We start from the raw sequence: 72,089 nt of genomic DNA on the forward strand, positions 1-72,089 counted from the left end.
TTCACTGATTATTTTGAGCTATAAGACCCTGAAATTGAAAAGCATTTCAAATGAACTCTGAAAAGGTTGAAAGTTGGCATGGTATCATCATTTCATCCACATAGCAAGTGCAAGAAAGTTGAGAGGGTTATGGCAAAAACTGGATGCACTTCGTGTACAAAACGGACAATCTGTTTCGAGATATCAGGGTTTCATACGGAAACTCGTCTGTTACAACAGGCATTTCAAATGAACTACGAAAAGGTTGAAAGTTGGCATGGTATCATCATAATAGTTGTGGAGAGAAAGTCTCCACTTTTTCTTCGCTTGTGTCCTTTGCTTATTGTGCCGTAACCATGGATAATCTTCATCGTTTATCAGGATGCTTGGGTCAGCCTTGACTTTGAAGGGAGGAATTTCATGAAACTTTTCATAATCTTCAGACATGTCTGTCTTGCCCTCCACTCCCACGATGTCCCTTTTTCCTGAAAGAACTATGTGGCGCTTTGGCTCATCGTATGGTGTATTCACTTCCTTATCTTATCTTTTTCTCGGTTTGGTAGACATGTCCTTCACATAGATAACCTGTGCCACATCATTGGGTAGGACGAACGGTTCGTCAGTGTATCCAAGATTGTTCTGATCCACTGTTGCCATTCCGTACTGTGGGTCTACCTGTACCCCGCCTCCTGACAGATTGACCCATTTGCACTTAAACAAAGGGACCTTAAAATCATGTCCGTAGTCAAGTTCCCATATGTCCACTATGTAACCATAATATGTGTCCTTTCCCCTCTTGGTTGCTGCATCAAAGCGGACACCGCTGTTTTGGTTGGTGCTCTTTTGATCTTGGGAGATCATGTAAAATGTATTCCCATTTATCTCGTATCATTTGTAAGTCAATACAGTCAAAGATGGTCCCGTGGACAACGAGTACAGCTCATCACAAACAGTGTTGTCACCTCTGAGACGTGTTTCCAACCAACTGCTGAAAGTCTTGATGTGTTGACATGTAATCCAGTCGTCGCACTGCTCCGGGTGTTTGGAGCGCAGATTGTTCTTGTGTTCATCGACATACGGGGTCACCAAGGTAGAGTTCTGTAGAACTATGTAGTGTGCTTGAGACCAAGAATGCCCGTCCCTGCATATTATTGAGTCCCCTCCAAGCATGCCTTTTCCAGTCAGTCTCCCCTCATACCACGATTTAGGGAGACCTATCTTGTTAAGGCCAGGAATGAAGTCAACACAAAACCCAATGACATCCTCTGTTTGATGGCCCATGGAGATGCTTCCTTCTGGCCTAGCGCGGTTACGGACATATTTCTTTAGGACTCCCATGAACCTCTCAAAGGGGTACATATTGTGTAGAAATACGGGGCCCAGAATGACAATCTCGTCAACTAGATGAACTAGGACGTGAGTCATGATATTGAAGAAGGATGGTGGGAACACCAGCTCGAAACTGACAAGACATTGCGTCACATCACTCCTTAGCCTTGGTATGATTTCTGGATCGATCACCTTCTGAGAGATTGCATTGAGGAATGCACATAGCTTCACAATGGCTAATCGGACGTTTTCCGGTAGAAGCCCCCTCAATGCAACCGGAAGTAGTTGCGTCATAATCACGTGGCAGTCATGAGACTTTAAGTTCTGGAACTTTTTCTCTGGCATATTTATTATTCCCTTTATATTCGACGAGAAGCCAGTCGGGACCTTCATACTAACCAGGCATTCAAAGAAGATTTCCTTCTCTTCTTTGGTAAGAGCGTAGCTGGCAGGACCTTCTTACTGCTTTGGAGGCATGCCGTCTTTTTCGGGCAAACGTTGCAGGTCCTCCCGTGCCTCAGCTGTATCTTTTGTCTTTCCATACACGCCCAAGAAACCTAGCAGGTTCACGCAAAGGTTCTTCGTCATGTGCATCACATCGATCGAAGAGCGGACCTCTAGGTCTTTCCAGTAGGGTAGGTCCCAAAATATAGATTTCTTCTTCCACATGGGTGCGCGTCCCTCAGTGTCATTCGAAACAGCTAGTCCGCCGGGACCCTTTCCAAAGATTATGTGTAAATCATCGACCATAGCAAGTACGTGATCACCGGTACGCATGGCGGGCTTCTTCCGGTGATCTGCCTCGCCTTTGAAATGCTTGCCTTTCTTTCGACATTGATGGTTGGTCGGAAGAAATTGACGATGGGCCAGGTACACATTCTTCCTGCATTTGTCCAGGTATATACTTTCAATGTCAGCTAAACAGTGCGTGCATGCGTGGTATCCCTTGTTTGTCTGTCCTGAAAGGTTACTGAGAGCGGGCCAATTGTTGATGGTTAAAAACAGCAACGCGTGCAGGTTAAATTCCTCCTGTTTGTGCTCATCCCACGTACGTACACCATTTCCATTCCACAGCTGTAAAAGTTCTTCAACTAATGGCCTTAGGTACACATCAATGTCGTTGCCGGGTTGCTTAGGGCCTTCTGTCGTGGTTTTTGTCACGGCAGATGTCCTAGTGTGAGGACTTAGTCGTGAGGCCATGCATCTATGTGGTAGCTTGAGAGGGGTTGAGCGGAATCGAAAGACGCAACACAAGACAAGGATTTAGACAGCTTCGGGCCCCGGGAAACATCATCCGGTAATAACCCTACATGCTCTTTGAGGCTAGATCTCATTACGCTCATGAGGGAGTCGCCGTAAACCGGCTCTCCTCTAATTGTGTCTAGCCCTAGAGATTATTGATTGTTGCCTTCCCCCTCTTTGGGGAGCCCTGCCCCTCCTTATATATGTTGAAGGGGCGGGTTACATGTGGAGTCCTATTAGGATTAGGACTAGTCTATCTCTAATACAAACTGGATACAAGTTCAGGTCTTAACTCCTTGTAAGACAAATATTCCTCACGCCTTTCCTTGTAAACCGGCCCACCATAGTATGAATCGGCCTTCATGAACCGCCCGTTGGGCCACCGGGTCTTGTCGCTCCTCTGATCCTCCTGCCGGATTACCAATGAATCGTAAACGGCCAGGTCCAAACGGGTCGCCAGTGGATCGTCAATTCTCAGCCGGGTCTCAAGTAAACCGCCAAGTCCGGCCGGGTTATACTTCCGGCCGGTTTACGCCGCGGGGTATATCCCCGACATTAGCCCCCAGTTTAATTTGGATTTATCCATGTTAAACTGATCCTGTAAAACAAACACAAGAACAAATTTGATAGGTTGTGCTCCGGGTTAAGAATTCTTGTATACCGGCACCTGATCATCCTTAAGTCCTTGTCATTTCCTCCTTCTAGAAAATCCGGGTCAATAGACCAGCTTCATAATCAATTTACTTGTAGAATAAATATTGTAAATAAAGAATCCATTTGAATCGGCCTTCAATGCTCTGACTTGACAAAAATATTGGTCTTCAAATATTCAACTGATATCCGCCGGTTTGAAAATGTAGAACTTGCCGGTTTATCATTGTCAAAATTGCCGGTTTATAAATATTGATGGCACCGGGTCATAATTGTTGTCGACACCGGGTCATGTAATTGATCTTCCTGATTTGCTCAAAACTGATAAACTGAAGACGTTCCTCCTTTATATGCATAATACCTGTAGCCCCCAAGTCTTAAGAGGAGAACATAGTGATAACTTAAGACTTGCTCCAATAAGTGTTTTCAACCTTGAAGAAATCCGGTTTTTTCATCTCAATCATATAAACTGAATACTCCATATATGTAGCCCCCAAGTGCCGGGTTGTCATGCTTGCAGCAACCTGGGATTTGTAATTGCTTATAAAAACTTCAATCGGTGTAGCCCCCAAGGGCCGGCTTAGTAAGATAATACTGAACCGGGACTTGATATATACTTCAATGAAAATAACATCTTATAATGTAGCTTCCATCATAGGGCTTGAACCCACGTCCACAATGTTAAGAGCTTTGTGCTTTACCAACTGAGCAATGAACCCTTTAATATAATGGATTAAGGCTTGTATACCTTGAATGTTTGACAGGAGCAATTGGTAGCCCCCAAGGGCCGGCTCATTATGATGTGATGAGTCGGGTCTTCAATAAGGCCAATAAAAAATGACTTTGCATTAGCCCCCAAGTGTCATGGTGCATGCTTGCAGCGACATGAGACTTGCATGTAATCTCAATTAGAATAATGTAGCCCCCAAGTGCCGGGTCGTAAGCCTGCAGCGACTCGGGACTATTCCTTCCATTGTAGAATAAATCATATCCTTTGATAAAATAATAGACATTGCACTAAAGCGACTTTGAAAACCTCAATAATACCGGTTACTAATAACCATATTAAAAATCCAGCCATGTTGGCTATTCAAGATAATATAATCCGGTATGAAAACCTTATTCATTCAATATCATAATGAAAATTCAGCCAAGTTTGGCTATTTGAATAATATAACCTAATGATTTATAAGCGCATGATTCCAATGTCGCAATCCAAATATATACTGGCGACTTATAGTCCAAAGCCAGGCCGGGTTAACAAACACCGGATAATTTATCATCATACTGGCGACTTATAGTCGAAAGCCAGGCCGGGTTAATAAACGCCGGTGATTTATATAATCACGCTTTATTCAACCTGTTTCTGCATACAACAAGTTTAAAGTGTCCTGGCGGTTTACCGCCGGACGGGTCATAATGCCCAACATATAACCTAGGTTGATAATCAAGGCTGCACTTAAGAATAATCAAATATGAAATATATCATACCTGTGACATTGAATCACATCGTTGGTTTACCAACTTTTTGTAGTAAGGGTGATAACCCCAATCTTGAGTACTGATAACTCCTTCCATATTGTGCCGGTTTATGATAAAACCGTGCCGGGTTGTGATAAACACCGGATTAACCATATATAATACTGGCGACTTGTAGTCAAAACCAGACCGGGTTGATAATCTCCGGATTATGACTAATCATATACTGACAACTTGTAGTTGAAAGTCAAGCTGGGTTAATGAACACCGGTTTAAAAACATCACAAATCTTATCAAAAGAAAGGGAAACTTAGCAAAAGGCAAATAAAACCGTTGTAGTCAAGGCTTTTCACGGGCTACCAGGCCCCAAATTTGATCAAGAGGTGTTGCTATGGTTCGGGTTCGACCAAGCCCCCAAGTGATGCTGTGGCATTACACCGATCAAGAGGTGTTGCTATGGTTCGGGTTCGACCAAGCCCCCAAGTGATGCTGTGGCATTACGCCGATCAAGAGGCGTAGCTATGGTTCAGGTTCGACCAAGCTCCCAAGTGATGCTGTGGCATTACGGCGATCAAGAGGCGTAGCTATGGTTCGGGTTCGACCAAGCTCCCAAGTGATGCTGTGGCATTACGCCGATCAAGAGGCGTAGCTATGGTTCGGATACGACCAAGCTCCCAAGTGATGCTGTGGCATTACGCCGATCAAGAGACATAGCTATGGTTAAGATTCGACCAAGCCCCCTAGTGATAAATAATATGATAAGACAATAAGGCATGACACCCATGTTTGAACCGCGCATCATGGCAGCAGGTCCTCTTTGGCACCCTTTAACTTTTTGCAAGAGATAAATCCTTCTTGAACCGGGATTTTGAACCGGATATTGAGAGCTTCAAAGCTTTGTGGGAGACATCTTTCCCTTGAACCGGATTTTAAACCGGAATCTTCATTTTCAGTCAGAAATTTTCTAACGGCCTTTAAACTCGAACTTGCGAGAAGTTAATTCCTTTTTGAACCGGACATTTTCAAACCGGATTTGAGAGCTTCAGAGCTTTGTGGGAGAACAGATTTCCCTTGAACCAGATTGTAAACCGGATATTTGAGAGCTTCAGAGCTTTGTGGGAGAACAGATTTCCCTTGAACCGGATTGTAAACCGGATATTTGAGAGCTTCAGAGCTTTGTGGGAGAACAGATTTCCCTTGAACCGGATTGTAAACCGGATATTTGAGAGCTTCAGTGAGACTGACTTCCCTTGAGCCGGATTTTAAACCGGGATCCTTTCTGATGACCCGGAACTTCTTCATTGAGCCGGGATTTTGTAACTGTCATATACTTTCTAAGCCGGAAATTTTCTGACGACCTTTAAATTTTCATCAATATAACAGTAGCCACCGGGACCGGGTTATCTGTCCCTCCATCGTCCCGGGGTTCTTTAAATTTGCTGAAACTGGCAAGATTTGCTGAATCATGTCATCGTAGCCCCCGAGTCTCAAAGGTGACTCGAGGAGTTGTTGAGATTCTCCATATTTTGACCGTGATATAAACCGGCATAACTTGTATATCATTGGTGTTGATAACACGATGTGAATCCACAGAAGGTTGAGGTGACTGCAGCGGGTTGTAAATGATCCCGTATGAGCCGTGTCAGCAACTCGGCCAATGGTTCCTTCCAATTGGCTATTTGAAGTTAACCAACTGTAGTGGTGGCGACTTGTGTGCCTGCCCATTGATCCATCCAGTGCAGACGGCGGTTGATGATAATTTGCCTGCAATTTGAAAGAAAACCGGGCTACCCAAGCCGTGACTTGCTTTATACTCAATAAACACCTCATGCAGACATGTGCGGCCCGGTGTGTTGATGTAGACCAGGCTGCGGGAGGAGGACGGAAAAGATGACCTCAGCATCAGAGGTGGCTCAAACAGAAGAACCGGCCGCGGTGTTGTAAACCGGCGCGGACGGGTGAGTTAACCACATCGTTTTGATGTAGTGAACAATTGTCCTGCATCAACAATATTGCAGACCAAGACAAAGATAAACTGCTCTTTGACAAAAAATAATATGTACCAATAAAATATATTTTAGATGGATATCACCTGATTTGCCAGGCCGGAAATAATCCGCCATGAAATTGATGATCGCTAGGTGAAGTTGAAGTCGCTCACGGGTGAACCGGCCGCGGCGTGGTAAACCGGTGCGGACGGGTGAGTCAGCCGCGACGTTTGTAAGCCGGCGCGGACAGCGAGTCGGCCACGGCGTTGTAAGCTGGCGCGGACACGTGAACCGGCCGCGAGGGCGGACGGGCGAGTCGTCCGTGGTGTTGTAAGGCGGTGCGGACGGGCGAGTCAGCTGGCGTGTTTGATGTAAACTGGACCGCGATACGCGTGCCCGTGAAGCCATGCAGCATCGCCGAACGTGCATCCACGGTATAACACCACCCTTTTTCCTTTAATAGCCGTCCTACATAAAAAATATTACAGAACGAAGTGATTGTTTTTCGACAAAAAAGATATGCGCTAATAAAACAAATCTGGATGGATATCACCTGTTTTGCTCGGACGACCGATAATCCGTAAGTGATGTCTGTAGATAACTCCAGTAGCGTTGCGGCCATGCAAACATTAACTGTGCTTGACAGGAAACATTTATTGTGACAAATCCGCTGCTTCTTCCCATCAGCTCCACTAATCTGATGTTACCAAATGCAGAATCTGCCTCCATGTATGCAGAATTGCTAGCTCTTTGTGCTATCTCCATTCGGCATGTATCATATGAGCAGTAGAAATAGTAGCAGAAAATTCCAGTCCGTCGGTACAGCAGCCCTTATTTTTACTCGTTCTAGTTATTGAACTTGTGACAGAGAATCTTCTTGTAGATTAGAAAATCCCTTGTTGAACCTTCTGTACTCGCGCTTGTGACCGCGTATATAGCAGCCGCAGCAGTCAAAGGAGCCGGACAGCTTGTCTACTAGAAGAACAGAGGCGAAACGGTGGAGCCTACGGAGGCAGAGACAAGCGGCGGGTCAGCGACGCGGTGAAAAACCGCAGGCCCAGACGGCCCGTCAGCGGCCGGCGGCTCGCGGCGGAAGCCGAGGCTGCAGCTGGCGGCTCATGGGGAGCGCGAGGGCGGCTCAACGTCCGACGATGGAGCGACGTGCTGGCAGCATGCGATGACGGCGCACGGCAGTGGTAGAGTTCCGCGTAGACAGCGAACCGGCAGACGGCGGGTCAACACAGCTGGAGGGGCGGCTGAGGTCGCAGCCACTGCAGTGGAGGAACAAGGCAGCTCGAGGCGGTGGAGGAGCCCGGAGATGGGCCGCGGTGCGGAGGACGGTGACGGTTTGGGGGCCGCTATAGCGCACGCGATGCGGCGGAAGCAAGCCGGCCTGGCGCGAAGTCGGCCACAACAGAGGAGAACGGCCGTGTCTGAAGACCAACGGAGCAACTCCGCTTGAGGCGGAGGCGAGACGAGCCAGCGTTGGGCGGAGTCCGTGACCTCATCCCCTTCCATCGTTGGCTCCACGTGATCGATGGAAACGTCCACGTAAAGGAGATATTTTCCTGGCTTGAGCAACGTAGTCCTGTTTTTTTTTCAGTAGTACTTTTGACTTCAATGCTTTGAGGTGGACACCGAGTTAGATAGTATCAGACCGTATCATTGGATTTTTTTATTATTATTTCAGCCACCGATGCCCATTGATCTTGTTTGTACTCCGTGACAAAGATAGACTGCACGGTGTTGCAGAATTCGCTTTGGTACTGCTGTAGCCTTCCGAGTCTGTGTCTTGTTAATCTGGATACGGACGACCGCGCAGTCAAATCCCGTCGATCTCGGCGGATTAGAGACAGGCGTGGGCTGCGACTTAAACCGGAGGTTAAGAAAGAATTTCCATCTCAATCTGATGAACTCGAAGTTGAAGTAGATCCTTCCGTACCGGCTTGTTAATCTGGCACATCGCAAGCTTCTCGGTCCCTAGAAAAGATCCCTCCAAGAACTCAACACTACCGTGTGCGAGCCCCACGGTGGGCGTCAACTGTCGTGGTTTTTGTCATGGCAGATGTCCTAGTGTGAGGACTTAGTCGTGAGGCCACGCATCTATGTGGTAGCTTGAAAGGGGTTGAGCGGAATCGAAAGACGCAACACAAGACAAGGATTTAGACAGCTTCAGGCCCCGGGAAACATCATCCGATAATAACCCTACATGCTGTTTGAGGCTAGATCTCATTACGCTCATGAGGGAGTCGCCGTAAACCGGCTCTCCTCTAATTGTGTCTAGCCCTAGAGATTATTGATTGTTGCCTTCCCCCTCTTTGGGGAGCCCTGCCCCTCCTTATATATGTTGAAGGGGCGGGTTACATGTGGAGTCCTATTAGGATTAGGACTAGTCTATCTCTAATACAAACTGGATACAAGTCCAGGTCTTAACTCCTTGTAAGACAAATATTCCTCACGCCTTTCCTTGTAAACCGGCCCACCATAGTATGAATCGGCCTTCATGAACCGCCCGTTGGGCCACTGGGTCTTGTCGCTCCTCTGACCCGCCTGCCGGATTACCAATGAATCGTAAACCACCAGGTCCAAACGGGTCACCAGTGGATCGTCAATTCTCAGCCGGGTCTCAAGTAAACCGCCAAGTCCGGCCGGGTTATACTTTCGGCCGGTTTACGCCGCGGGGTATATCCCCGACACCTTGGATGAGAACTGGCATCATAATGAACTTCCGCTTCATGCACATCCAAGGAGGAAGGTTATACATAGATAGAGTCACGGGCCAGGTGTTGTGATTGCTGCTCTGCTCCCCGAAAGGATTAATGCCATCCGCGCTTAAACCAAACCATACGTTCCTTGGGTCACCTGCAAACTCAGCCCAGTACTGTCTTTCGATTTTTCTCCACTGCGACCCGTCAGCGGGTGCTCTCAACTTCCCGTCTTTCTTACGGTCCTCACTGTGCCATCGCATCAACTTGGCATGCTCTTTGTTTCTGAACAGTCGTTTCAACCGTGGTATTATAGGAGCATACCACATCACGTTCGCAGGAACCCTCTTCCTGCGGGGCTCGCCGTCAACATCACCAGGGTCATCTCGTATGATCTTATACCGCAATGCACCGCATACCGGGCATGCGTTCAAATCCTTGTACGCACCGCGGTAGAGGATGCAGTCATTAGGACATGCATGTATCTTCTGCACCTCCAATCCTAGAGGGCATACGACCTTGTTTGCTGCGTACGTACTGTCGGGCAATTCGTTATCCTTTGGAAGCTTCTTCTTCAATATTTTCAGTAGCTTCTCAAATCCTTTGTCACGCACAGCATTCTCTGCCTTCCACGGTAGCAATTCTAGTACGGTACCGAGCTTTGTGTTGCCATCTTTGCAATTGGGGTACAACCCTTTTTTGTGATCCTCTAACATGCGATCGAACTTCAGCTTCTCCTTTTGACTTTCGCATTACGTCCTTGCATCGACAATGACCCGGCGGAGATCATCATCATCGGGCACATCGTCTGGTTCCTCTTGATCTTCAGCAGCTTCCCCCGTTGCAGCATCACCGTATTCAGGGGGCACATAGTTGTCATCGTCCTCTTCTTCTTCGCCGTCTTCCATCATAACCCCTATTTCTCCGTGCCTCGTCCAAACATTATAGTGTGGCATGAAACCCTTGTAAAGCAGGTGGGTGTGAAGGATTTTCTGGTCAGAGTAAGACTTCGTATTCCCACATTTAGGGCATGGACAACACATAAAACCATTCTGCTTGTTTGCCTCAGCCACTTCGAGAAATCATGCACGCCCTTAATGTACTCGGAGGTGTGTCTGTCACCATACATCCATTGCCGGTTCATCTGCGTGCATTATATATAATTATGTGTGTCAAAAGTAAGAAAATTAGACAAGTATCTATGTAAAGTAAGAATTTTTTTCTTTCAGAAAGAAGATAAGAACAAGAGGCTCACCACGGTGGTGCCGGCGACGAGATCGGTGCGGGCGATCTACGGCGGTGAAGACGGGGATGGGGCGTGACGGACCGCTAATATAAACCTAGACAAATCTCGGGAAAAATGGAGCTCGGAGGTCGAGCTTCGAGAGGAGAAAGCTTAACTAGTGTGGCTCGGGCATTTCATCGAACACCTCATGTGCATAGGAGGTGAGCTAGAGCACCCAATGCCCTCCCCCTCGCCGGCCAGCAAAAAACAAAGCACTGTGGAGTGCTCTGCTGCGGCGATGGGGTATATATATAGGCAACTCATTTGTCCCGGTTCGTGGCTGGAACCGGGACTAAAGCTCCCCCTTCTGTCCCGGTTCGAGCCACGAACCGGGACCAACGGTTGTGGGCCAGGAGCGAGGCCCATTGGTCCCGGTTCGTGCCTAGAACCGGGACAAATGGGTCCACATGAACCGGGACCAATGCCCACGAGGCCCCGCCGCCCCCCTGGGCTCACGAACCGGGACTAATTCCCCCATGGGTTCCGGTTCGTGCAGAACCGGGACTAATGGGCTGGCCAGGTCCGAACGAAAGCCCTGTTTTCTACTAGTGACTGTCAATCATTATTTGTTGCAAATTCCAATTTTCTAGAATTTGTATCTTCTCCTATCATGTGAAAGGAAGAGGCCCCCTCATCCTTCCCGCTCTCCCCACCGCTGCCGCTGCTGGTGGTCGGCGCCGTGCTAAGCCCGCGCGTGACGGCAGCCTGGCTATGCTCTGCCTGATCTGGGGCGGAGGCTGCTGGATCCGGGGCGGCGGCCCCTAGGCTGGCCTCCTCGTCCTGGTGCAGCGGGGCAGGTGGGTTGCCGGCGATCGGATCCGACGGCCAGTGATCCTCCGGCGGTTTGGTGTCGCGGCGTCAGATCTGGTGGTTCCCCTCCCTCTTGCTGCCTCTCTCGTCGTCCCGGTGGTTGGCGACTGCAGGCTCCGGTGATGGTGAGTGCTGCTGGTGTACCTTGGGCCCGGGGGAAACCTTGGCCGGTCTGGCTGGCCCAGCGGCGACGTCGTCCATGGGCGTCGCTTTCCCTCATGAAGGCACAGCTGAGGGCCCAATCTACCCACCCCGATCTCATGCCGGGTGAAAACCTACAATCCTCTTCGAATTTGGCGGCAGCGGCGCTTCACGTCGTGACCTTCCTGGAGGTGTCGTCGGGGGTCTTGGGCTCGTTTGGGAGTGCAGACGAACTGCAATTGGAGGGGATAGGACCAGTGGCAGCAGGTGGTGTTCGCGAAGGAGGTGCAGCGTTGCATCTGACACGTCGACAATGGCGGTTCCCAGCGGCATGGAGCAGCGGGGTCTCGCTGCTGGGCGTGTGTTGATGGACGAGCGCATGATGACGGCGTTGTCTGGCGTCATGGTGGCGTCGACGACAGCTAGACCGGGCAAGATTGATGCGTTAGTACAACTCTGAAGATGGATTGGTGGCAGTTGGCACCGGCGGCCTCTGAGTGTGCGCTGGACCGGTGGTGCCCCATACCCGGCAGGTGGCTTGGTCGGGGCCTCAGGACTTAGATGTTAGGTTTGGCTGCGAGGTCTGTTTGGTATTAGGTCTAGACTATCAGCATCTCTTCATCTACTGGATAGGAGTAGCGACAGTTGTTGCCTAGATGGTGTCTTCAGTCTTACTGATGTATTACTTTGTAAGATCTTCGTGAATAATTAATAAAGTGGCTGCATGCATCGTCCAGATGCAGAGGCCGGGGGTCTTCCTCCTTTTTCAAAAAAAAGTGAAAGGAAGAGGCCATGTAGCTATAAGGTCGGACAGAATGTTTTAAGATCCAAAGATATGCAGTCATACTTGAAGTATTGAATGATAAAAACATCTGCAGTAACAATTTAAGCTATATTCACCACTTTATTCATTTAGGATCAAAGAAAATGGTACGGTGTATTATTCAGTTCTTTCTTGGAGTAACTAAAAGTACCAACTTTTGAATTCAACTGTCAAGTCTATATGTTTGTTACCTTCAGACTGTATCGTGCATTTGGTAGACAACGACATCAACATTATAACAAAGTGTCGATCATTTTCATCTATGTATTGGACCATTGCCTCGACAACAATATATTTTACCTCATCATCTACACTATGAGCATTAAACATGTTAAGATATATTAAAACACATTCTTCCTGAAAAGGGGTTAACCTCGGCCTATTGCATAATTGTGATGCACACAACCATCGTTATTAAAAGGTAGTAGACATTCAAACTATCAAAAAGAAAGATGAAGACCACAACCGGTCTACAATTTCATAGGCTTCCACCACATCTTCTGGAGGCGCACAGAGAGTACCAATAATAACCATGGAAATCTCATCCGTGATCGATGTTATCCTTCGCGCTTGAGAGTTCTTCAATGTGCAATTTGTCTTTGTTGATCTGAGGTCTTGTTCTAGGCCGTCATGGCAAAGCGAGAGAAGGAACCAACAGCTAACCCGTTGGCGGCGGGTGTTGGTGAGGGATCTGAGGTCTTGATATATGGAATTCCTTTTCTTTTCTTGATAAGACATAAATGGATTCAAGAACACAAATAGGTATTTTCAACCCTATTTTTGCTAACTTTTTTACGCACTTGCAATTAATGTTTGAATTATATATTCACTAAATGCTTAGAAATAAATGAAATGACTTAAATATAGCAAATGAAACCTGAAAAATGTATAATTCTGACATTGAACATGTGATGGTGTATGTTGAGCGTAGAAAAAGATTCAAAGTCAAATGTGAAGCAACTGACACTACTTTTTTCACCCTAATTTTCATTTAAAAATAATAGTGCAAACTCTAAAAAGTGCATAAAAGAATTCTTGAGAGCAGTGCAAACAATTATTGGCTTGAAAATTTATTTCCGCACATACAATTCATAACAGGCAACCTGCTAGAAGTAGGTTTATACTATTACTTTTTTTTCCATCACCACAAGTTGCCTTTTACCATAAGGTATCCATTTAGGTTCTCTAGTTTGGTGCTCATAATTGGTGCATTCAGAAAATGCAAGAAAAACATGTTTATATGATAAACTACATTTTAGCCAAACCGATTAGTTCGGATCTAATTTTATCCAAACCGATTATCAATATACCAGTCCATCTCGAGAAACATGATTATATGAGAAACTTTTTTCTCATTGAATAAAGTTGTTTTACAAAAATATTTGCTGTAATGTTCCCGTGTGTGATCTAGTTCCAAACATCTCTTTGTCAGGAATGCAATGGTGAAAGAGGAATTTGATTTGATCGCTTGACATGCAAGTAATGTGTTGTTGAAATACGTAATAGTTGTGCGTGATGTGGTGCTATCTATTTTATTTGAATGTGGGTATTTGCTGATATTGTAGTACAATGCTTGCTTGGAGCAACTCTGGCGACATAATAGTTAAGACATAAAAATAAAAATAGAAGAACGAAAATATAGAAAATGAAAGAAAAAATGAATATACAGAAAAACAAATAAACAAAAGAATGAATACAAAAAAGGAAGAAATAAAAAAAATTAAAAGAAAAAAGTAATGAAAAAAGGGAGAAATGGACAAAAAATCTTAGTCGAATGTTTTCTCCCAGACACTCGGCAAAGATGCATCTTTGTTGAATGTTTTTATTCCGATACTACGCAAAGATGTGTCTTTGTTGAGTGTAACACTATGCAAACTCGATTTTACCTAGTGTCGCATCTTATTTTTGACTGTGAACTATAGGGCAAACCCCCCAGAGCCTTGCAATTTTATTCCATCACAACATAAAGTACAATATGTAAAGGGGCTAAAGGCACAACAAAAGGAAAAAAGAGAGGTATGCAACCCTTCTCATGAGATAGTGCCTATGCCTAGGCTTAATCCTATGGGTCAATAGGGAGACTTCATCCACAAAACAAAATGACTTCTCCACCTATAGAATGTTGGTCTCTCATTTCTCAAGATCCTGGCATTTCGAGATATCCAAATATTCCAACAAGCCAAGAATACCACTTCCACAAAGAATGGTTTATTGAGACCTTTTGGCATGCACAAAAATTGCCTCATAACATCTCCCACTTGCCAGCAAATCCGCAGATAGTTCCATACTCTCACAAAGAAATTACATTGAAAAAAAAAGATGATTCATGTCTTCCCGAACATCAGTGGGGCAAATGACACAAGATGTCCCATCAGCTACATTCCAGTGTCTCCTCTAAAGCATGTCCTTTGTATTCAACCTGCCCATAATCAAATCCATGCAAACACTTTGATTTTCAAGGTACAACAACTCTTCCAGGTCCAATTTAATATAGGATTTGGTAAAATAGGATTGTGGATTATGTCATAATAAATCTTTGGTTTATAAGGCACAACTCCATTGGAGATCAACCAAACATCCCGCTTACAATCTTCTCTTGAGAGTGAAGAGATGAGATCCTTAAAAAAACCCAATTCCTGATAGGCCTGGGCAAAAAAAGGTAGGTTCAAGGATTGTATAAAATCATCACTGTCTAAAACCTCCTTGGCTGAAACCAACATGTCTGTTGCATAAGAGAACAATCTCTTAATCCTCTGTTGCGAAGGTACAACTGAGTCATCGATCCTTCATTGATCAGACGAAAAAAGGACAGAGTCCCCTTGGTTGACTTCTACCAAAGAATTGGCCCTAAACTTGTCAAAAAAGCCTTGCAATATCTTTCCACCAAAATAGGCCACACAAAGTAGCATGTGGCACTCTATCATGATAGTATGCACCCATGGAATATTATGTCTGCTATAGAATTCATGTGCAACCTTTAAGAGCAGAGCCTCATTCTGAACCCCGAGATAGAGAATACCCAAACCTCCCAAATATCCATTTCTTAACCCAGGCTCATCTACATCTGCGTTGACAAAAAATATATCAAAACTAATACTAGAAAAATTCAAAAAAAATCCAAATTTCTTTTTCATGGTAGATATTTTGGTGTCCGCTCCGATTTTCAGATCATTTAGACGTCTGAGTAGCTCTCGGCAAAAAAGACAAATTCGGGGTTTGTAAAAAAGTTTAATGTTCTTGTACTGTTCTGACCCAATTTGTCTTTTTTGCTGAGAGCTATAAAGTGTACAAATTATCTGAAAGTTGGAGCGAACGTCACGCAATAAAATTATCTACCATGCAATTTTTTTTGGAATTTATTGAATTATTTTAAATATTTTGTGATGTTTTTCTTGACCGGGTGCAGATGACCCTAGGCACCGAATTGCTGCACTCCAAACCTCCCTTGTTTTTTGGTCAACAAACCATATCCCATGCATCCAAGGATGTTGCAGGTTCCGGTCCTTCCTCCATAAACATTGTCTCTGAATTCTCTGCAGTTGCTTAGATGTTTGCATGGTGTATTTTCGAAAACACTCGGCAAAGATCTATTTGTCGAGTGTCTATGGGAGAACACTTGACAAATACTCCCACGCATGACAAAGAAGCATATTCCCGTAGTGAATCCTTGAATATGTGGGGTTGCATATTTTTACAATTCAGTCTTCACTGTTTAGTGTATTGCCACTTGATCAGGACTGAACAGTTAATCAAAATGAATCAAAGAAACAATCATACATACAGATGAGAAATTACATGTACAGCGTCACCTCGTCGACAATACTAGTAGTGTGTATATATGTCTAGAAATGAGTTGATAATACTAGTAGTGTTCGTTCTAGTAGTCGAACTGGCGCCAGGTAGTGAAGGTTTGACCAAACTGCCACCAGGCCGGCACAACATCTTGGAAGACGAGGTACTGGCCACCGGTGGAGGTGATGGCGAAGCTGAGTGCCTGCCCGACAAGCTCCGAGAGGCAGTGCCAGTTGGCACCCCAGTTCCTAGACATAGGGATCCACGCGGTGTTGGTCCCTTTCACCGACATGCTCCTGATCGACCCGCTCCCGGCAATGTTGGTCACGAGCACCAGCTCGAAGTAGTTGAAGCCGTTGATGGTGAACCGCACGCCGCCCTGCCTCCAGCACTTGACCTGCTGGTAGAAGACAGGGATGATGCCGGCACGGTAGATGCCGATGTTCTCCCAGGCGGGCTGCGACATGTCGAAGTGGTGGCGGGGAGGGTTGCACCACCCGCCGTTGTCGCTGGGGAGGTCCCAGTTGGGAGGGCAGAAGTTGGTGGCGGACACGGTGATGGATGTGCCGGGCTTGCACATATCCGATGCTGGTGTCGCAGATTATGACGTAGCACTGCCCGCACGATGCACCGTCATTGAACAGCGCCGTGCTCAGCGCCACGTTGTTGATCCCGTAACCCGCAACGTACAGGTTCTCATACCCACACGCGCCACCTGGATATTGCACATGCGAACACATTCAAACATGCACACACGCATTGCATGCGTACCATAAATTGTAATATTGGGAAAATTGATGGTACCGGAGCAAGCCGGAATTAACTCTTGATTAGCTAGCCCATTGTATTGGAGCCGTCGGCGCCGCCGTAGAAGGTGGCGGTGGCCGGGATCCAGTCGGAATTGGCCAGCGTGAAGCAGAACACGAGAACGGCGGCGAACAGCTGCAGGAAGCGCATCCCTGCTGCCATCTTTCTGCTCGAGAGAGAGTACCTGAAACAGGGAGAGATGAATAAATGATTGATCTTCTCACGCACCTAGCTAACTTGCTAGATGTTGTGGCGACCGAGAGTGGATTTGGAGGTGAGGAATGATTGCGACAATGGTGGTGCTTAAATAGGATCTAGCTAGCATATGAGATCGAGAGGAATGGTTGTCGTCTTAATTAACTAACATATGAGATCGCGGTTCCAACGATCGTATGGATGCAACCTCCACCGATGGACTTGCGCGCTCTAATCATCGAACGCAGGTCTGATCGATGGGTGTCGTTTCTTAACTAAATACTTCCAAAATGTTAGGTTAACTGAATACAACTAATTTGACATGCTTCCGGAGTCTAGTCTACTAAGTCTATAGCTTGTAGTAGCAGCAAAAGGTAGCTCGCTTTTGTGCAATTAGAGATGATTAGCAAACGTTCAATTAACGTATCGGGAGAGAACTTCTTCCTATACACTGATTGAGAGAAGATGCAACCGTTCAATTAAGGCATCAGTCGTATTTCTAACCAGAGAATATGCAACCGTTCAATTTTCTTTGCTATACCTACATTCGGACTGTACAATTTTCAACTGGATAGGCAAGTAGCTGAAAGCGAAAGCCGGAGTATTTTACATTAAAAATTGTTCTTTCGGTGGTGCTGCAATTCCCGCTAGCCAACACTAACTAAAACTGTCTCTAACTGCAAGCCCAACTCCCTCCAAATCCTTGAAGCACGGCAACTGAATGTCGCCTTCTAAACTAACTACCGGAGATCGAGCAAACCATTGAAGTCGTGAACATGCATTGCATCGTCTTCTTTCCTTCTTGTTCAAGGTCAATCGGCTACACCAACCTTAATTATTAGTACTCCCTCCGTTTTTAGTTACTTCGCATATTAGCTTTGATCAAAATAAAACTTTGTAAACTTTAATCAACACTATTAGATTCATTATCGAATGTACTTCCACACATCATATAGATTTGTTATGGTAAATATTTATATTCTTTTCTATAAACTTGGTCTTCAGTCAACTCTAATATGCGGAGCAAATAAAAACGGACGAAGTACTTGGTAGCATAGTTGATTTAGTAAAAACATGCATGATTACTTGACTAATATACATCTCTCTTCGATAGTTGTATTAGGGCATCTCCAACGGCAACCCGTAAATTTCCTCCCTCATGCGTCCACGGACCGGGGGGGGGGGGGGCAGTCTGCGGACATAGATGCGGAGGACGCCATCCAACCGTAGCCGCATACATTTGCAGAACAACTCAAACCAACCGAACAAAATTCGTTCAAACACGACTGGATTTCATATGAAAATGTCGGATTTTCATACAAACAAGACGGATTTCAGTACATTTACATCAGCTAAGTGGTGCTAGTCCGGCTCTGGAGGTATAATAATACCTAATCTAAATGGCCGTCCACAGATCCCTTTGTCTTCCTCATGTCCGGCAGCCTGATCACTGGCCTGCCGGGAGCCCCGGAGGTATATGCTTCAACGCAAAGGACGGTTCGGTTCCCCACCGCTCACCGGAGTGAAACCCTCGGCTGATGCTTAAACGGGAGGGGAAGGCGGCGGCTCCACTTCCATGGAGCCCATGTTGGATCGACGGAGGTCCTCGCAAGAGAAGAGCCTCTCATTGAAGGCCACCGCCGAGGCAGTGAGAGGCTGCATCCGCCCTGAGTCGCCTTCAATGCGGGGCGGCACACTCTACAACGGCATGAATGCGGGCAGCTGGCACCTAGCGGGATGCGCGAGGAGAAGGGGGAAGCGTTTTTTGGTGGGCCAGGACAGTCAGAAGCGGGCTTGGCCTCAGTCTGGACTCCCGCAAACCTCCACTGCTTTTGTCTCCGGTTTGCAGGAGAAATCGCGTCCGGACCGTCCTGCGGACCGATACGGGTCGGCGTTGGATGACTTCCACGGTCCGAACAGCGTGGTCCGGACGGTTGTGGGAGGTCTGCGGGTTAGCGTCGGAGATGCCCTTATATATGCGGGTTATTCTTTTCAGTTATCCCATATGAATTACACTCGCATTGCAGCATAAAAAACATGTTAAGCACACCACTAAGCCATCAATGTGTATGCAAGTATACATTATTTTCTTAATCCTCTTCAACTGAATCAACCACATGATCAATGACAAACATGCAAGTATATATACGACTTTATTCTTTTAGGCTAGATTCACCACTTTATTCTTTTAGGGCCAAAGAAAATGGTATGGTGTACCATTCAGTTATTTCATGGGGTAACTAAAGGTGCCAACTTTTGAATTCAATTGTCAAGTCTACACGTTGATAAACTATAATGAACTTCAGTCACCATCACCTTCACATTGTATCGTTCATTTGGTAGATAACGACATCAACATTATAACAAAGTGTTGATCAATATATATATATATATATATATATATATATATATATATATATATATATATATATATATATATGTATATGTATATATATATATATATTAAAAACACATTCTTCCTGAAAAGAGATTAACATCGGCCTATTGCATAATTGTGATGCACACAACCACCATTATTAAAAAGTAGTAGACATTCGAACCTGCAAAAAAAGATGAAGACCACAACAGGTATCTACGGTTTCATAGGCTTCCACCACATCTTTTGGAGGCGCACGCATAGTACTAATAATAACCATGGAAATCTCATCCTCGATCGTGGTGGCCCTTTGCGCTTAAGAGTTCTTAAACATGCAATATGTTTGTGTTTGATCTGAGGGTTTGTTCCAAGTTGTCATGGCAGAGTGAGAGAAGGAACCAACAGCTAACCCGCCGTTGGTGGGTGTTAGTGAGGGACATGATTCCTCAAGAGATCATGATGATGAAATAGAAGACAAGCTCGCGGCCCGCAAGCTGCATGCGAAGAAGAGGTAGAGCTTGATTCCTGGGTGAATTAGAGAATCTTGTGAAGGATATTCATTGGCTTTCTCTCTTTATGGTTCATACGACTAATCCCTTCAGTCATGATGCGCTACCGAAATCTATGCGCATTGCTTGATCGCCAGCTTAGGATGTTGTTTTCAAGGGTTTTTTTATATATAAAAGGCACAAGGAGCGCCCAAATTTATAAATTAATAAAGCCAACAAGGCTAACATACATAACATGGTCAAAGGGTTACAACCCGAGCATATCTCTATTTCTAATGGAGTAGTTGGTAGTCTCGCTTCCAGGTTTTTTTTCGTCCCACCTCTCATGGTTTTTTTGTACCTCCTCCCACCTTCGCTGGTTTTTTTCGTAGATTTTTTCGTCCCATCCCCCCACTTCATCGGTTTATTTTCGCGTCACCCTCTCACACAACGAAAGAAATCTGAACGGATCAAAACTTTCCATACTAGCGCAAGTTATTTAGTAATGTAGAATCAATCACGAACAATCTCTAAAGATCAAATCTAAATTAATTAACCTTACCTTAAATCACTCAATCACATTAATTAGAAAACAAATAATTGATTTTCAGAAAAATCGCTCAATCACATTAACCTTACCTTAACTCACGGATGGTAATCAATCTCCAAACAAAGGAAACAATACATCGAGGGAGCAGTAAATAAACTCCCTTTCTTATGACATGTATATGATCTTCCCTTCCCTCTTTGTTGTCGAGCGTTCTTGATTCTCGAGGCCGATGCTTGGGCTGCGTCACTGGGTCACGACGGTGCCGGAGGACGAGGACGGCAAGGCCGGGTGCTGCGGTACCGCGTTGGCCGCGGCCGGTGAAGGGGGCGAAGAAGGGCGGCTTCCCTGGCCGTGGCCGTGGCCCTGGCCCTGAGAGTTGGTGCGGTGGAAGCGGCACTTGAAGGACCCGGCGTGGGTGGCCGACGCGCAGACGCACTTGGAAGCGGGCCCGTGGCCTGCGCCGGACGGCGCCGACGCCGACCCAGGCCACCTAATCCATATTGTTATGGTGGCAAATATAATACACATAATCCATATTGTTATGCACTAGCGTGTGTGTGTGAAATAAATGGATTATGGTCCCGTACCCAATAAGATGGATATGTGTGTGTGTTAGAGAGAGAGAGGGAGAGGGGGAGAGAGAGTGAGGAAGAGGGAGGGAGAGAATGTGTGTGTGAATTTTTGATGGTAAAAAGGGTCACCAATGTCACTTGATATGTATGAGAATATTAATATTAAACTCTTAAAGTTAATGTGGCCCCGTTGCAACGCACGGGCGTTCTTCTAGTGATAGAATAAGTTACATGCCCTCTCAAATAAAGAGAGACCTTAAATATTAAAGGGCATGCCCAATGAAGGGATCAAGCAAGGTTGTTTCTGTTGACGAAGTGAACATCTTTCTCTTCACCGCTCGAGCCACCTCATTGTCATTTCTCTTTCCTAGAGGTCTTTACTACTGGAAAAATAAGGACCATTTGAATACGTAGTCAGCGGGGTGATTTTAAATAGTCAGTTTGTTTTGGCTAGTCCCATAGAGCCCACACATGGACCGTGAATGTATGCCACACAATCCTACGCAATTGACCCATGGTATTGGCAAGGAGGAGAATAATCTGCTGGAACGAACCAGTGTCCCATGTGTAGAGAAATTTTCCCTAACACAACTCCACAATAATTTGGCTAGGGCGCATTGGAACAAAATATGATCCACATCTTCTAGGGCCCCACAAAGTGCACATGAACCATTGCCAGCTCCATGTCATTTTCGAGGTTGATGGCCGAGGGGAGACGACCCGTGGCTGCTTGATGGAGGAAAATGTGAATATTGAGAGGGACTGCAATGGCCCAACGAGCCTTGGTGTAACGGATTTGGAGAGCATGAAAAAGTTTAGCTTATGTAGATTTGACCGAGAGGCAACCCAATGCTTCAAGGCCCCAATGGATAACAACCCTATCGTTCGAAGGCTGGACCTGATAAAGGTTGAGGAGCAAGGTGTCCCATGATGCTCTCTCCGCATTGCTAAGATTTCTAAGGAAGGCTAGGTTGATCTAGTTGTATCGTAGCACATCCTTGATGAGGGTATCTGGGCTAGAAGCAATTGCGAATAGCTCTAGGTATTTGGTGTAAAGAGGCATATCATGAAGCCATTTGGTGAGGCTGAACTTGGTGTCGGACCTGTTGCCAACAGAGAACTGAGCAACCATGTGGAAAATCTCTTTGCATTTCTGGATCCCATTCCAGAATAGAGAGCCGTATTTCTTTGAAGGTGAAAAAGATGAATTTGGAAAGTATCTAGCCTTTAAGAGTTGAGCCCACAGACTAGATTCGTTTTGAGAAATATTCCAAACCCACTTGATTAAAAGGGTGAGGTCCATTTTCTTTGAGGTGGTCATGCCAAGTCCTCTGTGGGCTTCCACCTTACAAATCTGCTCCCAACAGATGATGTAATACTTTTTCTTGATTGCGTAAGCTTCTAGAAAAAACACGATCTAACTTTTTCAAATTGGTTGTGCGTCCCGCCACCCAAGAGGAACAAGTCCATAGGATAGAATGGAATGGCCAAGAGGCACACGTTCTTAAGGGTCCGTCTCGCTCCACATGACATGAGTTTACCTTGCCACTGGTCAACAGACTTCTCCACTTTACGAGCGATATGATCCTAGTCAAGGCCGAAGAGGTCTTTTTGTTGGGGAACGCAGTAATTTTAAAAATTTCCTACGCACACGCAGGATCCATCTAGGTGATGCATAGCAACGAGAGGAGAGAGTGTTGTCCACGTACCCTCGTAGACCGTAAGCGGAAGCGTTATTACAACGCGGTTGATGTAGTCGTACGCCTTCACGATCCAACCGATACTAGAACCAAAAGTACGGCACCTCCGCGATCTGCACACGTTCAGCTCAGTGACGTCCCATGAACTCTAGATCCAACTGAGGTCGAGGGAGAGTTTCGTCAGCACGACGACGTGATGACGGTGATGATGAAGTTACCGACACAGGGCTTCGCCTAAGCACTACAACGATATCCGAGGTGAAAATCTATGGAGGGGGGCACCGCACACGGCTAAACAATCAACTTGTGTGTCTATGGGGTGCCCCCTCCCCCGTATATAAAGGAGTGGAGGAGGGGGAGGGACAGCCCTCTCATGGCGCACCCAAGGGGGGAGTCCTACTCCCGGTGGGAGTAGGATTCCCCTTTCCCTAGTTGGAGTAGGAGAAGGAAGGAGGAGAGAGGGAGAAGGAAAGGGGGGCCGGCCCCCACCCCAATTCGGATTGGGCTTGGGGGGGGGGGGGGCGCCCCCACCTTGGCCGCCTCCTCCACTCTCCCACTAAGGCCCATAGACTCCCCGAGGGGTTCCGGTAACCCTCCGGTGCTCCGGTAAATGCCCAAACTCACCCGGAACCATCTAGAAGTCCAAACATAGCCTTCCAATATATCGATCTTTATGTCTCGACCATTTTGAGACTCCTCGTCAAGTCTGTGATCACATCCGAGACTCCGAACAACCTTCGGTTCATCAAAACACATAAACTCATAATACCGTTCGTCATCGAACGTTAAGCGTGCGGACCCTACGGGTTCGAGAACTATGTAGACATGACCGAGAGTCGTCTCTGGTCAATAACCAATAGCGGAACCTGGATGCTCATATTGGTTCCTACATATTCTACGAAGATCTTTATCAGTCAAAGCGCATAACAACATACGTTGTTCTCTTTGTCATCGGTATGTTACTTTCCCGAGATTCGATCGTCGGTATCTCAATACCTAGTTCAATCTCATTACCAGCAAGTTTCTTTACTCATTCCGTAATGCATCATCCCGCAACTAACTCATTAGTTACATTGCTTGCAAGGCTTATAGTGATGTGCATTACCGAGAGGGCCCAGAGATACCTCTCCGACAATCGGAGTGACAAATCCTAATCTCGATCTATGCCAACTCAACAAACACCATTGGAGACACCTGTAGAGCATCTTTATAATCACCCAGTTACGTTGTGACGTTTGATAGCACACTAAGTGTTCCTCCGGTATTCGGGAGTTGCATAATCTCATAGTCATAGGAACATGTATAAGTCATGGAGAAAGCAATAGCAACAAACTAAACGATCATCGTGCTAAGCTAACGGATGGGTCAAGTCAATCACATCATTCTCTAATGATGTGATCCCGTTCATCAAATGACAACTCATGTCAATGGCTAGGAAACTTAACCATCTTTGATCAACGAGCTAGTCAAGTAGAGGCATACTAGTGACACTCTGTTTGTCTATGTATTCACACATGTACTAAGTTTCCGGTTAATACAATTCTAGCATGAATAATAAACATTTATCATGATATAGGGAAATATAAGTAACAACTTTATTATCACCTCTAGGGCATATTTCCTTCAGTCTCCCACTTGCACTAGAGTCAATAATATAGATTACATTGAAATGATTGTAACACCCATGGAGTCTTGGTGCTGATCATGTTTTGCTCATGAGAGAGGCTTAGTCAACGGGTCTGCAACATTCAGATCCATATGTATCTTGCAAATATCTATGTCACCTTCAGACACTTGATGATGGACGGAATTGAAGCATCTCTTGATGTGCTTGGTTCTCTTGTGAAATCTGGATTCCTTCACCAAGGCAATTGCTCCAGTATTGTCACAAAAGATTTTCATTGGACCCGATGCACTAGGTATGACACCTAGATCGGATATGAACTCCTTCATCCAGACTCCTTCATTTGCTGCTTTCGAAGCAGCTATGTATTCCTCTTCACACGTAGATCCCACCACGACGCTCTGATTAGAACTGCACCAACTGACAGCACCACCGTTCAATATAAACACGTATCCGGTTTGCGACTTAGAGTCATCCGGATCAGTGTCAAAGCTTGCATCGACGTAACCTTTTACGGGGAGCTCTTTGTCACCTCCATAAACGAGAAACATAGCCTTAGTCCTTTTCAGGTATTTCAGGATGTTTTTGATCGTTGTTCAGTGATCCACTCCTGGATTACTTTGGTACCTCCCTACTATACTTATAGCAAGGCACACATCAGGTCTGGTACACAGCATTGCATACATGATAGAACCTATGGCTAAAGCATAGGGAATGACTTTCATTTTCTCTCTATCTTCAGCAGTGGTCGGGCATTGAGTCTCACTCAACTTCACACCTTGTAACACAGGCAAGAGCCCTTTCTTTGACTGGTCCATTTTGAACTTCTTCAAAATCTTATCAAGGTATGTGCTTTGTGAAAGACCAATTAAGCGTCTTGATCTATCTCTATAGATCTTGATGCCCAATATATAAGCAGCTTCACCGAGGTCTTTCATTGAAAAACTTTTATTCAAGTATCCTTTTATGCTATCCAGAAATTCTATATCATTTCCAATCAACAATATGTCATCCACATATAATATTAGAAATGCTACAGAGCTCCCACTCACTTTCTTGTAAATACAGGCTTCTCCAAAAGTCTGTATAAAACCATATGCTTTGATCACACTATCAAAACGTTTATTCCAACTTCAAAAGGCTTGCACCAGTCCATAAATGGATCGCTGGAGCTTGCACACTTTGTTAGCATCATTTGGATCGACAAAACCTTTTGGTTGCATCATATATAACTCTTCTTCCAGAAATCCATTCAGGAATGCAGTTTTGACATCTATTTGCCAAATTTCATAATCATAAAATGCGGCAATTGCTAACATGATTCAGACAGACTTAAGCATCACTACGGGCATGAAAGTCTCGTTGTAGTCAACTCCTTGAACTTGTCGAAAAACCTTTCGCAACAAGTCAAGCTTTGTAGATAGTAACATTACCGTCAGCGTCAGTCTTCTTCTTGAAGATCCATTTATTCTCGATGGCTTGCCGATCAACAGGCAAGTCAACCAAAGTCCACACTTTGTTCTCATACATGGATCCCATCTCAGATTTCATGGCTTCAAGCCATTTCGCGGAATCTAGGCTCATCATCGCTTCCTCATAGTTCGTAGGTTTGTTATGGTCTAGTAACATGATGTCCAGAACAGGATTACCGTACCACTCTGGTGCGGATCTTACTCTGGTTGACCTACAAGGTTCAATAGTAACTTGATCTGAAGTTTCATGATCACTATCATTAGCTTCCTTACTAATTGGTGTAGGAATCACTGGAACTGATTTCTGTGATGAACTACTTTCCATTTCGGGAGAAGGTACAATTACCTCACAAGTTCTACTTTCCTCCCACTCACTTCTTTCGAGAGAAACTCCTTCTCTAGAAAGGATCCATTCTTAGCAACGAATATCTTGCCTTCGGATCTGTGATAGAAGGTGTACCCAACAGTCTCCTTTGGGTATCCTATGAAGACACATTTCTCCGATTTGGGTTCGAGCTTATGAGGTTGAAGCTTTTTCACATAAGCATCGCAGCCCCAAACTTTCAGAAACGACAACTTGGGTTTCTTGCCAAACCACAGTTCATAAGGTGTCGTCTCAACGAATTTAGATGGTGCCCTATTTAACGTGAATGCAGCCATCTCTAAAGCATAACCCCAAAATGATAGCGGTAAATCAGTAAGAGACATCATAGATCGCACCATATCTAATAAAGTGCGGTTACGACGTTCGGACACACCATTGCGTTGTGGTGTTCCAGGTGGCGTGAGTTGCGAAACTATTCCACATTGTTTCAAATGAAGACCAAACTCGTAACTCAGATATTCTCCTCCACGATCAGATCGTAGAAACTTTATTTTCTTGTTACGATGATTTTCCACTTCACTCTGAAATTTTTTGAACTTTTCAAATGTTTCAGACTTATGTTTCATTAAGTAGATATACCCATATCTGCTCAAGTCATCTGTGAAGGTCAGAAAATAACGATACCCGCCGCGAGCATCAACACTCATTGGACCGCATACATCGGTATGTATTATTTCCAACAAGTCTGTTGCTCGCTCCATAGTTCCGGAGAACGGAGTCTTAGTCATCTTGCCCATGAGGCATGGTTCGCAAGTATCAAGTGATTTATAATCAAGTGATTCCAAAAGCCCATCAGCATGGAGTTTCTTCATGCGCTTTACACCAATATGACCTGACGGCAGTGCCACAAATAAGTTGCACTATCATTATTGAACTTATTTCTTTTGGCTTCAATACTATGAATATGTGTATCCCTACTATCGAGATTCAACAAAAATAGACCACTCATCAAGGGTGCATGACCATAAAAGATATTACTCATATAAATAGTACAACCATTATTCTCTGATTTAAATGAATAACCGTCTCGCATCAAACAAGATCCAGATATAATGGTCATGCTCAACGCTGCCACCAAATAACAATTATTCAGGTCTAAAACTAATCCCGAAGGTAGATGTAGAGGTAGCGTGCCGAAGGCGATCACATCGACTTTGGAACCATTTCCCACGCGCATCGTCACCTCGTCCTTAGCCAATCCCCGCTTAATCCGTAGCCCCTGTTTCGAGTTGCAAATATGAGCAACAGAACCAGTATCAAATACCCAAGCGCTACTGCGAGCATTAGTTAAGTACACATCAATAACATGTATATCAAATATACCTTTCACTTTGCCATCCTTCTTATCCGCCAAATACTTGGGGCAGTTTCGCTTCCAGTGACTAGTCCCTTTGCAGTAGAAGCACTCAGTCTCAGGCTTAGGTCCAGACTTGGGCTTCTTCACTTGAGCAGCAACTTGCTTGCCGTTCTTCTTGAAGTTCCCCTTCTTGCCTTCGCCCTTCTTCTTGAAACTGGTGGTCTTGTTGACCATCAACACTTGATGCTCCTTCTTGATTTCTACCTCCGCAGCTTTTAGCATCGCGAAGAGCTCAGGAATTGTATTATCCATCCCTTGCATATTATAGTTCATCACGAAGCTTTTGTAGCTTGGTGGCAGTGATTGAAGAACTCTGTCAATGACACTATCATCAGGAAGATTAACTCCCAGTTGAGTCAAGTGGTTGTGGTGTGCAGACATTCTGAGTATATGTTCACTAACAGAACTATTCTCCTCCATCTTGCAGCTATAGAACTTATTGGAGACTTCATATCTCTCAATCCGGGCATTTGCTTGAAATATTAACTTCAACTCCTGGAACATCTCATATGATCCATGACGTTCAAAACGTCGTTCAAGTCCCGGTTCTAAGCCGTAAAGCATGGCACACTGAACTATCGAGTAGTCATCAGCTTTGCTCTGCCAGACGTTCTTAACGTCATCAGTAGCATCTGCAGCAGGCCTGGCACCCAGCGGTGCTTCCAGGACATATTCTTCTGTGCAGCAATGAGGATAATCCTCAAGTTATGGACCCAGTCCATGTAGTTGCTACCATCATCTTTCAACTTATCTTTCTCTAGGAACGCATTAAAATTAAATGAAACAGTAGCACGGGCCATTTATCTACAACAACATAGACATGCAAAATACTATCAGCACTACTGCAGGATGCTGCTAACGCGACACTACGATCAGAGACCCTTCAAGAAACTGTGTGCGATGCAATAATCACAAACGGTGATGTATGAAAACGTCAGAAATGTATAAAACGTTTGCGATGACAGATGCATCAAACGTGGTTCAGGTTTTAGTTGCGTGTGCGATGAAGGGCATACGGTTCAGTTCAATTAACTGTTTGCGATGAGGAGGAACAAAAGAAACGGGCAGCCAGATGAAGGTGTGTGCGATACACAGCATACAGTTCACTCGGATTAACTGTTTGTCTCAGCCAGATCAAGGTGTGTGTGATTGAGGGCATACGCTTCAGAAGGATTAACTGTTTGCGATTAGGCAACAGAACAGAAAAGGGTCAGCCAGATCAAAGTGTCTGCGATTGATGGCATACACTTCACATGGATGAACTGTTTGCGATTAGCCACAACAAACTAAAACAGTTAGATAGATCAACGTGTGTGCGCTAGACGGGCACACACATTCTAACTAAAAGAACCGTGCGCGATGGTGTTGACATTGCCTATTGCGGTGCACCCTATGGTTCAAACGCCACGTACGCGGCCGAGAAGGCGTACGTGCCCACGTTACGCCTTCCAGGAATAGTGCCGCACTTATAACTGTCAGTAAATTTTGAGCATGCGTCCCGTCACATTCCAAATTGCAAACCTATTCACACTAATCAAAACCTAAACGGTTTCCCACTTAGGAGCGTATTACTACGCGGTTATAAATACTACTACTCCAAGATGACTGCACATTCCCTCCTCAACTCCTCATCCACAAAAAGTCAAAAACAAATAAGTCATTCATCATTGTTCCCTTGCGTCCGCAATGGCCAGCGTGAGTTCTGGGTCAAGAGATTGCCACCAGGGAGAGGCGAGCCTGGAAGCGGGAGCACGAGAGATGTCCCGCCTCGCTGCGATAGTAGCCAACATGTCCCGCCGCACGGCCGTAGCAGCAGAGAGGTCCCGCCGCGCCGCTGAAGCAGCACGGAGGACCCGCCGTGCCGTCGATGCAGCAGACTGGTCCGGACGCGCCACAGAAGCAAAAGAGATGTCCCGCCGCGCCGCGAATGCAGCAGAGATGTCCTCCCTTGCCGCGGCGGGAAAATGCCTCGCGGGCAGGCAAGGACTCTTACAGGCGCATGCGTGCCCTTGTCCTTAGGCAGATGGATCAGATCTCCAGGTGGGCGAGGTTGCAGGATGACCTGCAAGCCTCGTTTGAACAGTCTACTGACGTCATCCGGCAACTAAATGAGAGCAATACAAAGCTCCGGGCCGAGCGCGACCTACTAGGGCGAAGGTCGTCGGAAGTGCGGAGTAGTAGGAGCAGACCACTGCCTTGTTGAAGAGGACCAGCGTCATCGTCGAGAAAGTTATGGACGAGAATGCCATGCTGCGCAACGAGCGCAGAAGGCTGGTGGAGGAATCCGTGGATGCTCTCAACCAGCATCTTGAGGACAAGAAAGAGCTCGTCGCCGCCCGCCGCGGAGACTAGTTGTCTTCCTTCTTCTTTTGCCCTTGTGTATATCGGGCGTTGCCGCATGTGGCCTTTTTTAATTATGTTTATAAATATGTAAGACAATTATTATCCAATGTCATCGTCCTTATATTAATCATGCTTGCTATAAGTCGCAGTCGATGCTATATAGGTCCGTCGGATCTTACATCAAGATCCGTGCAAAACTTTCTTTTCAAATTTTAATTTTTCTCTCCTAAATCTCAGTCCAGTGAGACATATAACCACGCCGTAGAACAGGTGCTCGGGCGCCATTAATGGAGACGTTGGGAGGGAGGTGCGTGGCGGGTAGCGGTCAAAAGGGCTCTCCTCCCGATGAGCACGCGCAGGGGTCTGATCGCACGCCTCCCGTACTCAAATAGCTACCCCACACGGCACCTCCTAGCCAATAAAAAAAGGGGACGCGTGGCCGCACGTAATTGGTAAGTCAAACGCCCACGGTTTCATTAATACTTGTGTTTCCGATTTGTAACGTGACAGCACTTGTTCCAAAATGACTTTGTTGATTGTTAATGTGTGCGCCTTCACAAATCGGACAGAAAAATTACCACAGCATGTTGGTGCCATGTCATGAGACCATGCCAAGTTTCAAGATTTTCAAGCGTGTTTTGGAATTACAGGAATTAAAAAACCAAGTTTCTCAATCTTTCCGGTCGAGCCACGACACCCAGATGTTTGAATTTCACTCCCATCTCTTGCACGGGACCTAGATATTCACCCAAGGACACACATTTGATTTTTCAAACAACTTTGGTGCACTGGAGCATGTGCTTGTAGTTAAAATTTAAATGATGCACATTAAATGCCCGGAAAATCAATTAATGTATAAAAAAGGCGAAACGAGCTCGGAATAATTCCAAAATTTAGCACGGTACTTCTATTTGGTCTAATCTGGCTGTGTAAAAAAATTAAGGCGGGAGAAGGCAGTGTACGTATGTCGTTTCGCACACGGAGGTGACACGTTCCCTCTCGGAACCACGAGCCTTCTTGAGGGAAGCTCCGTTTTGCAAGAAGCTTACACCAAAGCTTGTCCCAATTCGGCCACAAAAATTACCGCAGCATGTTGGTGCCATGTCATGACACCATGCCAAGTTTCATGATTTTCAGGCGTGTTTTGGAATTACAGGAATTAAAAAACCAAGTTTCTCAATCTTTCTGGCTGAGCCACGACGCCCAGATGTTTGAATTTCACTCCAATCTCTTGCATGGGACCTAGAAATTCACCCATGGACACACATGTGCTTTTTCAAACAACTTTGGTGCACTGGAGCCTGTGCTTGTAGTTCAAATTTGAATTATGCACATTAAATGCCCAGAAACTCAATTATTGTATAAAAAGGCCAAACGAACCCGGAATAATTCCAAAAATTAGCACGGTACTTCTATTTGGTCTAATCTGCGTGTGTAAAAAAATTAAGGCGGGAGAAGGCAGTGGATGTATGTCGTTTCGCACACGGAGGTGACACATTCCCTCTCGGAACCAGGAGCCTTCTTGAGGGAAGCTTCGGTTTGCAAGAAGCCTACACCAAAGCTTGTCTCGATTCGGCCAAGAAAATTACCGCAGCATGTTGGTGCCATGTCATGAGACCATGCCAAGTTTCATGATTTTCAGGCGTGTTTTGGAATTACAGGAATTAAAAAACCAAGTTTCTCAATCTTTCCGGCCGAGCCACGACGCCCAGATGTTTGAATTTCAGTCCCATCTCTTGCATGGGACCTAGAAATTCACCCAAGGACACACATGTGATTTTTCAAACAACTTTCGTGCACTGGAGCCTGTGCTTGTAGTTCAAATTTGAATTATGCACATTAAATGCCAGAAACTCAATTAATGTATAAAAAAGGCCAAACGAACCCGGAATATTTCCAAAATTTAGCACGGTACTTCTATTTGGTCTAATTTGCCTGTATAAAAAAATTAAGGCGGGAGAAGGCAGTGTACGTATGTCGTTTCGCACACGGAGGTGACACGTTCCCTCACGGAACCATTAGCCTTCTTGAGGGAAGCTCCGGTTTGCAAGAAGCCTACACCAAAGCTTGTCCCAATTCGGCCAAAAAAATTACCGCAGCATGTTGGTGCCATGTCATCAGACCATGCCAAGTTTCATGATTTTCAGGCGTGTTTTGGAATTACAGGAATTAAAAAACCAAGTTTCTCAATCTTTCCGGCCGAGCCACGACGCCCAGATGTTTGAATTTCAGTCCCATCTCTTGCATGGGACCTAGAAATTCACCCAAGGACAGACATGTGATTTTTCAAACAACTTTGGTGCACTGGAGCCTGTGCTTGTAGTTCAAATTTGAATTATCCACATTAAATGCCCAGAAACTCAATTCATGTATAAAAAAGGCCAAATGAACCCGGAATAATTCCAAAATTTAGCACGGTACTTCTATTTGGTCTAATCTGCCTGTGTAAAAAAATTAAGGCGGGAGAAGGGAGTGTACGTATGTCGTTTCGCGCACGGAGGTGACACGTTCCCTCTCGGAACCAGGAGCCTTCTTGAGGGAATCTCCGGTTTGCAAGAAGCTTACACCAAAGCTTGTCCCAATTTGGCCAAAAAATTTACTGCAGCATGTTGGTGCCATGTCATGACACCATGCCAAGTTTCATGATTTTCAGCCGTGTTTTGGATTTATAGGAATTAGAAAACCAACTTTCTCAATCATTCCGGCCGAGCCACGACACCCAGATGTTTGAATTTTATTCCCATTTCTTGCATGGGACCTATAAATTTAACCAAAGACACATGTGTGATTTCTCAGCAAACTTTGGTGCATTGGAGCATGTGCTTGTAGTTCAAATTTGAATTATGCACATTAAATGCCCAGAAACTCAATTAATGCATAAAAATGCCAAACGAACCCGGAATAATTCAAAATTTAAACACAACACTCATGTACTAGTTGCATGTTCACTGTACGTAAATGTTCTAGCAATTCAAACACCATCCTTTCCCTCCGTAACACCATTTTGTCTTTCAAAATATAATGAAAAAAATCAGGTATACCACAAACAGTTTACTAGAAAGAATCGTGTGGGACGCGATATAAAATATCTTGGCGCACCGTCTTGTCTGGCTTACGCAGGAAGCTTCGTCGTCTACAGTCCACCGTCCCAGCTTGAACCACACTTGCGCGCCAGTTTCTCGCGGCACCGAGTGATTTTTTTGCCCCCGCCGAAATATCTATCTCCCCGCCCCTCCCTCCCACCAAAAGCCACATTTCCACTGTTCCTCCTTGCTTTCCAAGTTCAAACCTTCACTGCTGCTTACTGGCAGCTCAGCCTCCTCGCCGGCATCGCCGGCTACCCTTCTTCTTGTAGCGCTGCCTCCTCGCTGGTTGTGACAGCCTGGATTTTGCGTTCTCTCTTTTTCCGGACTTGCCTTCTCTCTGTTTCCGGACTTGGTTTTTGCCTTGCTTTGATTTGGGTTTTGGAATAAATTCAAATGGACTTGTCACTTGGGCATATCCTTGACTTTCACCCAAGTGACATATCTACTCCTCATTCAACTTTATTCCTCTGATAAATCCCCAAAATAATCAAATGAATATTTTTCACAAAAGAAAAATATTCATTTTTCTCTTTGAAACTCTATTCAGAAACTTGTGCTCCAAAGCAACCCTCATTTTTATTGCTCCCAAAAATCTGAGATAATTCCTGAATATTCTTCGAACCTTGGCACACCTTCCCAAGCAAAAATATTGCATGACTTTTTGCAATATTTTTGCTATAGAAAATCATTTCTCTTCTGGCCCAAAATTCCAGTTTGTACAGCAAGTACATTTTTCCTTGATCTTTTGGCCCTGATCTTTCTTGAGCTTGATTACCCTCCTAAGAAAACCTAAACCCCAGGAGATTAGCCCTAATGGCCATCTAGAAGCTAGCCAAACTTGGCGACCAAGTTTCTGGTCAGAAACTTGCCAGCTTAGTTGAGTCAAGTCTTGTCGGCCTGGCTATGAGCTATCAACTTTGCTAGACTAAACACTGCGTGGACTAGAGCGTAGACAAAGTTTGGCAGCGTTTCAGCGTCGTCTTGACCATGCCAGCGTGGTGCCGCGTGAAGACACGGTGCCTGGCATCGTCTCGACACGCTCTGGATGGCGCCTTCCTCTCTGTTCAGCGCGTGCTTGATCCAGCGCTCGCCGACGCCTGCCGCGCGGCCAAAAGCCATAGTGCACGCATGCCCTTGTCCGCTTCTTCCACCGCCTCCTGTGCTCGTCCGCGAGCGTGGGCAGCTCCTGCGTTGACGCTACGTGCTTGCCCCCTCGCACTGGAGCTTTTCGTTGCCGTTCGCCGCACATCCAGAGAGCTTCGACGGCGACACGTTCCCCCCTTGCTCTGGCTACTTATAGCGCCCCACCTCATTTCCTAGCCACGCACCTGTCACAGCCCTAGCTTAGTCTTTGTTTGTCACTGCATAAGCATCAATGCATCATGTCTAAATTATTTGAAAGTTGAAATTGGGATTGATCAAACCCTACCACCAGAAAGAATTCAAAATAGGTTCAAATAAAATCTTTTTCAAAGAACCCAAAATGCCCTTTGAAAATGTTCATGATTTCTGATAAGGTGAAAACCTTTGCCAAAAATGATGAGCATATTTCTTGGCCATTTATGGACTTTTTGAATTAACCCATATTGTATTTGAATTGGGGCTTTTAAATGCTATATATATATATTGACAGCTCAAAATATTCTGAGAATTATTGAGGGACACTGGATTAATTCAAAGAGTGCCCAAAATATTTTTAGAATTATATAAAGTGATTTGGTTTGAAAACAAAATCAAAACAAACTACCGAAATTACAAAAACAGAAAAGAAAGGGGAAGGAAACTTACCTGGGCCAACTAACCTGGCGCCCCAATTGGCCGGCCCAATGGACAGCCAGCCCACGAGGCCCAGGTGCCAGTCACCCCTAACCTCCTGCCAGTAGGCAGGAGGGCGTGTGGCCGCGGCACGCGCGCACACGCTCGGCCAGCTCCTGCTTGCTGCTGCTGCTGGAGGCCGCTATGAGCGCCACGCAACCCCCTGGCCTCTCTCACTTTCCCCTAGTGCTCATCCCCTCCTCTGCCGCTCTCTATCTCCCGAGACCGAACGCCCCCGTCACCGCCGCCCGCTGTTGCCGCGCCCACCGCCACGGCCTCGCCTCTCCGGTCCGCCATGGCATACTCGTCCTATCCGATGACTCACGCGATGCCGGAAGCCCCTTATCGTCATCCTCGCCCGCTTCTTCAACCCTCGGCCGTGAAGATCTCCGGCGACTGTACACCGTCGTCAGCGCGTCCCCGAGCCCGCTAATCTGCTCTACCGGCCCGATGTGAGCTCCGTCGCTCTCTCCCCCTAACCCCGCCGTCTTTTGCGACCGCTAGCTAGCCCCGCCGCCGCAAGCTCACTTCCAGCGAGCTCCGACCTCCCCGCGTCCTCCCGTCGCCTCCGCTGGATGCGGACGAGCCCGTGCTACGCCCCGATGCTCTCATCCCCCGCCCTCGTTGCCCGTAGTGCGGACTCTGCCGCGACCAGAGGTCGCCCGCGACGAGCCCCGCCGCCGCCAAGTGGGCATGACCTGCCAGGCTAATCACCACTTAACCAAACCTCACTGACACTGACAAGTGGGCCCCGACGCCCCTAAACTTTAGTTAGGCTAAGATAAACCCCCTGTTAACCCTATGTCACTGACATGTGGACCCCACACATCAGGTTTTACCAGTCAGCACAGTTTACCTGCTGATGCAGGCATGACGTAGTAGTTGATTTTCTAGTTTTAAAATAAATCAGAAAATCCAGAAAAAGGGTTAAACTTCAAAAATTTATAGAAATTAATGTATAACTCCAAATGAAATAATTTATATATGAAAAATGATCAGAAAAATTCAATCTATCCATCTGTATCATTTTCATGCATGTTAGAAAAACTTATGGCTGTTGTTTAGGACAAATCATATAAAGGGCATTTAAACCTTCACATATGGAGTTTGAATTTGAAACTAGGGTTCAAACCAACTTCATTTAACTTGTTGCTAGTTGCATTAGCCCAATCAATAGCATATTGCCATGTCACATTCATGCATCATATTCGGGCATTGCATTGATTGTGTTCTTTCTTGTTTGCGGGTATTTGTCCCCTCTCAGTAGACGCGGTCCCGACGATGAGATCGATGACACCGATGAATAACTATACTATCTTCAGAAGTGCCAGGCAAGCAAACCCCCCTTGTTCATTCCGATACAATCCCACTCTCTCGCTCCTGCTCTCTTTTACTGCATTAGGACAACAACGTTTCAACTGTTACATGCTGCGGTAGTTGAACCCCTTTCCTCTGCATGACCTGTCATTGCCACAGTAAATAGATGAAACCCACTAGCATGAGTAGGAGTTGTTTGAGCCCTGATGTGCCTACTCATTCATCCTTGTTTGTCATGCCTGCTATTGCTTAGAGTTGTGTCAGGTCTGATTCATCGGGGATGAATGGGAAAGTTGTGAACATGTCCTACTATTGAGAACTAAGTGTGTGAACACGATTTGGTAAAGGTAGCGGTGAGAGGCCATGTAGGAGTACATGGTGGGTTATCTCATTGAAACCGTCCTCAGGAACTGAGTTCTGTGTTTGTGATCCATGAACAGCTACTACCACACATTGGGTTCCGGTAACTCGGCCCCTCTCGACTTATTAATCAACCTGATCTCTGTCCAGGAGTTGCAACTAGTTTCTGGTGTTTGTAGGTAGTGCTAGTAGTCTACCAAGTGGCATTCGGTACAGGTGGGCTTGGGTCAGACTAGGTGCAGTGGCATGGTGTACCAAGCGCCGCCCGTTTGGGGGGCTTGGGAACCCTGCTCACATCGTTTGTGGCCGTGAGCGACACCCCGGCCGGATCTCCTTGCAGATGGAACCCGAATAGGCGATAAACCTGGACTAGAGACTTGTGTGGTTAGTCAGGTCATGGCCGACTCCCTCGCCAGGCTTCCGCTTGAAGGTTGCCGAGATACACGACGTGTACATGGTGGTAAGTGGCGAGAGCTGTGTGAAGAAGTACACCCCTGCAGGGTTAACATCATCTATTCGAATAGCCGCGTTCGCGGTAAAGGACTTCTGGGTTGCCTGTACAGTGCATAGACAAGTGAAAGTGGATACTCAAAAATGCGCAAGATAAGCGTGAGTGCTATGGATGGCCTTCTCGTAGGGAGACGGGAGCGGATCCAGAGTGGTGTATTGATATGGTGAATATGTGGACTCGTGTGCGCCACCTCAAAAGAGTTACTTGCAGTCGTAGTACAGGATAGCCACCGAGTCAAAGCTGGCTTGCTGCAGTCAAACTCCACCACCCCCTTTGTTGATACTGATGCATATGTAGCTAGTTCTGATGTAAGTCTTGCTGGGTACATTTGTACTCACGTTTGCTTAATTTATGTTTTTGCAGAGAGACTCCAGTCTCACTAGTAGTTCCGAGTGGACTTCGACGTTTAGCTTGTTACCTCTGCTACGATCTTGTACCCTTGGGAGGGTCTTTTAGATAGTCAGGCTTCTCAGCCTTTTTCTTCTGTAGTTGTCTGTACTCAGACATGTTTATGCTTCCGCTTTTTGCTTGTATGCTTTGTATGTTGGGTCATGAGACCCATGTTTGTAATACTTGGCTCCTCGGAGCCTAATGAATCAATACTTCGAGTCATAGAGTTATGTTGTGATGCCATGTTGTATTTGCACACATCGAGCATATTGTGTGTATGTTATTGAAATGCTTGGTATGTGTGGGATCCGACAACCTAGTTGTTTATTCTTGGTAGCCTCTCTTATGGGGAAATGTCTCCTAGTGCTTCCACTGAGCCATGGTAGCTTGCTACTGCTCCGGAACACTTAGGCTGGCCGGCATGTGTCCTTCTTTGTTCCTGTGTCTGTCCCTTCAGGGAAATGTCACGCGGTGTCTACCGGAGTCCTGTTAGCCTGCTACAGCTCGGATTCTCCGGAGTCCTGTTAGCCCAGCTGCTACAGCCCGGTTTCACTCGCTGATGACCGACACGTTCGTTGCCGGGTCATGTATGCCTCTCCCTATAAGTTAGTGCCACTTTGGATTCACGACTAGTCATGTCGGCCCGGGTTCTCTGTCATATGGATTCTAGCGACACTATCATATACGTGAGCCAAAAGGCGCAAATGGTCCCGGGCCAGGTAAGGTGGCACCCGTGGGAATACCGTGCGTGAGGCCGCAAAGTGATATGATGTGTTACATGCTAGATCGGTGTGACTTAGGATCAGGGTCCTGACAGCTGTGGTATCAGAGCCTGACTGCCTGTAGGATTACCAAGCCAAACTGGTCGAAGTCAAGTCTAGAAATGCTTTAGTTATATAAGGGAATTGATTGTGGATGGGAACGTAAGGCTCTTTTTACTCCTTATACCTTATGCCCTTCTGATCTGAGTCATCCTCTTCTTTCGTACGGGGTTAAGTAACTAGGCCTTCTCATCTATCTATTAGGATGACGAGTTACTATGATAGAGACTTATAGGATTGATGGATTCAAGTCCCAGTCCAGTTCCTACTACCTCCGTGTGTTGAAAGTTGCTCTCGCAACATTGATATTGTGATGTTGAGTGGTTATGCCACCATTTTGCAGGATGTCTCAAATAGTTTTGAGCATTTATAGCCGTTATACTATCCGAGTCATCCCAGGTTTCTAAATAATCTGATGCATTTGCAGAACAATTCTTCCCATCCCGATGTTCCTTTGGGCCAGATTAACCACACTAATCGTTGAGTTGAGGCACTCCATTGCCTCGACATATAGGTTGAGGCTATTATTATGACACTAGGGTATCTTAGAGAATCACCTAGTAATCTAGCCATGTTTTGTGTTCCCAGTGTGATGATTTTGGCCGTCATTCTCGAAAGCATCCGGTGATGCCATTTAGTTAGTAGGCATTCTATTCCTGGGTTTTTGAACCGAGATTCACTCTACTCATTCATGTTGATAATGTTTGCTAGTTCCTTTAGGATATTAGTAACCTTTGCGATAGTCCTCGAGGTCAGTGGTATTTCCTTGTTCCAAATACCATGAACTGCTTATGGCAGAAGTTCTTTTGAACCAAAAGATCACAACCAGAGTGCTCTTGATGAGTTCTCCATTCTACATTGTGAATCTGCCAGTCCTACCTCTTCTGCATGGGTTATCCGGAAGAAATATGTTGAGCATTGTTCAACATACTAATCTATGCATCCACAACTCATAAAGATATATGTTCCTTTGAGTTGTCCCTCTTTGGTTGTTATCTGACCTTCGTCTGTCAATTGTTGGTCAAGGGTAGTTGTGCATTCGTGTTATCGATGCCTATTATTCCTGTGATCCGTCAAGCCATTCTATTCCGGAATGACTAGGAGAAATAAACTTCAGCACCTCATCCATTTCTTGGACTGGTCAAAGTAGTTGTATTCCGCAGATCATAATGCCAATCCAGCTTTTGTTCTGTTTTACCTAGAGTATTACCCTCTTTTGTCAAGAATATCATAGGAATTGCACACCAACTTATGAATTCTTGATGTAGTGATACTTCTCACCATTTTCATTCATTCCTCGGTTCCCGTGTCATTGCGACCGGAATACCAACAAATGAAGCGTGATGGGTGAAATCAATACTCCTAGCAACCCCGTTGCTTGGTAGTTTGTGGATAACAATCTCATTCTTAGTGTGTTGGTTATTGAATTTTCATTCTAAGACTGATCGTGCTACCTAGTCCTTATTTTCGGTGCACTTTCGATCAATGAGTTAGGATTGTGTCAAACCCTCGCTCTTTTGATCATATCATCCTGCCATGAAAATCAAGATTGTTCTCGAGCTTAGTAGCATATCGGTGGTTCGTGATCTTCCGAATATCTTCTCGGAAGTATCACCAGGTTGACCCCTGACCATTATGTTGAGCTCGTGATCAAGTGGTTTATCCCTCTAAACCACCCTTTCTCCAAGATTCTGCGTTGGATACCCTGAACTAGTTGGTTGAGCTAAACAACAACTTAGGGAGTTGCAAGATAAAAGCTTTGCCTTACTTAGTTCATTCTAAGGGATATCTTTTGTGTGTGTGTCTGTGTGTGTGTGTGTGTGTGTGTTGAAGTAAGATGAACTCCTCATCGATTGACCTCCGTGTTCAGTTGTTGGATTTATTGTCTTACCCAACCCTTCGATTTGAGTATGGGTTATCGTCAAATCAAAATCAGAACCAACGATTTTCGTAATGTTGTCTTACTCGTGGTTGATCCTCGAGCATGCACCATTATATCTTTTTGTCTGACCAATGCTATCACCTTGTTCACATAATTATGGAATCCCATCTATATGAAAACCTCGATAAATTGTTGTTGAGCCCATCGACAACATCCTTATCTTCTCCATGATTTTGTTGGACATGAAGCTAGTGTTGGAAACTTGTGTAAGCATTTCTTTGTGTTTCGTTCATGAAGCATATGTTTGGATGAAAGAGGACACTACCTCTGATTCACGTGCATTTGGTGAAAGTTGCCGCCATGAATTCGAGGAAGTCAATGTTGCTTCCTCTGGAATCATCCCAAGTCAGTCATGCATGTGCGAAGTATACTTTGGTTTGTGAGATTAGCTACCTCCATTCTATATGTATCCTTATCACGCCAAGCCACTATTTGACGTGTTTAAGGAAAAGGAGTTGTTGTGCTAATCCTAGGTCATGCACAAGACTTTGTTACCAAGATGATGGTTCCCAACCAGAACTCGGTAGTGCTTGTTGTAAGACTACTATGTGGTCATGCTTGTCTTGGACAGCGTGTTCACAGGTATGTAGCAGAACCAGCTCATGTGTTGGAGCTTGCTATCGCAGTTCATTTCCCGAGAATCTCGCAATGTCATCTCGTCGGTTTGTGTTGCAACCTTTCTTTTCCAGACATGACGTCTGAAATATCCTGCTACCAACCAGATCTGAATCTCAGGCAGATATGATGGTTGGAACATTCCCAACATTTGCATTTTGTTCCCAGCTTGCACCGCCATTGTGCCAATTTCCCATGGGCTGCCCCTCTCAGTAATTGCTGTTCAGGATCATCTTCAAGAGTGGTCCTACCATGGGTCTCATTCATTTCCCGATGATAAGCAAAAACCATCCATTGCGTTGTTTTCAACAAGATAGTCCACATCATCCATTCTAGTCCGAGTATGTCATTCTTTCGAACTCCTTCAAATGATCGATTGTGTTTGCCTCAGGATGGTGTGAAGAGTTCCAATGATCTAAATATCAAAAGTAATTCTCTTTGCCACTTAAGGGAATAGTTCTATGAATCACCTTCTCTAAGGTTCCCCATTACGGCATAAAAGGGCAATTACCTTCCTCGCTACCTTGAGACCGTCCACCATCTTCTTAAACATGGAATTGCTGCTTACCAACTTGAACCTTTGTCATATGTTCCTCTCAACCCCTCCATAAGTGTTTTTTTGTCTCAACTCAAGAGGTGTTCTTACGTCTCACTCCATGAGTTGATCTTGAGTTGCTCGATCTTCAAGAAGATCGATTCTTGTAGAGTTTTTTTTCTATCATCATCATGTTGGATGAAGATCTCGAAAGCAAAGACGTCAAAGATCAATATGAAGAAATGAATCAATGTATTCGAGAGGGCAACTAGATCATGAAGATTATGCTAGCTTTGTGTCCCCTCTGTCTTCTTACCTCACATCTTGAATCTCGGGACGAGATTCTTGTTTAGTGGGGGTGAGTTGTCACAGCCCTAGCTTAGTCTTTGTTTGTCACTGCATAAGCATCAATGCATCATGTCTAGTTTCTTTGAAAGTTGAAATGGGGATTGATCAAACCCTAGCACCAGAAAGAATTCAAATAGGTTCAAATAAAATCTTTTTCAAAGAACCCAAAATGCCCTTTGAAAATGTTCATGATTTCTGATAAGGTGAAAACCTCTGCCAAAAATGATGAGCATATTTCTTGGCCATTTATGGACTTTTTGAATTAACCCATATTGTATTTGAATTGGGGCTTTTAAATGCTATATATATTTGACAGCTCCAAATATTCTGAGAATTATTGAGGGACACTAGATTAATTCAAAGAGTGCCCAAAATATTTTCAGAATTATATAAAATGATTTGGTTTGAAAACCAAATCAAAACAAACTACGGAAATTAAAAAAACAGAAAAGAAAGGGGAAGGAAACTTACCTGGGCCAACTAACCTGGCGCCCCAACTGGCCGGCCCAGTGGACAGCCAGCCCACGACGCCCAGGTGCCAGTCACCCCTAACCTCCTGCCAGTAGGCAGGAGGGCGTGTGGTCGTGGCGCGCGCGCACGCGCTCTGCCAGCTCGTGCTTGCCGCTGCTGCTGGAGGCCGCTACGAGCGCCACGAAACCCCCCGGCCTCTCTGACTTTCCCCCAGTGCTCATCCCCTCCTCGGCCGCTCTCTATCTCCCGAGATCGAACGCCCCCGTCGCCGCCGCCCGCTATTGCCGCGCCCACCGCCATGGCCTCGCCTCTCCGGCCTGCCACCGAGCTCAGGCATGGCGTACTCGTCCTCTCCGATGACTCACGCGACGTCGAAAGCCCCGTATCATTGTCCTCGCCCGCTTCTTCAACCCTCGGCCGTGAAGATCTCCGGTGACCGTACGTCGTCGTCAGCGCGTCCCTGAGCCCGCTAAGCTGCTCTACCGGCCCGCTGTGAGCTCCGCCGCTCTCTCCCCCTAACCCCGCCGTCTTTTGCGTCCACTAGCTAGCCCCGTTGTCGAAGCCGAACTCCGGCTGCCGCCGCAAGCTCGCTTCCGGCGAGCTCCGACCTCCCCGCGTCCTCCCGTCGCTCCGCTGGAAGCGGACGAGCCCGGGCAACGCCCCGGTGCTCTCATCCCCCGCCCTCGTTGCCCGTAGCGCGGACTCTGCCGTGACCAGAGGTCGCCCGCGACGAGCCCCGCCGCTGCCAAGCGGGCCTGACCTGCCAGGCTAATCACCACTTAACCAAACCCCACTGACACTGTCAAGTGGGCCCCGGCGCCTCTAAACTTTAGTTAGGCTAAGATAAACCCCGAGTTAACCCTGTGTCACTGACGTGTGGACCCCAGACGTCAGGTTTGACCAGTCAGCACGGTTTACCTGCTGACCCAAGCATGACGCAGTAGTTGATTTTCTTGTTTTAAAATAAATCAGAAAAACCAGAAAAAGGGTTAAACTTCAAAAATTCATAGAAATTAATCTATAACTCCAAATGAAATAATTTATATATATAAAATGATCAGAAAATTCAATCTATCCATCTGTACTATTTTCATGCATGTTAGAATAACTTATGGCTGCTGTTTAGGACAAATCATATAAAGGGCATTTAAACATTCACATATGTAGTTTGAATTTGAAACTAGGTTTCAAACCAACTTCATTTAACTTGTTGCTAGTTGCATTAGCCCAATCAACAACACATTGCCATGTCACATTCATGCATCATATTCTGGCATTGCATTGATTGTGTTCTTTCTTGTTTGCCGGTATTTGTCTGCTCTCAGTAGACGCGGTTCCGACGATGAGATCGATGACACCGATGAAGAACTATACTATCTTCTGAAGTGCCAGGCAAGCAAAACCCCCTTGTTCATTCTGATACAATCCCACTCTCTCGCTCCTGCTCTCTTTTACTGCATTAGGACAACAACGTTTCAACTGTTACATGCTGCGGTAGTTGAACCCCTTTCCTCTGCATGACCTTTCATTGCCACAGTAAATATATGAAAGCCACTAGCATGAGTAGGAGTTGTTTGAGCCCTGATGTGCCTACTCATTCATGCTTGTTTGTCATGCCTGCTATTGCTTAGAGTTGTGTCAGGTCTGATTCATCGGGGATGAATGGGAAAGTTGTGAACATGTCCTACTATTGAGAACTAAGTGTGTGAACATGATTTGGTAAAGGTAGCGGTGAGAGGCCATGTAGGAGTACATGGTGGGTTGTCTCATTGAAACCGTCCTCACGAACTGAGTTCTGTGTTTGTGATCCATGAACAACTACTACCACACATTGGGTTCTGGTAACTCAGCCCCACTCGACTTATTAATCAACCTGATCTCTGTCCAGGAGTTGCAACTAGTTTCTGGTGTTTGTAGGTAGTGCTAGTAGTCTACCAAGTGGCACCCGGTACAGGTGGGCTTGGGACAGACTAGGTGCAGTGGCACGGTGTACCAAGCGTCGCTTGTTTGGTGGGCTTGGGAACCCTGCTCACATCGTTTGCGGCCCTGAGCGACACCCCGGCCGGATCTCCTTGCGGATGGAACCTGAATAGGCGATAAACCTGGACTAGAGACTTGTGTGGTTAGTCAGGTCGTGGCCGACTCCGTCGCCAGGCTTCCGCTTGAAGGTTGCCGAGATACACGACGTGTACATGGTGGTAAGTGGCGAGAGCGTGTGTGAAGAAGTACACCCTTGTAGGGTTAACATCATCTATTCGAATAGCCGCATCCGCGGTAAAGGACTTATGGGTTGCCTGTACAGTTCATAGACAAGTGAAAGTGGATACTCTAAAATGCGCAAGATAAGTGTGAGTGCTATGGATGGCCTTCTCGTAGGGAGACGGGAGCGGATCCACAGTGGTGTATTGATATGGTGAATATGTGGACTCGTGTGCGCCACCTCAAAAGAGTTACTTGCAGTCGTAGTACAGGATAGCCACCGAGTCAAAGCTGGCTTGCTGCAGTCAAACTCCACCACCCCCCTTTGTTGATACTGATGCATATCTAGCTAATTCTGATGTAAGTCTTGCTAGGTACATTTGTACTCACGTTTGCTTAATTTATGTTTTTGCAGAGAGACTTCAGTCTCACTAGTAGTTCCGCATGGACTTCGACTGTCGGGGGTTGGGTGCGACATATGCCAATGGATGGCTTATCATGGTGGGAGCGAGTAGTACGTCGCGGGTGCCTGGAAGCGGGATGAGGCGTAGACTCGAACGCCGGCACACTTTACCCAGGTTCGGGGATCTCCTAGGAGATAACACCCCTAGTCCTGCTCTGCGGGGTCTCCGCATGATCACTAAGGCACTAGTGGGTATAGATGTGCTCCTCGAGCTGTATGCTAGAGGTAGAAGAAGGCAAGGCTTGCTCTCTTCTTCCCCTATGTGTGAGTCTAATTCTAACAGGTTCGAACCCTTTGCATGAGTCCCCTGGGGGGTTTATATAGGCCTACCCCCCAGGGGTACAATGGTAATCTAGCCGGGTGTAGGACCCGGCTGTCAGTCTCTCTGGTTGCCGGCTTCTCCGCCGGCTGCCGGGGCCCGCCGCCTGGTGGGTCCCGCCGTCTGGTCTGGTACGGAGCCGACAGGCCGCCCCCGCCGCTCGCGGGTCTTGCCGGCTGCTGATTACTATAGCCGTGATGCTAATGACGTTTGCTTGGTCAGAGGAGCGTGGCTACAGTCCCGCCGCCTGGCAGGAGATCACTGTAGCCACTCCGGGTCTTATCTGGTTAATGGTGCACAGGCCCTGAGGAAGGAACGGGCCGCCTGCTAGGAGCCGGCCTTCCTTGGGCCCGACTGGTGAGGCTTCCCCCGTCTTCCGGGCTCTCGCTGCCTGGTAGGGCCCGCCGTCTTTAGGCCATTGTGGGAGCAGGGCTCCGCCTGACAGGAGTGACGTCAGGGGCGGAGTGGCAACAGTGCCGCACCGGGCGGAGATCTCCGCCTGTACGGAGCACTGTGGCCACGCCCGGCCCTGGATACGGGGGTGATGGACTATACTGTAGCCTTGCACTGCCTTGTCTTCTTAATGGGGGCGCAGACTTTGAGGGCGCCGTGGGCCGACTGCTAGGAGCCGGCCTCTCTGGAGGCCGCCTGCTAGGAGTTGGCCCGTCTTGGTGCCGCCTTCCTGAGCGTGGCCGTCTTCTGGCAGCCGGCCGTTCCGCCAGCCGGCCACCAGAAGGCGGCGCTTTGTCTTGACGTCTTGAGGGGCGCAGCCAGCCCTGATGTCTTGAAAGGTTCGGGGACTCGGGTTAGGCTACCCGTGGCCCATTACTCCGACAGTAGTCCCCGAAACTAGCGAGGTGCCGCGGCCGAGCGGCCGAGGAGCCTCGACAGTTTCTTTCCCCGAGTGCTCTGGACGGAAGCTTCAACCGACTCCTGGCAAGCCGCCTTGTAGGGGTCGGCCACGTCCAGTCGGATTTGTCTGAAACTTTGAATGCAACGGCGGGAACTAGGTGGCGTGTTAGCTAAGCTTGTAGGCCCGCCACCCGTCGTGGGCGTGCCATGTGGCGTCAGCCAGCCGGGGCAGCCTGCCAGCCCACGCGCGCGATGGGACGCGACTGCAGGCTGGGCCCGCCACCACCGGGCCTGGGCACGTGAGCGGATCTGCTGCAGCCGAGGTGGGCGGTTGAGTTTCTCCGCGGAGTTACTGGGCGCAGTAACTCGCGTGATAAAGGTGGGAACGTGGGGTCGTGGGCACAGTTAATCCCACGCCCGCCCCCTCGGCTTCATAGCCCGTAGGCTATAAGTAGGGGGAGGAGAGGGAGCGGCAGAGCACGCGCGCCCCTCCACCCCATTCTTGCCTCCTTCTTCTTCCTCTTGCCGCAGCGCCCCCGAGCCACACCGGAGCGCTGCCGCTGTTCGTCTCCGGTGAGTTCGTCCGCCCCGAGCCCTCTCAGCCCCGCACCATTCCTAGCTCCCCCACCGCGCCTATTTTCTTCGTCGAGCTCTCCATGGCGCGCGAGCGGGGAGGAGACTGGGACGGGTCAAATGTCAATGAGGATCACATCACTTTCCTTCGCGAGACGCGGTGTCTTCCCGACGCGGGCTATGTGAAGGCGCGCGTGCCGCCGGCGGGGGAGATCTCGCCGGCGCCGGGGGAGGGCGAGCGGGTCGTCTTCCGCTCGCACTTCATCCGCGGATTCGGCCTGCCGGCGAGCGGCTTTCTCCGCTCGTTCCTCGAGTTTTATCACCTCCAGCCTCATCACATCACGCCCAAGACCGTGATGCTCCTGTCCGCCTTCGTCACGATGTGCGAAGGCTTTCTCGGCATCCTCCCCACCATCAAGTTGTGGGGAGCGTTCTTCTACACCAAGCTGGGCACCTCCGTCCGGGAGGTGGCTGCCCAGTGTGGTGCCTTCATCGCGGTGCGCCGGTCGTCGCTGAAGAATGCCTTCCCCACCATCAAGCTACCACAATGGGTCAAGATGTGGCAGACATCTTACTTCTATGTGGAGAACGTGGACCTGGCCGTCGACTTCATCAACCTGCCGGCTTATGAAGCCGGTCCGCCATCTGTGCCTCGGGCCAGCTGGGGCTACAAGCCGAAGCCGGTATCGGCAGACGGCGCCGCCGCCATCCAACGACTCCGGGAGCTAACCGACGCCGAAGGCCTCAAGGCGTCCGACTTGTTGGTTGCCTTTGTCGCGCGCCGGGTTCTCCCACTCCAAGGCCGGCCTCACTTGATCAGCCGGATGAGCGGGCATCGCGACCCATGCCGACTGAGTACCAAGGATATGCCGGCTGCCGAGGTTGCAAACTTGGTGAACGAGATCTCCGGCCTCAAGCTGGAGGGGTCTTGGCGCTTCGGCAAGCGGCCATACTCCCGCGCCGACCCGCCGCCTGCGGTAATTTTCTCAATTCTTTCTTTTTGATACTCATCTCAGTCTTGATCTTGGTCTTGATCAGCCGGCCTCTCACCATTTGAAACAGATCTACATGTCGGAAGCGACGGCCGCCATCATAGTGGCGGGTGGCGACTACGAACCGGACCGGGCAGTGAGCGACGTGGACGACCCCGACTTGGGGGCGGCCACCTTGGAGGACACCACGACAGGCGGCATCTACGAAGCCGGCGGCTCCGAAAAAGGCGGCATCGAGACTTGGCCTGACGATGAGGAGGAGGAAGACGAGCCGCGCCCTGCGCGGGGTGCCTCCAGGGCGGACGCGGGCCCCTCCGTCGAGCCGACTGCTCGAGGCGGCACGCGCAAGCGTAAACAAGGCGTCGTCTTGTTTGGCAGCGCGCCGAAGAAAACCAAGAACCTGACCGCTGCGACCAGGCGGAAGGAGGCCGCAGCGAAGGCGGCCAAGTTTCAGAAGCTCCCGAAGGCGCCTCCCATGGGGTCGGCGTAAGTATCTTTTTCTCGTGCTCTTCTTTCTTGTTGATTCTTTCTGAGCTTCCCTTCTTCGTCTTTCTTGACTTAGGGCCCTGCTCTCTCTTGAGAAGTCGGCCGCTGCCTCCATCATTGGGTTGGCAGAGACCTCCACCACCACCCGGGGAATCGATCCGGCCGCCAACTTCCGGAAGGCGCGGGAGCGAAACGCACGGGAGGTGTGTGAGGAGCAGGAAGCCGCCCGCCCGGAGAAGGCTGAGGCGGACAAGGTGGAAGCCGCCCCCTTGAAGGAGCTGGCGGAGGCCGAGGCCGCTACCGCGGTGAAGGAGCAGGCCGAAGAGGCCGCGTGCCGCCAGTCGGCGTTATTCGTCATCCCCCTGAACTCCGCGCCACCACCACCAGAGTTTGTGGCGCCGACTGGGGGAGCCGGCGACGAGCACCCGATCATGGAGAGGGACGACGTCGATGTCGTCATGCCGGACGTGATCGTGCCTCCGCCACCACCATCTAGAGGGGCGCGAGACAAACAGCCGGTGGACCCGCCGGGGCCGCCAGCCGGAGACGAGATGGTAATGGGCCCGACTCCCGAGGTCCGCACACCATCACGCCGCCGGTTTGCAAAGGCGGCTTCGGCGCCACGCCCGCTGGAGGCTGCAGCCGCGAGCTCTTCGATCCCGGACACCGAGGCGACCAGCACCGCACCCGCTGACTGGGTGCGGGGAGGCGGGACGGGCCCTTTGAATCAGGCGATCCTAGACGTCCAAGGCAAACTCCAGGCCGAGGCCGACGCCCTGAAGCGGTGCAACCAAGCGTTCCTGGAGTCGCAAGCCGCCGTCCGGGTATGCTTCTTCATCTTTAATTCTTGTATTTCTATGTGGGGGCGTGCCAGCGCACCCACTGGGTGTAGTCCCCGAGTTTCGGGCCGGCTGCTAAGCAGGCGGCTCAGAACTTTAATTGGCGAGCTCTGAGTACTAACATTGTCTGATATCTTCACTGTAGGATTATCATAACCTCCGCGCGGCCGCCTTCAACTCCAAAGTCCAGGAGCTGAATCACGGACCGCCGACTTGTCGGAGAGCCGGAGTAAGTCTTTGTTTTCTTTCTCTGCGGCGGCGCGCTGGCGCACTCATGGGCTGTAGTCCCCGAGATTCGGGCCGACTGCTGAGCAGTCGGGCCGGATCTTCCCGACAACTATATTTCTCCTTGTTGATTGTTGATGTCTTTTTCTTCTTCTACTTTTTGCAGAGGCCAACGCCACCCTGCAGCAGCAGCTGGGCGAAGCCAACACCGCGCTGCGTGCCAAGGAGGCGGCCTGCAGCAAGCTAGCCGAAGAGCATGACCGGCTGGTCACGCAACTGGCGGAGCAGGCGGAGCTTCTCAAGAAGACCCAGAAGGAGGCGGAGGACAAGGAGGCCGGTCTCCTTGCTGAGTTCGAGACCGAGCGCTCTGCCTGGACCGATAAGGAGGCAATGCTGACTGCCGGCTTCGGCGAGATTGAAGACATGGTTGACGGTAAGCTGCCTTCTTTACTCTTTCTTTGAGCCACCGGCTTCTGATCAAGCCGACTTCTTGTTTCTAATTTTGGCTTTTTTGCTTTCTGTTTGAGCAGACTTCTTCCTCGGTCACTCTGGCGCTGCCAATCAGGCCATCGAGGCCGATCGCGAAGGGCGGTAGGCGCGGAGATCGCTGCCGACGCCCCCCGGACCCTTAGCGAGCAGCTTCTCAGCATCCAGGCCTGTCTTCGGCCGGCTCATCGGATGTTGCGCCATCTTCAGCGTGTCGGCGCCCAGGCGATCGCCGCCCTGTGGCCAGACATGCCGGCTCCACGTACGCCCAGCCGGACTGCCGACTGGCTGGAGGTGGCGGCCGGCCGTCTTGAGGCCTGGAAGGGCTCCTCGGCCCGGGCTGGAGCACGCCGGGCGTTGGAGTTCGTCAAGGCATGGTATCCTGGGCTAAATCTAGCCCAGTTGGCCACGCTTCGACTGGAAGCCCAAGAGGAGCTGGTGGCAGTGGAGCGTGAACTTGTCCAGTGAGCCGCGGCAATCGCCGAGTACACCAACACCAGCGTCTTCGTTCCTGAGCTGGCTGAGATCGGTACCGAGGCGCCGCAGGAGTGGTTCAGGCTGAACCGAGAGGATGGCGAGGACTCGGCCGAAGTGATCGACTCCAGCAACGAGGGAGAAGGCGGGGAGGAGGAGGAAAGTGAAGAGGAGGAGGCAGAAGTTGGAGCAGACGGCCATCCTCAGCTCGATCGTGCCTCCAGCAACTAGCCACGCTCGAGCGAGCCGGCTGCTACTGAAGGCGACCAAGCGGAGACCGACCAGCCGGCCGCTCCACCAACCGGCGCCACCGACTCCACCGTTCCGCCGAACCCGTCTGCTGCTCCCTAGGCTGCCCATTTACCTTTTTTTGGTTTTTACCTGCTTATCAGTCTCGACAAACTTTGTTAACTTCGCACTATTCCACCCGCGTGGTGTATTTCAAACTTCTGTTGAATGTCGGCCAAGGGCCTTTTGATTTGTAAGTATTTTTGCCGAGTTCTATCTTTCCTTGCTTTCTGCTCTTTGGCCTTTTTCCTTGCCTTTTTCCTTTGCCGCCTTCCCTCGGTTGTCGTCTTGCCAGCCGAATAGCCGCGCTGCGGACTGTGGCTGGGTCAAGTACTTAGCCACTTTCGGGGAGGCAAGTACTTAGCCGATTAGAGTTTTCTAGCGAGTTAAGTAGAAGTCGGCCGGCCGGCTGCTCAGCAGCAGGTCGGCGAAGCAGGAAACCGGCTTGAACTATGTGTATGCTTTGGGTCCTTAGCCGTTTTTCATGCGAACACTCTTTCTTCCTTATGTCCTGCCCACCGAACAGTCGCTCTGCGAGCTGCAGCTTCTGGCAGGAGAAGGCTTAAGTGCCAACACATTACTTGTCCGGCTGCAGGAAGCATTACATAGTACAAGGCGGCAAGTCCCCGGGTCGACTGGTCGAACCCGGTGCCAGGCGGACTAATGAAATAACACATTGATAGGCATAATACTTATCATATAGATAAAAGAGGGCAGTCCCCGAGCTCTTCTCGGGGGACCCGGAGTCTTCGTACTTAATACAAAAGTTGGCGTGGTACATACTGCATCAACTGTAAAACCTTCGGAGGAGGTTTGCATTCCATGGTCGCTCCGTCTCCTTGCCGGAGTCGTCTCTTTTGCGTGCTCGAGGCTTCTGAGCATCGATCAGGTAGTAGGAGTCTTTGCCCAACACCTTACTGATGATGAAGGGGCCTTCCCACGGAGCAGAGAGCTTGTGCTGGCCGGCTGTTCGCTTGATCAGCCGGAGCACAAGGTCTCCCTCTTGGAAGGATCTTGGCTTGACCTTCCGGTTGTAGTATCGGCGCAGGCTCTGCCGGTAGATGGTGGACCGGCTGAGTGCCAACAGCCGGCCCTCTTCTAGCAGATCGACGCCGTCTTCTCATGCTTCTTTTTCCTCCTCTTCGGTGTACATGGTGACTCGAGGGGAGTCAAATTCTATGTCCGTCGGGATGACGGCTTCGGCACCGTAGACGAGGAAGAAAGACGTGAAGCCGGTTGACTTGTTTGGAGTTGTGCGCAGACTCCAGAGGACGGCCGGCAGCTCGTCGAGCCAACAGCCGGCCGACCGCTCCAGAGGCTCGACCAGTCCGGGCTTGATGCCAGACAAAATGAGGCCGTTTGCTCGCTCGACCTGGCCATTTGACTGCGGATGGGCAACGGACGCTAGGTCCAGTCGGATGCCCTGCGTCGCGCAGAAACGGGCCAAGGCGCCTTTGGCAAAGTTTGTGCTGTTGTCGGTGATGATGCTGTGTGGTATGCCATACCGGATGGTGATGTCGGAGATGAATGTCACAGCAGTCGGACCATTGAACTTCTTGATTGGTTTTGCTTCTATCCACTTGGTTAGCTTGTCCACCGCGACAAGCAGATGAGTCAAGCCACCGCGTGCTGTTTTGAATGGTCCCACCATATCCAGCCCCCAAACAGCAAAGGGCCAGACAATGGGGATAGTCTTGAGTGCAGAAGCCGGCTGATGTGGCTTGGAGCGGAACTTCTGGCACCCTTTGCATTTCTGGACCAAGTCTTTGGCGTCTTCTAGAGCAGCCGGCCAGAAAAAACCGTGGCGGAAAGCTTTGGCGACGAGTGCTCGTGAAGCCGCGTGGTGACCACACTCGCCTTGGTGGATATCTTTGAGGATTGCTTGGCCTTGCTCCGGCTCCACGCAGCGCTGGTAAACACCAGTGACACTGCGCCTCACAAGTTCTCTGTTGACGATGGTGTATGCTGCTGCCCGTCGTTGCACTTGCCAGACCGAGATCTCGTCAGTCGGCAGCTCTTTGTTCACCAGAAAGTTGAGGATGGACTGAGCCCAGGAAGGTGCTGCAATTTCTTCGACTGCTAGGACTGCTACATGCACGAGGGCGGTTGGGCCGGGAGGCGGCGGGTTGGAGTCGGCTGCCGTTTGCTGAGTTGATGAAGTCCCCGGGCCGACTGCTGCAGTCCCTGGGCCGGGCTCTGAAGTCCCCGGGCCGGGTGTGACTGCTCTAGAAAGTGTTCTTTGTCTCCGAAGAGGACGTTGATCTGTGTCTTGCCGATTGGTGAGCAGGAAAGGCTAGGAACTATGCCATGGAATACAGTCCGGCTGGGCTGAAGATGTCTCTGCTTGATTCCGAATTTCTCCATAGTATCTTTGTACAGGATGTTGATGTTGCTGCCGCCATCTATCAGAACTCGGGATAAGCGAGCAGCCCGCCTCAACGTGGCAAAGGTGGCATCCAACACCAGAGCATAAGAATCGGGATTGGGCATCACCTCCGGGTGGTCGGCTCTGCTCCAGCTGATGGGCTTCTCAGACCAATGCATGAACTCGGGGGTCTCTGATGCTACTGCATTTACTTCTTGTTGTCGCTGCCGTCTGTTGTGCCTGTCGTCGGCCACGCTGGTGAACACGACATAAGCTCCATGCTCTTCAGGGTATTCATCTTGTATTGCGGCCGACTGGCCGAACCGCCGGCTGCTGAGGAGGAGGAGGCGGCGGGCCGGCAGGCGGAGGAGGCTGGAGTCCATCACCCTTGGCGATCCTGGTTAGCCAGTGGCATTTCCGAGTGGTGTGGTTGGACGGCTTCGCGCCACTGTGGAAGTTGCAGGGTACATCGAGAGTCTGCTCGTATGAGAAGGCATGCAACCAATTGGGCTTGCCTCCCTTCTGGCGTTTGGGAGGAGGCTGCCCTTTCGGCTGCTGGTCTTCGACTGTCGCCACCTGCCGGCTCGTGGAAGTCGGCTGCATGGCCTTGCGCTTATTGTCATTTGGTTGCTGTCGCTGACTGGTGTCACCAGCCGGGGTCCGAGGAGCTTGAGGGGCCACCTTAGCCGACGCATTAACTTGGATCTCCGCCTTCATGGAAGAGTCGGCCATGGCGTACTTATCTGCTATGATCAGCAGTTCATCGAGGGTCGCCGGCTCGTCGCAGAGAAGCTTGTGCTTGAGGAGGGTGCCCTCTCGGCACCCGGCAGTGAAGTACTCGATGACCTGCACCTCATGCACGCCCTCGCAAGAGTTGCGCAGCTCGGCCAGCGCGTGAGGTAGTCGCGAGTCGACTCGTTGGGGCCTTGGACGCACAAGGAGAGCTGGCGAGGCTTGGGCGGCCGCTTGTAGGTGCTGGTGAAGTTGCGGATGAATGCTTCAGTGAAATCAACCCAGCTGTTGATGCTGCGGGGCATCAGGCTGTTCAGCCATCTTCGGGCCGTGCCCTGGAGCATGAGCGGAACGTACTTCATGGCAACGCACTTGTTGCCGTTGGCGATGCTGACGGCTGTAGAGTAGTCAACCAGCAAGTCCCCCGGCTTCATGGAGCCGGTGTACTTGGGCGTATCTCTCGGGAGAGTGAACCCTTTGGGGAAGGGCTCATCTCGGATGCGGGGGAGAAAACAAGGCGGACCCAGCTCGTCTTCTTCTTCTAGTGCCAGGGATCGGTTGAGGCGGTCGATCCGGTGGCAGGCCTCGTCCTCTCCGACTCCTTCTCGACGACCAAGGTGGTCATCGAGTGTCGGGTGGTCAACAGGCAGTGGGGAAATGCGCCTCTCCCTGCGGGGAGGGGGAGGCGGACAGTCGTCTCGTCGCTGCACTGCTCTTGGGCGGCCGTCTTGGTCGCGCTTGATACGTCCATTTTGCATCATGCTTTTATATCGATATTTATTGCATTATGGGCTGTTATTACACATTATGTCACAATACTTATGCCTATTCTCTCTTATTTTACAAGTTTACATAAGGAGGGACAATGCCGACAGCTGGAATTCTGGGCTGGAAAAGGAGCAAATATTAGAGACCTATTCTGCACAACTCCAAAAGTCCTGAAACTCCACGAAAGTTATTTTTGGAAATAATAAAAAATACTGGAAGAAGAATCCACGTCAGGGGGGCTTCCACCTGTCCACGAGGGTGGGGGGCGCGCCCTACCCCCTGGACGCGCCCCCTGCCTCGTGGGCCCCCTATTGGCCCTCTGATGCCCATCTTCTACTATATGAAGTCGTTCGTCCGAAGAAAAATCATAAGCAAGCTTTCGGGACGAGACTCCGCCGCCACGAGGCGGAACCTTGGCGGAAGCAATCTAGGGCTCCGGCAGAGCTGTTCTGTCGGGGACACTTCCCTCCGGGAGGGGGAAATCATCGCCATCGTCATCACCAACGCTCCTCTCATCGGGAGAGGGCAATCTCCATCAACATCTTCACAAGCACCATCTCCTCTCAAACCCTAGTTCATCTCTTGTATCCAATTCTTGTATCCAATTCTTCTCTCTAAGTCTGGGATTGGTACCTGTAGGTTGCTAGTAGTGTTGATTACTCCTTGTAGTTGATGCTAGTTGGTTTATTTGGTGGAAGATCATATGTTCAGATCCTATATGCATATTAATACTCCTCTGATTATGAACATGAATATGATTTGTGAGTAGTTACGTTTGTTCCTGAGGACATGTGAGAAGTCTTGCTACTAGTAGTCATGTGAATTTGGTATTCGTTCGATATTTTGATGAGATGTATGTTATCTATCCTCTATTGGTTTTATGTGAACGTCGACTACATGACACTTCACCATTATTTGGGCCTAGAGGAAGGCATTGGGAAGTAATAAGTAGATGATGGTTTGCTAGAGTGACAGAAGCTTAAACCCTAGTTTATGCATTGCTTCGTAAGGGGCTGATTTGGATCCATATGTTTCATGCTATGGTTAGGTTTACCTTAATACTTTTGTTGTAGTTGCAGATGCTTACAATAGAGGTTAATCATAAGTGGGATGCTTGTTCAAGTAAGAACAGCACCCATGCACCGGTCCACCCACATATCAAATTATCAAAGTACCGAACGCGAATCATATGAACGTGATGAAAACTAGCTTGACGATAATTCCCATGTGTCCTCGGGAGCGCTTTTCTCTATATAAGAGTTTGTCCAGGCTTGTCCTTTGCTACAAAAAAGATTGGGCCACCTTGCTGCACTTTATTTACTTTTGTTACTTGTTGCTCGTTACCAATTATCCTATCACCAAACTATCTGTTACCTATAATTTCAGTGCTTGCAGAAAATACCTTGCTGAAAACCGCTTATCATTTCCTTCTGCTCCTCGTTGGGTTTGACACTCTTACTTATCGAAAGGACTATGATAGATCCCCTATACTTGTGGGTCATCAAGACTCTTTTCTGGCGCCGTTTCCGGGGAGTGAAGCGCCTTTGGTAAGGAAAAATTTATATAGTGTGCTGAAATTTACTGTCACTTGTTACTATGGAAAGTAATCCTCTGAGGGGCTTGTTTGGGGTATCTTCACCCAGACCAGTAGAGCAAAGAGTTGCTCCTCAACCTACTGAACCTACTGAAAATGAAAATGTCTACTTTGAAATTCCTTCGGGTATGTTAGAAAAACTGCTAGCTAATCCTTTTGCATGAGATGGAACAATGCACCCTGATGAGCACTTAATCTATGTGGATGAAGTTTGTGGATTATTTAAGCTTGCAGGTATACCCGATGATGTTATTAAGAAGAAGGTCTTCCCTTTATCTTTGAAGGGAGATGCATTGACATGGTATAGGCTATGTGATGATATGGGATCATGGAACTACAAACGATTGAAATTGGAATTTCATCAGAAGTTTTTATCCTATGCATCTTGTTCATCGTGATCGCAATTATATATATAATTTTTGGCCCCGTGAAGGAGAAAGCATCGCTCAAGCTTGGGGGAGGCTTAAATCGATGTTATATTCATGCCCAAATCATGAGCTCCCAAGAGAAATAATTATTCAAAGTTTTTATGCTCGGCTTTCTGATAACAATCGCACCATGCTCGATACCTCTTGTGCTGGCTCTTTTATGATGAAGACTATTGAATTCAAATGGGATTTATTAGAAAGAATTAAACGCAACTCTGAAGATTGGGACCTCGACGAAGGTAAGGAGTCAGGTATGACACCTAAGTATGATTGTGTTAAATCTTTTATGGATACCGATGTTTTCCGTAAATTTAGAACTAAATATGGACTTGACTCTGAGATAGTAGCCTCTTTCTGTGAATCTTTTGCTGCTCATATTGATCTCCCTAAGGAGAAATGGTTTAAATATCATCCTCCCATAGAAGTAAAAGTAGCTGCACCTATTAAAATTGAAGAAAAGACTATCACTTATAATGATCCTATTGTTCCTACTTCTTATGTTGTGAAACCACCTTTCCCTGTTAGGATAAAGGATCATGCTAAAGCTTCAACTGTGGTCCGTAAAAGCAATATTAGAACTTATACACCTCCTGAGCAAATTAAAGTTGAACCTAATATTGCTATTGTTAAAGATCTCTTGTCTGATAATATTGATGGGCATGTTATTCATTTCCGTGATGAAACTGCTAGAATTGCCAAACCTTGTGCTAAAGATAAACATAGATCTGTGGTAGGCATGCCTGTTATTTCTGTTAAAATAGGAGATCATTGTTATCATGGCTTGTGTGATATGGGTGCTAGTGCTAGTGCAATACCTATTGACTTATACAAAGAAATTAAGCATGATATTGCACCTACTGAGTTAGAAGATATTGATGTCACAATTAAACTTGCCAATAGAGATACTATTTCACCAATGGGAATTGTTAGAGATGTTGAAGTCTTGTGTGGGAAAACTAAATATCCTGCTGATTTTCTTGTTCTTGGCTCCCCACAAGATAGATTTTGTCCCATTATATTTGGTAGACCCTTCTTGAACACAGTTAATGCTAGGATAGACTGCGAAAAGGATGTTGTTACTATTGGTCTAGGTGATATGTCTCATGAGTTCAACTTTTCTAAATTTCGTAGACAACACCGTGAAGAGGAATTGCCTTGTAAAGATGAAATTATTGGTCTTGCTTCTATTGCCGTACCTCCTAGTGATCCTTTAGAACAATATTTGCTAGACCATGAAAATGATATGTTTATGAATGAAAGAATGGAAATAGATGAAGTATTCTTTAAACAGGAACCCATCCTGAAACACAATTTGCCTGTTGAAATCCTAGGGGATCCTCGTCCACCCAAGGGTGATCCCGTATTTGAGCTTAAACCGTTACCTGATACTCTTAAATATGCATATCTTGATGAGAAAAAGATATATCCTGTTATTATTAGTGCTAGCCTTTCAGAGCATGAAGAAGAGAGATTATTGAAAACTCTGAAGAAGCACCGCGCTGCTATTGGATATACTCTTGATGATCTTAAGGGCATTAGCCCCACTCTATGCCAACACAAAATAAATCTGGAGAAAGATGCCAAACCAGTTCGTGATCATCAACGGTGGCTGAATCCTAAGATGAAAGAAGTGGTAAGAAAGGAAATACTGAAGCTCTTTGAGGCAGGTATAATTTATCCCGTTGCTGATAGTCAGTGGGTAAGTCCTGTCCATTGTGTCCCTAAGAAGGGAGGTATTACTGTCGTCCCTAATGATAAAGATGAATTGATTCCGCAAAGAATTATTACAGGTTATAGGATGGTAATTGATTTCCGCAAATTAAATAAGGCTACTAAAAAGGATCATTACCCCTTACCTTTTATCGATCAAATGCTAGAAAGATTATCCAAACATACACACTTTTGCTTTCCAGATGGTTATTCTGGTTTCTCTCAAATACCTGTGTCCGCCGATGATCAATCAAAGACCACTTTTACTTGCCCTTTTGGTACTTTTGCTTATAGACGTATGTCTTTTGGTTTATGTAATGCACCTGCTAGCTTTCAAAGATGCATGATGGCTATATTCTCTGACTTTTGTGAAAAGATTTGTGAGGTTTTCATGGACGATTTCTCCGTTTATGGATCCTCTTTTGATGATTGCTTGAGCAACCTTGATCGAGTTTTGCAGAGATGTGAAGAAACTAATCTTGTCTTGAATTGGGAAAAGTGCCACTTTATGGTTAATGAAGGTATTGTCTTGGGGCATAAAGTTTCTGAAAGAGGTATTGAGGTTGATAAAGCCAAGGTTGATGCTATTGAAAAAATGCCATGTCCTAAGGACATCAAAGGTATAAGAAATTTCCTTGGTCACGCCGGTTTTTATAGGAGGTTCATTAAGGACTTCTCAAAAATTTCTCGGCCTCTGACTAATTTATTACAAAAGGATATACCATTTGTTTTTGATGATGATTGTGTAGAAGCATTTGAAATACTTAAGAAAGCATTGATCTCCGCACCTATTGTTCAGCCACCTGATTGGAATTTACCCTTTGAAATTATGTGTGATGCTAGTGATTATGATGTAGGTGCTGTTCTAGGGCAAAGAGTTGATAAGAAATTAAATGTTGTTCAATATGCTAGTAAAACTCTAGACAATGCTCAGAGAAATTATGCTACTACTGAAAAAGAATTCTTAGCAGTTGTATTTGCTTGTGATAAGTTTGGACCTTATATTGTTGATTCTAAAGTAACTATTCACACTGATCATGCTGCTATTAAATATCTTATGGAAAAGAAAGATGCTAAACCTAGACTTATTAGATGTTTTCTCCTGCTACAAGAATTTGATTTGCATATTATGATAGAAAGGGAGCTGAGAACCCCATTGCACACAACTTGTCTAGGCTAGAGAATGTTCTTGATGACCCACTACCTATTGATGATAGCTTTCCTGATGAACAACTGAATGTCATAAATGCTTCTCGTACTACTCCTTGGTATGCTGATTATGCTAATTATATTGTTGCTAAATTTATACCACCTAGTTTCACATACCAACAAAAGAAAAAGTTTTTCTATGATTTGAGACATTACTTTTGGGATGACCCACACCTTTATAAAGAAGGAGTATATGGTGTTATTAGACATTGTGTACCTGAGCATGAACAGGAACAGATCCTACGCAAGTGTCACTCCGAGGCTTATGGAGGACACCACGCTGGAGATAGAACTGCACATAAGGTATTGCAATCCGGTTTTTATTGGCCTACTCTCTTCAAGGATGCCCGTAAGTTTGTCTTATCTTGTGATGAATGTCAAAGAATTGGTAACATTAGTAGACGTCAAGAAATGCCTATGAACTATTCACTTGTTATTGAACCATTTGATGTTTGGGGCTTTGATTATATGGGACCTTTTCCTGCCTCTAATGGATATACACATATTTTAGTTGAAGTTGATTACGTTACTAAGTGGGTAGAAGCTATTCCAACTAGTAGTGCCGATCATGACACTTCTATTAAGATGCTTAAAGAAGTTATTTTTCCGAGGATTGGAGTCCCTAGATATTTAATGACTGATGGTGGTTCACATTTTATTCATGGTGCCTTTCGTAAAATGCTTGCTAAATATGATGTTAATCATAGAATTGCATCTCCTTATCACCCGCAGTCTAGTGGTCAAGTAGAATTGAGTAATAGAGAACTCAAATTAATTTTGCAAAAGACTGTTAATAGATCTAGAAAGAATTGGTCCAAGAAACTTGATGATGCATTATGGGCCTATAGAACTGCATATAAAAATCCTATGGGCATGTCTCCGTATAAAATGGTTTATGGAAAAGCATGTCACTTACCTCTCGAACTAGAACATAGGCTTATTGGGCTATTAAAGAGCTCAACTATGATTTCAAACTTGCCGGTGAGAAGAGGTTATTTGACATTAGCTCACTTGATGAATGGAGAACCCAAGCTTATGAGAATGCCAAATTGTTTAAAGAAAAAGGCAAAAGTTGGCATGACAAAAGGATACAAAAGCGTGAGTTTAATGTAGGTGATTATGTATTGCTATACAACTCTCGTTTAAGATTTTTTGCAAGAAAACTTCTCTCTAAATGGGAAGGTCCTTACGTTATCGAGGAGGTCTATCGTTCCGGTGCCATAAAAATCAACAATTTCGAAGGCACAAACCCGAAGGTGGTGAACGGTCAAAGAATTAAACATTATATCTCAGGTAATCCTATATATGTTGAAACTAATGTTATCGAAACCGTAACCCCGGAGGAATACATAAGGGACACTTTCCGGAACGTTTCAGACTCCGAAAAGGAATAGGTATGTGGTACGGTAAGTAAACCGACTCCAAAACAATTCTAATGGCAATTTTTCTCCGTTTTGGAATATTTAGAAAAATAGACAAATAAGAAGCAGTCCGGGAAGGACACGAGGCCTCCACGAGGGTGGAGGGCGCGCCCTACCCCCCTAGGCGCACCCCCCTACCTCGTGGGCACCTCGTGTGCTCTCCGGACTCCGTTTTCTTGCACGATACGTATTTTGGTTGGTAAAAATTCATTATATAATCTCCCGAAGGTTTTGACTCCTGTATCACGCAATTGTCCTCTGTTCTTGTTTCGAGCTGTTTTCTGTCAGGGTCGTCAAGGCCAGGCATCATGCCGTCCCCCTCCTCCAATAATGGTGACAACGATGCTTGGCTAATGAAGATAGAGCTGAAGAGGGAAGAACCCATGGAGATCCACAAGGATGAAGGGATCAAGAAGGCGACGGAGGATCGAGGTCCTGAAGACAATCTTCAACTTGATCACAATCTTCTTACCCCAACTGAGATCGAAGCTTTCAAGATGATTGAGTTAGCGCATATACAAAACAAGTATCTCACACGTGAAAATATTTTGTTGAAGGAGCATATCGTTGCACTCAAGGGAATTATCCGCAAGTTGGAGGACCTCTTACGCTCGATGTGCGACTATCCAGCATCACCTCCACCTTCTTCACCAGCAAAGGAGACATAATCATATGGGTATGGGCACTCCCCTTGGCAACTGCCAAGCTTGGGGGAGGTGCCCCGGTATCGTATCACCATCACACTCCTATCTTTACCTTTTTCTTAGTTCGATCCTATTAGAATTATCTTGATCTAGTGGAATAAAGTTTATGGCATGATCTAGTTTTGAGTTTTGCTTTATGATCTCTCTATGTAATCGAGTCTGTGAGCTATATAATAAAGATTAGTGTTGAGTCAAGGGCTTGATTATTTTGCCATGATCTTGAGGGAATAAAAGAAAAGACAAAAGAATAAAAAGAAACAAAGAGATCATATTGATCTTATGGAGAGTAATGACTTCACATAGAAAGAGTATGATGATTAAAAATTGTTGAGAGTTGACAAACATAGCTTTGGTCATCGTTGCAATTAATAGGAAGTAATAAGGAAAGAGAGGTTTCACATATAAATATACTATCCTGGACATCTTTTATGATTGGGAGCACTCATTACAATATGACATGCTAAAGAGTTAACGTTGGACAAGGAAGACAACGTAATGGGTTATGTTTTCTTATATCTGAGATAAAGTATATTGTCATGGATCATCCAACATGTTGAGCTTGCCTTTCCCCCTCATGCTAGCCAAATTCTTTGCACCAAGTAGAGATACTACTTGTGCTTCCAAATACCCTCAAACCAGTTTTGCCATGAGAGTCCACCATACCTACCTATGGATTGAATAAGATCCTTCAAGTAAGTTGTCATCGGTGCAAGCAATAAAAATTGCTCTCTAAATATGTAAGATTGATTGGTGTGGAGGAAATAAGCTTTATATGATCTTGTGATGTGGAAGAAATAAAAGCGACGGACTGCATAATAAAGGTCTATATCACAAGTGGCAATATAAAGTGATGTTCTTTCGCATTAAGATGTTGTGCATCCAACCCTGAAAGCGCATGGCAACCTCTGCTTCCCTCTGCGAAGGGCCTATCTTTTATTATTATCTTCTACCTTATGCAAGAGTCATGGTGATCTTCACCTTTCCTTTTTACATTTTATCCTTTGGCAAGCACAGGATGTTGGAAAGATCCTGATATATATATATATATATATATATATATATATATATATATATATATATCTAATTGGATGTGGGTTAGCATGAATTATTATTGTTGACATTACCCTTGAGGTAAAAGGTTGGGAGGCGAAACTATAAGCCCCTATCTTTCTCTGTGTCTGATTAAAACTCCGTAACCACAAGTATTGCGTGAGTGTTAGCAATTATGAAAGACTAAATGATAGTTGAGTATGTGGACTTGCTAGAAAGCTCTGACATAGACTCTTTCTGATATTATGATAAATTGCAATTGCTTCAATGACTGAGATTATAGTTTGTTAGTTCTCAATAATGTTTCTGATTCATACTTTGCATTGTGAATAGATTATTACTTGAGCATAAGAAATCATATGACAATATCCATATATGTTGCTGTTATGAGAATAATCATGATGCCCTCATGTCTGTATTTTATTTTATCGACACCTCTACCTCTAAACATGTGGACATATTTATCGTTATCGGTTTCCGCTTGAGGACAAGCGAGGTCTAAGCTTGGGAGAGTTGATACGTCCATTTTGCATCATGCTTATATATATATATATATATATATATATATTTATTGCATTATGGGCTGTTATTACACATTATGTCACAATACTTATGCCTATTCTCTCTTATTTTACAAGGTTTACATAAGGAGGGAGAATGCCGGCAGCTGGAAAAGGAGCAAATATTAGAGACCTATTCTGCACAACTCCAAAAGTCCTGAAACTCCACGAAAGTTATTTTTGGAAATAATAAAAAATACTGGAAGAAGAATCCACATCAGGGGGGCCTCCACCTGTCCACGAGGGTGGGGGCGCGCCCTACCCCCCTGGGCGCCCCCCTGCCTCGTGGGCCCCCTATTGGCCCTCCGGTGCCCATCTTATGCTATATGAAGTCTTTCGTCCGAAGAAAAATCATAAGCAAGCTTTCGGGATGAGACTCCGCCGCCACGAGGCGGAACCTTGGCGGAACCAATCTAGGGCTCCGGCACAGCTGTTCTGCCGGGGACACTTCCCTCCGGGAGGGGGAACTCATCGCCATCGTCATCACCAACGCTCCTCTCATCAGGAGAGGGCAATCTCCATCGACATCTTCACCAGCACCATCTCCTCTCAAACCCTAGTTCATCTCTTGTATCCAATTCTTGTCTCTAAGTCTGGGATTGGTACCTGTAGGTTGCTAGTAGTGTTGATTACTCCTTGTAGTTGATGCTAGTTGGTTTATTTGGTGGAAGATCATATGTTCAGATCCTATATGCATATTAATACTCCTATGATTATGAACATCAATATGCTTTGTGAGTAGTTATGTTTGTTCCTGAGGACATGGGAGAAGTCTTGCTACTAGTAGTCATGTGAATTTGGTATTCGTTCGATATTTTGATGAGATGTATGTTGTCTATCCTCTATTGGTGTTATCTGAACGTCGACTACATGACACTTCACCATTATTTGGGCCTAGAGGAAGGCATTGGGAAGTAATAAGTAGATGATGGGTTGCTAGAGTGACAGAAGCTTAAACCCTAGTTTATGCGTTGCTTCGTAAGGGGCTGATTTGGATCCATATGTTTCATGCTATGGTTAGGTTTACCTTAATACTTTTGTTGTAGTTACGGATGCTTGCAATAGAGGTTAATCATAAGTGGGATGCTTGTTCAAGTAAGAACATCACCCAAGCACCGGTCCACCCACATATCAAATTATCAAAGTACCGAACGCGAATCATATGAACGTGATGAAAACTAGCTTGACGATAATTCCCATGTGTCCTCGGGAGCGCTTTTCTCTATATAAGAGTTTGTCGAGGCTTGTCCTTTGCTACAAAAAGGATTGGGCCACCTTGCTGCACTTTATTTACTTTTGTTACTTGTTGCTCGTTACCAATTATCCTGTCACCGAACTATCTGTTTCCTATAATTTCAGTGCTTGTAGAGAATACCTTGCTGGAAACCGCTTATCATTTCCTTCTGCTCCTCGTTGGGTTCGACACTCTTACTTATCGAAAGGACTATGATAGATCCCCTATACTTGTGGGTCATCAGCGCTCGATGGTGATCCGAGTCCGGCTGCGGCTGGCAGCCGGCTCCTTGTCTCTTCTATCGCGGACGCCACCAGTCAGCGTCCGAGATGTTGCACCTTGGTCTCGGAGAGGAGGCGGGTCGTCCTTTCGCCGGTTGGGCACTTCAGTGTGGCACCCGGCCTCTTGCTGCTCGGCAGCCGCGTTAAGGAGCTGCTGAACGCGCTCCGTCATGTGGCGACGCTCGTCGCCTTCGAGCTTGTCTAGCTCGTGTGCTGCCGCTTGGGCAGCTCATATGTTCTCTGCAGGCGTGGCGTAGACGGGACGATCTGTCCCGAACATGCTGGCGATGGTCACGCTGCACTACCGGACTAGGCCAATGCGGCTAGGCCCACCAGGAGCCGGCGTGCCGCCGACGGCACGGTCCATCTCCCGCTGGTAGGCCTCCGCAAGGCGTCTCATGCTGGCCAGCCGGTTGGCGCTTTCGATGAGCTGGACACGGCGTGCCTCCAGCGTCTCGGTGTCGGTGTCTTCCGGGATGGGCACAGTCAAGTCTTGCATCGCCGCTTGCAGCGGATCCTGGCCACCTCCACCAGAGTGCTCGTCGTGGCTGATGACGAGCACTTCCGTGACGGTGCTGCCACCGCTGTCCGCGCGAGGAAGCGGCTCGTCGTAGACCACCACGTTGGTGGGGAACGCGTCAAGCGACGCCGTATCGGAGTCGACCAACATCGGGTCGGTGGAGCCAACCCACTCCAAGTCAGCAGCAGGCTCGCTGGCGACATGGAGCTGATCAAGGAGGCTCACGAGGCGGCTCTCGGGGCCATCGGTGCCCGCATCAGACGCGGGCTCGTCGGAGAGGCGAATCTCGCCAAAAAGAACGGCGAGGCAGCTCGCCGCGCAGGCGACCTTGCGTCGTGCAGCGCGTCGGCGCAGACGCCGTCTGGCGTGCGGGCTGGCTGCGCTCGCCGGGAAGGAACAAGGTTCCCGTCCAGAACTGGTCTCCGGGAGACGGTGCACCTCGCCCCACGGTGGGCGCCAAATGTCGGGGGTTGGGTGCAACATATGCCAATGGATGGCTTATCATGGTGGGAGCGAGTAGTACGTCGCCGGTGCCTGGAAGTGGGATGAGGCGTAGACACGAACACCGGCGCACTTTACCCAGGTTCGGGGCTCTCCTAGGAGATAACACCCCTAGTCCTGCTCTGCAGGGTCTCCGCATGATCACTAAGGCACTAGTGGGTACAGATGTGCTCCTAGAGCTGTATGCTAGAGGTAGAAGAAGGCAAGGCTTGCTCCCTTCTTCCCCTATGTGTGAGTCTAATCCTAACAGGTTCGAACCCTTTGCATGGGTGCCCTGGGGGTTTATATAGGCCTACCCCCCAGTGGTACAATGGTTATCTAGCCGGGTGTAGGACCCGACTGTCAGTCTCTCTGGTTGCCGGCTTCTCCGCCGGCTGTCGGGGCCCGCCGCCTGGTGGGTCCCGCCGTCTGGTCTGGTACGGAGCCGACAGGCCGCTCCCGCCGCTCGCGGGTCTTGCCGGCTGCTGATTACTATAGCCGGGATGCTAATGACGTTTGCTTGGTCAGAGGAGCGTGGCTACAGTCCCGCCGCCTGGCGGTACATCACTGTAGCCACTCCGGGTCTTATCTAGTTAATGGTGCACGGGCCCCGAGGAAGGAACGGGCCGCCTGCTAGGAGCCGGCCTCCCTTGGGTCCGACTGGTGAGGCTTCCGCCGTCTTTCGGGCTCTCGCTGCCAGGTAGGGCCCGCCATCTTCAGGCCGTACCGACAGGCGGTCGTGGGAGCAGGGCTCCGCCTGACAGGAGTGACGTCAGGGGCGGAGTGGCAACAGTGCCGCACCGGGCGGAGATCTCCGCCTGTACGGAGCACCGTGGCCATGCCCGGCCCTGGATACGGGGGTGATGGGCTATACTGTAGCCTTGTACTGCCTTGTCTTCTTAATGGGGGCGCAGACTTTGAGGGCGCCGTGGGCCGACTGCTAGGAGCCGGCCTCTCTGGAGGCCGCCTACTAGGAGTTAGCCCGTCTTGGTGCCGCCTTCCTGAGCGTGGCCGTCTTCTGGCAGCCGGCCGTTCCGCCAGCCGGCCACCAGAAGGTGGCGCTTCATCTTGACGTCTTGAGGGGCGCAGCCAGCCCTGATGTCTTGAAAGGTTCGGGGACTCGGGTTAGGCTACCCGTGGCCCATTACTCCGACATCGACGTTTAGCTTGTTACCTCAGCTACGATCTTGTACCCTTGGGAGGGTCTTGTAGATAGTCAGGCTTCTCAGCCTTTTTCTTCTGTAGTTGTCTGTACTCAGACATGTTTATGCTTCCGCTTGTTGCTTGTATGCTCTGTATGTTGGGTCATGAGACCCATGTTTGTAATACTTGGCTCCTCGGAGCCTAATGAATAAATACTTTGAGTCATAGAGTTATGTTGTGATGCCATGTTGTATTTGCACATATCGAGCATATTGTGTGTATGTTATTGAAATGCTTGGTATGTGTGGGATCCGACAACCTAGTTGTTTATTCTTGGTAGCCTCTCTTATGGGGAAATGTCTCCTAGTGCTTCCACTGAGCCATGGTAGCTTGCTACTGCTCCGGAACACTTAGGCTGGCCGGCATGTGTCCTTCTTCGTTCCTATGTCTGTCCCTTTGGGGAAATGTCACGCGGTGTCTACCAAAGTCCTGTTAGCCTGCTACAGCTCGGATTCTCCGGAGTCCTGTTAGCCCAGCTGCTACAGCCCGGTTTCACTCGCTGATGACCGACACGTTCGTTGCTGGGTCATGTATGCCTGTCCCTGTAAGTTACTGCCACTTTGGATTCACGACTAGTCATGTCGGCCCGGGTTCTCTGTCATATGGATGCTAGCGACACTATCATATACGTGAGCCAAAAGGCGAGAATGGTCCCGGGCCAGGTAAGGTGGCACACGTGGGAATACCGTGTGTGAGGCCGCAAAGTGATATGATGTGTTACATGCTAGATCGGTGTGACTTAGGATCGGGGTCCTGACAGCACCACTCCTCACCACCTCCACGAACACGTAGACGGGCCACAGCTCGGTCGGGCAGGCCTCTGGTCATCGCCCCGACCAGAGAACTCCGGGGACCTCCGCAGCAAGGCCACCGCTCTCCGGTGCCTCGCGAGCTCAAGCAGCTGCTCGGGCGGGGCATTGGGGGTCTGTTGGTGCTGCCGGGACGCCGCTGAGCCCTCGGAGCCACCCCTAGCCGTCGTCTTCAACCACTCCGGCAAACCCCGTCCGCCACCGAGGCTTGCGAGCTCAAACGCGAGCAGCTCCATCCACCCCAAGCCAAGCCACGGGTACGGGCAGGTGCGCCACGAGCCCAGCTTCAATCCTATCCCTCTAGCCTAGCCCCAAACCCCCTCGTCGCCGGCGTGAGCTCCGGCGAAGCGCCGCGCCTCTCTGATCTCGCTTTCCCCTCTCTCTCTCTCCTGACGTGCGGGACCCACCCGTCAGCCTCACCACTCGCGCCCGAAGCGGTAGGAGTGGAGGCGCACTCTCGCTTTACGCCTTCGACGTCACCCCCCAGGATTTCTGTTTAATTCAAATTTACTCAGAAATTTGACTAAACTTTGACCAGCCACCATTTCTAAACCATAAGTCCAAATGATTTGATTCTTTTTGCATTGTCTTTGTTTGACAAAGCTCTAGCAGCACACCAAAAGGTGGATTTTTCCTTGCTGTCTAGAATTTCTAGTAAATTTCAGAATGGTTTTTGATAATTGTTTTTGTGGTTTTAAATTCTTTTCAGAAGGAGAAGCTTGTCTTGAAGCAAACCAAGTGGGGTGTGATCCTCCTCTACACTAAGGCAAGCCACACCAGCATTTGGATGGTGTTATTTCAATATCTATGATTTTCTACTTCAATATGAGTTTTTATTTGCATTTGAAATTTGATATGTATATGTTGTTGATTGCTAGTTAGTTTACCATGCTTGATATGCTTGTTTTAGTTACTAGTTAAATGCATGAACTTGTTTGGTCAAGTAGAATAAGATTTTGCACTAGTTATATGCCTACGATAAATAATGATAGCTCTTTTATGAAGTGATATTTTCACTTAAATGATGAACTAATAAAAATATTGCTTGATAATAAAAATGAGTTATAACCAGAGAAGTTTTGATCTTGAGTAGTGCAAGATAATTATGATGATAAGATTGATCCATGTCTACGAGTTGTTTGCGTTGCATGTTGATTAGTTGCATGGTTATGGCATAGTATCATTGCTATTTTATAAACAGTTTTTGTCAAAGTTAAACTTGATTAAGTCCAACTTGAATATGATGTTGATCACATCATGGTGCCACTGAATCGGGTTTTTATTCAGTGCGACCACATTTACCTTGTGGGAAGGTCTTGATTCGGTCCTTTGTTGTGCCTCTCACCGGTGGCTCACGCGAGGGAAGGTTATGGGCGTGCATACCCTGGCCCCGTAAGCAGACATAACCTTGTGTGCTCATTTTTGTTTTTATGGTACCTTGTCCCTGTTTGGGACCGTTTTGCCACGACGGTGGCCGTTGGTGTCTTTGGTAGACACGGGGCCACCCAAGACCTAGCCCTGAGAGGGAGTTGGTCAGAGTGGTCGGGAGAGTGCCATGACAAAGGGAGGGTTTCGTCGGAACGCTTTGGTCCACCCGAATGGGAATGCGATGCCAGTGTTCCGTAGTGTGGGTAAAGTGCGCTACCTCTACAGAGTGTATTTAGTCTATCGATAGCCGCGTCCTCGGTTATGGGCATAGCTCGGAAGTAAGTCACACCATGGATCAACTTTTATAATTAATCTTGCAAACTAAAATGATTGTTGCGATGCTGTGTGTTTCATGAACTCTCGAGTTGTTCATGAGCGTTTGGTTTTCAGTTTTGACCACGGTGTCGGGGATATACCCCGCGGCGTAAACCGGCCGGAAGTATAACCCGGCCGGACTTGGCGGGTTATTTGAGATCCTGCTGACACTTGGCGATTCACTGGCGACCCGCCCTGACCTAGCGGTTTACAAGCAACCTTCCTGGACATTATGATTCACTGGTAACCCGGCGGGCGGGACAGACGGTGACAAGGCCCAAGGCCCAGAAGGCCGGTTCATGATTATGGTGGGCCGGTTTACAAGGAAAGGCATGAGGAATATTTGTCTTACAAAGAGTTAAGACCTGGACTTGTATCCGGTTTGTATTAGAGATAGACTAGTCCTAATCCTAATAGGACTCCACATGTAACTCGCCCCTTCAACATATATAAGGAGGGCAGGGCTCCCCAAAGAGGGACAGGTAACAATCAATAATCTCTAGGGCTAGACACAATTAGAGGAGAGCCGGTTTACGACGACTCCCCCATGAGCGTAATGAGATCTAGCCTCAAACAGCACGTAGGGTTATTACCGGATGATGTTTCCCAGGGCCCGAAGCTATCTAAATCCTCATGTTGTGTTGCGTCTCTCGATTCCGCTCAACCCCTCTCAAGCTACTACATAGATGCGTTGGCCTCACGACTAAGTCCTCACCCTAGGACATCTGCCGTGACAATTCCATGACAGTTAGTCCTAATCCTAATAGGACTCCACATGTAACCCGCCCCTTCAACATATATAAGGAGGGGCAGGGCTCCCCAAAGAGGGACAGGTAACAATCAATAATCTCTAGGGCTAGACACAATTAGAGGAGAGCCGGTTTACGGCGACTCCCCCATGAGTGTAATGAGATCAAGCCTCAAACAGCATGTAGGGTTATTACCGGATGATGTTTCCCGGGGTCCGAAGCTGTCTAAATCCTCGTCTTGTGTTGCGTCTCTCGATTCCGCTCAACCCCTCTCAAGCTACTACATAGATGCGCTGGGCTGACGACAATTCCATGACAGTTGGCGCCCACCATAGGGCTCGCGCACGGTGGTGTTGAATTCTTAGAGGAAGCTCTTTAGGGATCAAGAGACGCACGATTGGTCAGATGGAGAAGCCGACACGAAACAATCGTGCAGCATAACACGGCATGGGACAGCCTCTGACAGAGCCGGCAAACTCATTGTTTTGAGATCAAAATTAAAATCAAGAGAATTTGAGGTTTCGCGTGTGCACCAGCGCACGTGTCTATGGAGATCCATCAGTTAGAGGACGGATCGGTGTCTGCTATAGTCAAGACTGTCAGGTTAATCTCGACGGTCGCTGGAATTTTTCCTTCACTGTGCCTGGTGTTTCAAGTCCCAAAAAGATTCCGCTTGTACCTACTTATCGATCTACTGCCACAAGTTGCTGCTGCTGATTTTCTATGGTCATGGTCGACTGCTACTCCCGATAAAAAAAGGGCTACAATAACACACCCAGGCGGAGACGTGCTCGAGATTTGTGCCAGCTAACACCGTTCGGTGCATGTACGGGCAGGAGCAATTTTTCCTAAAACAAAAACTGAAAAATAAAAGAGAACAAGGAAAGTACTAGTGGTGTACATCTCACGGGAGGAACTACAAAGTGCAACACATCTAAGCTGTGAGATCGATTGAATAAGCATGGTTCTCAAGTCCCAAAAAAAAGGCTGGCGGAAAGCCCAAGGACTGTGCGTGCGCGTGGACCGGAGGGAGTGCTAAAACAAGTTTATCGTCATGTCAAAACAAAGGGAAGGAAGTTTTTTCTCTTATCACAACAAGAAAAAGGGAGAGATGCAGACTAGGACTCGGCCTCGCTCGTCGGAGCCGCCTGCCTCATCCCGCTCCACCGCTGTTGGATTCGCTTCCGCCACTCTGGCCACAGCCGCCCGCCTGCCGTAGTGGCAATCTTATTTTTGGCTGCCAAGCCTCACCTAACCCGGCCTCCCATCTACTGCTGAGTCGCCGTTTCGCCTCCGCCATGGCCCGTACATGGACGGTCCATAGGCTCAGACTCCTCCGATCAACCAAGTTAGGCACCCATGCATGCAAGGGGTCAGGCCAGCTGTCGTATCCTCATGTGAAACCTGCAAAATAATGGGAAGAGCCAAGAAGTAGCAATGGTACTATTTCAATTAGTACTCTGCCAAATGATGGCCAAGTTGATCTATAACTCCAATTTTTTTATTGGCCAAAACTGCTACGTGGGGAAGTAAACCAGTGTCTGTGGATATCTGAAGAAAGAAAAGAAAGCAAGAATTTCAGTAGGCACACAGATCGAGGGAGTAACCAAGCGGCCGGAGTATTTCTTCCATAGATGTCTGTGCAAGCCGCTGGTAAAAAGTGATCTGTCGTCGCCGTCGTTTTAACGCTATGCGGACATAGGTTCTGCAAATTAACTGCGACCCGGAGAAGGAGAATTCGCCGAGCCGGATGCCGTTTCGCCAGGATCTTCTGCTCTGCCTTCTCTGTCACTGCAGCGACCAGCGTGCACATCTCACCTCTGCAGCTGCTGTGATCCACCTGCCTGTCACAACCTGGGCTTCCGCTTCTGCATCACGAGCCGTCACCCTGCTGAGTAACCGTGGCCTCTCCTCGCCCCTAGGCGGGTCCATCCCGTCGTCACCAAGTTCGAGGTATTGGTAAACCACCACGCGTCCGTTGCAAGCCGCCGCGCGCTTAAACCGCTGCCTTCTCTGTGGCCGCTATGA

The 72,089-nt window shown here is 47.6% G+C and overlaps 1 pseudogene; it reads right to left on the bottom strand.

Annotated features, from left to right (window-relative positions):
* Window positions 1-16,129: 16,129 nt before the first annotated feature.
* On the bottom strand, window positions 16,130-17,258 carry LOC109779067 (expansin-A31-like; annotated as a pseudogene).
* Window positions 17,259-72,089: the final 54,831 nt, after the last annotated feature.

This window comes from Aegilops tauschii, chromosome 4 (genome assembly GCF_002575655.3).
Source record: "Aegilops tauschii subsp. strangulata cultivar AL8/78 chromosome 4, Aet v6.0, whole genome shotgun sequence".
Classification (NCBI taxonomy): Eukaryota; Viridiplantae; Streptophyta; class Magnoliopsida; order Poales; family Poaceae; genus Aegilops; species Aegilops tauschii.